Here is a 63,511-nt window from a genome sequence, read left to right as displayed (position 1 = left end):
CGTCTACCTCGCCGATAATCTCACAAATTAACCGTCATTGCTACATTTTATCAGTTGGTTAAAAAAATTCTTACCACGATTACATTTCTTTAACTAGTTCGATAAGAATCTTACTAAACAGTACTACATTTTATCGTCTGGCTCAAAAAAATTCTTACCAACGGTGCTACATTTTATCATCTGGCTCAACAAAAATCTTACTAACATAGCTACGTTTTATCAGTTGGCTAAATATTCTTTCTAGCATTGCTACATTTCATGAAATGGCTCAAAAAATCTTACTTACATACACTCGTTACATTTCATCAACTGGCTCCCCCGAAGTCATACTAACAGTGCTACATTTTATCGTCTGGCTCGACCGAATATTTACACAATGTTGCTACATTTTAAAAACGGGTTAAAAACGTCTTAATAAAATTGGTACATTTAACAACCAAACCAGAAAGATAATAAAGTTTCAATTAGTAATTAGAAGGTGCGATTTTTTTTTAACATCTGATAGCCGTTTCATTACAAATTAAACAAACAAACTAAAGGCATTGATAGCACGCACGGATGAAATGTTACTTCCTCGTTTCATCCGACAGTGATGTTGATTTGTGTTCACAGTGAGATAAAATCTATCATTTTATGTGCTCGCGCGCTATCAGTGTCTGTATTTTGTTTTATGTAATATTTAACAAAACATCGTGTCGCCTAATTGAAACTCTATAGTCACTCTGGTTTGGCAGCTCGACCAAAATCATACTAATATTGCTACATTTTATCATTTAGTTAAAAATTCTTATTAACATTGCTACATTGCATCAAAAGGTTGCAATATTTTATCGTCTGGCGCGACAAAATCTTACCAACATTGCTACATATTATCATTTGGTTAAAATTCTTATCAACATTGCTACATTTCATCAAATGGTTCAAAAATATTTACCAACAATGCTAATTTTATCGTCTGACTCGAACAAATCTTATCAACAGTCCTAAATTTTATGAAATGGCTCCAAAACACCTCACTAACATTGCTACATTTTATCGTCTGCGTCCACAAAGGTCATTCTAACATCATTGCTAAATCTTATCGTCTGGCTCGACAAAAGTCATACCATAAAAATTGTTACATTTTACTTACATGAGATTTATCATGATAGTATAATTACCATTGATTTACCAGATTGTTTCACACAAACAAAACACAGCAATGTACGTTGGTAAGATTTTTATCCAACCAGACTTTCATACTTGTGAAAGATTTTATCTAATTCAAATGCTCTTTTTGGAAAATTCACCTTTTAGGTATTAGTATTCTCTTTTTGTAAACAATTATCTTTTGCTCCCATTCCTTTCCTACTTGACTTGAAAACTCACCAAATTCACGATGTCGCTTTTTGTCTCATATTTCTGTCTGATACAACACGGTAGGTCTTTCAAACTGTGAAACTGTCCACTTCAAAATTACAAACATGTAGACACGAGGGCGTTTGAGGACAAGTTGAAACATTACCCGTGCATGACGCCCATTATGTATAGTTCCGGTAATGAACCTGAACGGAAAGGAATTGTTCGTTTGTTTGTTTGTTAGTAGACACACAAAATATTTCGGCTTTAAAACACCGCGGAATTAAACTCAAAATTAGAGATAAGAGGGAGGGAGTATTGCAACTGACGGAAGGGGAGAGTTCAGTATCGAATCGAAGCTTCAGTTTATCAGAAGCTGCTCCGCGGTAAGGATTTGCTGTATTACAAGTCATTACGGGACTTGTATCACACGCTATAATCTCTATGACTACTGCCTTTACAGCCAATAATCTAATAAAACTAATAAAAGTCACACTTGGCGGGGCTTTATGGTTCAGCTAATACAATTTTATCACTTTTGCCGTGGTGTGTGACACTTGAAATTACACCGATGTTTTCATTGCCGCTATCTATTTCCAACCCATTGGCACGACAGTCTACTGTCCAACACGCCTGCCCAACTTTAGTGACAAAATTTACACTCTAATATACTCAGTCAAACAGACAGGTTTGGCATAAAGTCGCAAATTCTCCTAAAAGCATCGGAGTTTTATGGCCGACTAGTAAAAGAAATTAACACACTGGAAGTAACGATATGTAGCACTTCACGAATTCAACCGACTTGGTCAATGGTATTTTTTTAAACTAGTCGTGGAGGGGAGGATTTGCCTTGCCTTGCTTACAAGAATGGACAATTAGCCTAGAAAAACAAAGGAGAGTAAAAGTGAGAAATTCCCCAATACTTTCTTGTTATCAAAGGAGGGAAGAAAAATAAACGTAAACGTGCTAGTAACACAAATAATAATTACTATTTTTAGGAATGTGAATATTTTCAAAACGAAACTGGGGTAAGGTAAAATAAAGGTGTCTTTTGACAGGGTGATATAGGGCAGAGTAGAGTGGAATGGGGTTTAGTAGAGTAGTTTGATGTAGTGTAGAGTAGAGTGGAGTACAGTAGTGTAGAGTAGAGTAGAGCAAAGTAGAACAGAGTAGTGTAGAGTAGAATAGAGTGGAGTGGAGAAGAGTAGAGTAGAGTAGAGTAGAGAAAACAGAAGAGTAGAATATAGTGGAGTAGAGTAGAGTAGAGTAGAGCAAAGTAGAGAAGGGTAGAGTAGAGTAGTGTAGAGTAGAGTAGAGTGGAGTGGAGTAGAGTAGTGTAGAGTAGAGTAGGGTAGAGCAGAGTAGAGTAGAGTAGAGTAGAGTAGAGTAGAGTAGAGTAGAGTAGAGTAGAGTAGAGTAGAGTAGAGTAGAGTAGAGTAGAGTAGAGTAGAGCAAACTAGAGTGGAGTAGAGTGCAGAAAAGTCGAGTGTTGTCGAGTCAAGTCGAGTTTTGAGTCAACTTACAGTCAAGTACAGTCGAGTAGAATATATTAGAATATAGTAGATCAGGGTAGCTTGGGATAGGGTAGAGTAATGTTGAGTAGAGTAGAGTAAAGTAGAATAGAGTAGAGTAGAGTAGAGTAGAGTAGAGTAGAGTAGAGTAGAGTAGAGTAGAGTAAAAAATAGAATAGAATAGAATAGAATAGAATAGAATAGAATAGAATAGAATAAAATAGAATAGAGAACAGTAGAGATGAGTAGAGTAAAAGACTGAAATGAGAAGTCGGGCTCCTTCTAATAGTCCTAGATGGCGATGAATGAAAATGTATAATACCATGAATGTATATTTAATTTTGATATATACGACGTACTCAACGTCTTACTACAATCACGACTTAGGTCGGAGTACGAGACTTATTTTACAATTGTGGTCTTTACATGGCAGACATTATTGTGTAGTGGATTCGGTATAACCTTTGTACATGTTCTAAATATTCTCACTGCCAGAGGAGTTGTCCAGGCAACCAATAAATCCAGAAAGTTGACGGACTGAATTGAGGCTCAAAAAAAAACAATATTTTCACACAAAAACTTCCACAGACAGACTTCGTCTACGAAATATGCGAGAGGGAACATAAAGGAAAATACGCCAAGTCACAATGTTCATACACATTTTGAGAATTCTTGTTATTTCATTATTTTTTATAATTTCATTGCATGTTCTTGATACTGGTTTTTCTTAATATTATTGCGTATATCGCGATGCCAAAGACAAACTGTTTTATCGGTAAGCGAAATAAATATAACTAATTGTTCCTTTTACTGTAATGATGTAGAAATAAAATTGATGATACACATTTTCCCATTTTGTGCATTTTGGTAGAAAAAAAGCAGATTGTATTTGAGTATAAATTTACATTACCCTACCGTATACATATATCATATGGCCTGTCACCATTGAGAGTGGCGGGGCCGGCAGGCGTATAATTTTGGCGGCGACAGCGCGTCTAACTGCCGCGAGGCAAACTTTTTCATCACCTATTGGTTGCATCGAATTCTCTGGCTATTTCGGATGAATATCTTTGATTCCGTAATTATATAAGACGTGATGGCAAGATGATTAATGACACGGTAGTCGCGTCAAAAATAGTGTTCGTACATCCGTTATACGGCCATGGGTCGCCGATGCGGAACGACATTGTGTAACCTTGTATCTTCGACTAACGTTAACGCGGATAAAAAGGGACCCAGAAACGCTGTAGGAAGAATTGAATAATTTCCCGACTGGAAATTTATGAGCTCTACAAAAACAAACACGTTAGCAAATTAATTTAATTTGCTTTACGTATCCGTCTGGCGGCTAGAGTGGGTAATATGAGCAGCCGATGACGGCAAAACACACTTCGCGCGAACGTGTTTATTTTCGCCTTAAGCGCTGAAAAAATCAATGGCCTCTTAATTTCGCCGTGAAATAGACATAAGGCCTGTCACTTTCATTACGATGAAACTTGTTTGCGAATGGCATGTGATCCTTACTCAGTGTTTGTGATACCCCGTATAATAAATGTTTGAACGCTATGTATGTTTACTTTTATAATATTATTTACATAGAGATAGGATGAAACATATTTGCAATACATTGAGATGATACATTTTGAAAGGAGGCCGTGGACAAATATAATATTGAATCAAATTAAAGTTGCACATTACAAAAATTACGCGCCTCTTATTTTTACTTCTTACGTGCACCATTTTTGGACGTTTCAAGAACTGCTTTCAATAACTATCATTATTTTAGCTACTTCTGTTTAGCCAATTAGTTGGATTTGAGTTGAGATTTATTCAAACAATAAAACTACGGGACTCCCAATTACAAATAATCATTGAAAATTGTGGACACTTTAAGCCGTTCTTTCATAAAATGTTTTGAAGAAAAACAAAACGGAATAGATTTGTATTTGTAAGGAGAAAACCGGTAATTCACGCATGGAGTCCTCCTTTTTGGGGGGATGACTTCATTGAAGTATCGCGTGTATTCCGCCTTTTGGAACCCCTGCTGTTACACTATGGAGACTCCACGATAGACAAAATCGTGTTCGTTTCATTGAGAAGGTGATAATTGGTCGTAATCACCGCCTTTCTTGCAATCAAAACCGACAGACCTACACTACTTATGTAATTGTTAAAATAATAAACATTACAAGTAGGCATTATTTACATAATTACAATGAACGATGTAAAGTTACAAGGTCTAACTGTAAAACATGATATGCAAATATTTCCGAATACTTTTTACAAAATGTATTATATCCAGAATTTGACTAAAAAATTCAGAAATCCCAAGGGGTGGTTATTTATAGCAGACACTTTTGCACCATAGAGTTACTTTTCATTGCTGAAGTGGCCCACTTGTGTGAAATATATACCAGTTACTGTCGTAGCAACTCCTAAAGTAATTGCAAACTGGGTTGTAGCCAAAAAAGAGAGAGAAAAAAATAGGCTTCGCTCCTTATACCCCTCCCCCTCCCCCTCCCTCCATCCTAGGAAAAACAGTTCCTGCGCTGCGTGGATTTGAACTGTACAGTAAAAGATACAAATATATGAAGTACAGACACTGGTGTTTCAATTTTTTTACACTCTGAACTAACTCTTCGCCAAGCGAGCAATTCCCCCATCTATGCATGTGTGTACATCGCTTTCTGTGTTACCTCTTTCAGATACACACGTGTAAAGTCCTTTGTGTAAGTGTCATAGAAAGGGAGCAAAATTTGTATTTATCTCAATTGGGCCCACTTTCTATTTTTTGTTTAGCTGGTTATAACCTGGCTGTGTTACTTAGTATAGTAGGCGTCCCTTGTTTCTTTCCTTTCTTGCAAAATTTCATTCTTTAGATTTTATTGACCAAAAAAATTTGCTAGGAGGTACATTACAGAGATTTTGTTTCTATTAGTGTGGGTTGTCAGTTTCTAAAGGGAAGATGCCTTTATTTTGGGGAAATGCTCCACTTGCGTACTGCACGTAAGTGATGCGGTGTAACCGGCAGCTGCCTCGTCAAACATTGACAACGGAAGCCGTATTGAAGACAGGCTTACATACGAGCTTTATTGTTGATAGGACGAGTTTTGCTTTTAGGGGTGTTCAACACTTTATCCATTCACCAACGTAACGCCGGGAAATCAGATTAATTTGATTTCCCTTTATCATTTAATAAATCGGTTGTGAAATAACAAATAAGAATGGACGTCACTTGGTCGCAATTGTCGTATTGTGTGTAGAAATCGTGCCGCAAAGATATAGCCGAGGAGACGTTCAACACTTTCCGTTGTTTTACCGGTAGAGCTAGTAAAGTCATCGCGATTCATTAATTGATATTCGTGTCATCGTACTATTTGATGAATTAATTTAAATTTTTTTTTTTTTTAAAGTAATTTAGAACCGCGTTAAAGATTTGTTTTCTGCCCTTACATAGACTGTTTAAGTAAATTCCATTAAGTTAATGACAACTCTGAGCATACTGTGCCATTTTTAATAACTTTTTTTTTCAAATATGGCTCAACAAAAAATTCACTAACACTGTTACATTTTATCGTCTGGCTCAACAAAAAATTCACTAACACTGTTACATTTTATCGTCTGGCTCAAGAAAAAAATCACTAACACTGTTACATTTTATCGTCTGGCTCAAGAAAAAATTCACTAACACTGTTACATTTTATCGTCTGGCTCAAGAAATATCTCTGGAGATAAGATTGTTGTTGATCCAGACAATAAAATGTAGCAGTGTTAGTAAGATTTTGGTCGCACCAGACAACGTTTTGTTCCAGGTTTCGTCATTGCAAATTACGTAAGTACAATAAGTACAAAATTCAAAGATTTTAAAGAGTATTACGATGTGAGTTCAGACGTTCGCAATCACTCACTCGGGTCACTATTTCATTTTCACATTTTTGTAAAAAATTTTTTTACATTTTTGACACAAAATAATAATGTAATATGTATAACACCTTTAAAATAATAGGCTCTCTATGACTGACTACTGAATGGGAATTATCAGATCATTTTTGACGACAAATATTGAGAAAGTGTATGTAAACAAACCGCTATCAAAAAACAATAACAATAGTTTGTGTAATACATGTATTCAAATGCAACTTGTATCTTTTAAACTGAGTTTTTATGCCATGGATATTTTGATTTTAATTTCCTGGATGCCAGTGATTGGAGGAAAGTATAAAGATACAAACATACTACACGAAATACGAAATATTATAAACAAAATGATATAAATAGTATTAATTTTGTGATATCTATACTGAATACGAATCTTTCTTTGAACTTTTAGAGAACTCTTTAGGGAGAGTGTGTGCAATGCAGTTTTACATTCTTTGTAAACTAGCTGGTGTGTCGTCTGCTCAATATCGCGCCAAAATTATCGGTCACAGCAACCAATCACAGGCCATCATTATAAAATATAAATATCAATAATAAACTTTTGTATAGCGCCATATATGCACAGCAGTGCTCATAGGCACTTCAAAAAAGAATAAAAACAATAAATTTGAACCTTTCGGGAAAAAAAACAGACATAAGAATTGATCGAAAAGGTAAAAATGAAAGTTATGTAGAGGTATCGACTCAACTACAGGAAAGGCACTATCAAAATGAAAAAAAAATAACGATAATAATAATGTAATTTGAAATAAAAAATAACAGGTTGCGACTAAAATAAACAAATCTAGTAAAATATTCGTAAATTGAATTCAATTTAGATCACACATTGTAAACCGGTGAAACGCTGAGTTTCCAACTTGCGTTTGGAAGTGTTAATATTCATTGTCTGATGTGAGATGGGAACTCGTCGAATATGAAGGTAAGTGAAAATAATTCCAATTCTAATATGATGGTATCATTCTAAAATAAAAATATAAATATAAATTCTATTTTAGTTGGGTCATTATGTGTTTGCATGTTAGCATAATTGTCAAAATTCCTGATGTGCTGATGAACGGTCAACAAATATAATAGGTGTCGCAATTCCGAAATTAGAGTCGGTCTCCATAAGAAATGAGAGTTTATCACCTTAACAGATTTGGGGCTTCTGAGGAACAGTGGACCTATTAAATTATTGGCCGGCGGCATTAACCTGAGGAGCCCACTTCTACACATCTGAACTGGCAATAAAAGGGGCACATTGAGCTGAGTTATGTTTTTGGGGTGTATTTTTTCCTGATACACTAGCTCTCTACCACCGTGCCTCTATCCACACATCATCTCTCCTAATCTTTAGGCAAGGAAAAAAAACATGGTAAACTCAGTTCGATAATTTTTTCTGAAACTTTGCATATTTTAGTCCAGGATTCTAACCACGCATGTTTTGCTACTGGGGACTTGTCGTGTGGTTGTCATTGGTTTGAACGCCTTTCTCCATGAATGGTGGGTGTGACATTCACGTTGGAGAAATAACACCAACAGGTGGAATAATGTCCACAGGTGGTCAGAATTGAATTCGGTAGGCTGAAAGCAAAATGTGGTTCCGCATTCATGCTTTTCAGTGTGGGTATCTGTTTTGAAGTGGTGCTTCACAAAAGGGACTTTTACTATAGCGGAAACAATATTGGGTTCGTTCTGAAACGACCATCATTTTGAATTGCAGGAAAGCAAATTCTGTCTTACAAGAAGACTATTTCACTTTAAATCACTGTGTACCGACACACTTGAGTGATCCTGTGATATGTACCAGCACATACACACACAAGAAAGCATTGAAGCCAGTCTGTCACACACTAAAAAACACTGCCTTCCAAAGTTTCTCACTATGAAATATCTTTCAGAATATTTTATATATAAAAGTTTGATCAGAAATTAGAGATTCACATTCCTAAGTTAATTTTGTGGGGATCGAATTGGGAGAGTAGCAAAACTAAACTGGAAATTTATATGGGAACATTATTTAGGAGTTGAGAATATGAAGAAGAAAAGCTGGTGGACTCTTGAGAGGCGCTTACTAGCTCTTAAATATAACATGCGCCACTTTTTTTAATCAAAAAAGCCCACCCCCCTCCCGCCCATCCCCAAGATACCCAGATTTTGATCTGAGGCACTACTTCATAAAAATCCTGTTCGGATTAGGATAACGATTGATTGGTTCGTTGGTTGGTTGGTTGGTTGGTAGGTTGGTTGGTTGGTTGGTTGGTTGGTTGGTTGGTTGGTTGGTTGGTTGGTTGGTTGGTTGGTTGGTTGATTGATTGATTGATTGATTGATTGATTGATTGATTGATTGATTGATTGATTGATTGATTGATTGATTGATTTGGTTGGTTGGTTGATTGATTGATTGATTGATTGATTGATTGATTGATTGATTGATTGATTGATTGATTGAATAAATAGATCAGTTAACTTACCAAATATTTTCACAACTATGCACAAGAACGATGTATTTATTTTTTTCATATATTTTATGAACCAACAGGTTGTCCCAATTACAGGTTCTTGAAAAGATTGACAAAATATAAAACAATGTTATAATAATTAATAACACATCGTGTAGGTGAGAGAAATTGAGAAAACAAGGCAGAGCTTTATAAAAGTAATCAAAAGGTTGGTCTTGAAAAAAAAATATCATTTAATCTCGATGGCTCCACTGATAACATTAATGCGAGAACCTGGGATTGAATCATGGGCCTTTAAAGCACAGTCCATTTAATTTGCATAAATGAATAATAAAACGTTAATTTGCATAAATGACTACTCAAAACTTAGAAATATTTTCTCTTGGTCTTGAATCATGGGCCTTTAAGGTGCAGTGCAGTTAATTTGCATAAATGAATAATAAAAAATTAATTTGCATACATGAGTACTCAAAACTTAGAAATATTTTCTCTTGTGTCGAAAATAATTTTGCTTAACTTTATCTCCAGTAAACGCTTAACTTTATTTCCAGTAAACGTTCTTTAGATTGATTAAGAATCAAAATTATATAAATTTAAATACAAACGGAATTTTTCGGTCATAAAAATAATCAAATTAGATAATATGGGTTCTATAAATGCTGCAAGTATTAAATTAAAATTTTGCTACTTGCATATATATCTCTGTTAACAAGATGTTAATTTAAATTAGCCGTTTTGCATATCATCGTTAGGAATAACCTGATTGGTGGATAATACTGGGTGAGGTAATGACATTGAACATGTTTTTTTTTCAGGAATTTTAGCAAGTAAAATAACCCATCTAGCTGTAGAGAGTGTATGGTAATATTGAACACAGCATATGGTTTAAGTTTTGAAAGCCGAGTAGTCAAAGAGCTCATTTTTTGATGATTTTTAGAAGCTTAAAAATAGCTATTACAAACATAAAATAGGAACTCTCAAAGTATCCCGGTTACCTCTCTTGTACAATACCGGTAAAACTATCTGTTTGGTTTTTTTTAACGAATGAATACATGAGAGACGGGGACAATTATTATTTGCGTACACGTGATAAACACATCTCAATGGTGACGTCATATTTGATGGATACATCGCTGACATGCTAAGCGTCGATTTGATCGGCTACACAATCACAAAATGAGAGTTCTTTATCAAAAGACAATAGTGCTAGTCATTTTGTGAATAAAACCCTGCCCGTTCAAATGCGAGTAGCCAACTTAACTAGTTTCAATTGAGAGGTACAGATTGCTTTTTTTTTTGGTAGACTACTCTCCCCCACTAAATAAATCGGTCGCCGGGTGTCTATGGGCTTTTGTCTGCCGTGACACGGGGTTGTCTGCACAAACATTACCGTTTTGGCAAAAGCTGCGTAAATCAATACTAAATTGTCGGCTTCGCTGTGATAAGGATATAAATGATTCGAGTTTATTGAGTCACTTGTAGTCCATAAAAAGGGATATTTACTCGTCAATACTGAAGGGAATAAATGGCCCTTCCTAGTCAAAGGGAGGGACTTGACAAGGGGTGCGACGTTTTGTTCGAAAGTCACCCGTCAGCTAAGGTCGAAATCGTTTTTCAAGTTTAGATGAAAACATGCCAGTGTTGTTTATTGAAATCAAATATTGACGTCTTGTGTATCAGCCATTCTGTGAAAGCAACTTCCGAGGTTCAACTGATGGTGAATAAAAAAAACAGAATAAAGCCAAACCTTAAAAGAAAGGGGGGAGGGACATTGTCCAGGTTGACAATTGCAGTCGTAAACCTCAAACCGAGCTAATGCCGAGTTCATACAACAGTGTTGAACCTTCAAAGACGTCATATTGTGTGTATGCGTTTTGCTCGCTACTATGCAAGTTAACCGGCCAATCTGTCGAATCACTTAAAAACACAGTGTAGGTAGCTCTCCATCAACAGGCACACTCGAGTGCTAATTTGATTCTTAATAGACAACTTGAACTTCAAGACTGAGACCACGGTGGCACATACATTATTCATAGTTTCTCACTTTCTATATATATAAAAAATGGTCCTATAACCAAACTGTGCTTCGCGAGACTCTCAAGTTGTTGATGTGCTTTCAGCCGATGAATTGTAAAGTTTTTAGACTGTCCATACTCTCTTAAAAGTGGGCTGGAACGGCGTATTGTGTAGCTGGTAATGGTCTTTCTGTCAGTATATTCATCGACCCAACTCTTTGAAACCAGCCTAATTATAGCAAAATTCAATCGTGCTGAATGTCCCATTGAGAAATCGAAATTGGTCCGGCTTATTAACTTGTCTACTCAATTCACCTCTGTAACTAGCCCATACATTTTCTTTATTTCCAAATGAACGGAGATTAAAATATTAACCCTAAATTTTAAACTCTTGATTCAAGACCAGATCCAAGGGATAGAAGTTGTAGCAATTGTCGACTGGCGGGTCTCAAACTTGGTTAATTGCTAGCCTCTGAGCATTGGTCGAAAAGCAGTACCATGAGTTATTAGTATATGCAACCATGCCAGCTACGTGCGTTGGATAGTAACGCCAATCCACACAAAAGAAGCGAGACACTCGAGCGACTGGTACTCTATTCACTAGTGGACGGGATTGTTCGGTTGATTGCATCCCTGCTCTGTGTTCACCATTTTGAAGAGGGGTTTGGTTGATGCCTGTTTTAGCCATGCAATTTGGGCGTCGCATTGAGACCCCAAAAAAAAAACGCTCTCAGATCGCACGGATTATCACTAAATCTCCGTTCCCTTTGTTGAGACACTTCTGTCGCAAACAACACCAGCGAACGATTCCGGGGCGCACAATTATGATATAGCTTCCTATAACGGAAGAAAATAAAAACATACACATTTAATTATCACCAATGAGCAACAACTTTTAATAAGTATGTTCCCTTTTCAATGTTTGTTTCTTTATGTGAATGTCGCTTAGTATTACAAGTCAAACTTCACAACATATACGCAACTTATGGCAAGGTTATTATGAATATATTTGCCCAGTTACTCTTCAAAAATAAGCAGAGCAAAGAAAATAGTCGCCCGCGGAGGTTTTCAGAGCTCAAACCAACAAACAGAACTCTTTGAGACTGATCGCCGTCCCACCCAAGCATGATGGCCTTATTATACTATCTGGTACTATCAAAACGAACATCTGTAGAAGTTTGGCGTTAATGCTTCCACACTCCAATAAAACGATTCAACTATTTAGTTTTCGTGCAAAGTGTAGTTGGACGGCGATAAAAAAAAGACCCCTCAAATTGCGGTGTATATTGCGTCAACTTTGTTTTTGTCTTTTTGGCCAAGATTGATCGACAGACTATGTAGAGTTCTCGGTCGAGCCGATCACAATTTGAATGCGATGAAGAGGAACACGGGCACAATAATGGTGCTAATAACTCTGTGATTTTTTTGTTGTTCATACCATAGGCGCGGTTGTTGTTTTTCTTCGCTTGAAATCAGCTCACAGACGTGTTTGCTCTGCTTCAGTTGAGAGGGATGCTCGCTGACACAGCCCGGTGACTTGGACCGGGAATCTGTATACTGTTGGCAAATATATCGCAATCTGTTCACGAGAGTTCAGTCAATTTCCGCCGTTGATTAAACCCAGATTGTTTTTGTTGGCATTAAAAATTTAGCAAACTAAGAATCAAATGCAGTGAAGCAGGCGATAATACAATAACTGACTAACTGTTCTTAATAAAGTTGCATTTTGAATTTGTAAAAATGAAATTTTATAAAAGTTTGGTTATTTGAAGTATGCATCGTATATTATTTTACAGATAATGGATAAATTTATTTCTACCTGCGGAGAGTCGGATGGCGTTATAATTATGGGCTCCTCAGTGTTCTCTGTTTTTTTTAAAAAAAAAAAAAAGTTTTGGTTCCGCGGCAAGTAACACAACAGACAAGCCTGGGAAAACACTGTTCGTTCCTTAATTACTAAGGAATTGAATACAGAAATTACTAAAAAGTCGATCCTCGCTGACTAGGTCTGCAGGGAGCACTCTGAGCTGTCTGCGTCTTTGTTTTCAAAGCCAAAACTTTACATATTGCGGCCTTTTCTACCTTCCGCCTCTGTTATCCAAGTCGATACCCACTGCGATTTCTTTGTTTCCATTCAACGATCTTTACCAATGGAAGAGAATCGTAATAAGAAGAATGAACAGGGGGGTAGAACATTTGAAAAGTTGCGAAATCGCTCATTTGTGAAGGAGCCGTGTTACAATTTGAATGAAAACAACAGAGGTTAATAATTAAGAAGGTGTTGCATACTTGAGTAAACAAATATGCAAACAACCATACAAAAGCTTGAAGTATGAATTGTCGGGCAGACAAGCGGCGTGTAAGGAGAACACCACTTGTGCTGTAGTTGATATATAAAGTATTCACTCGGAAGTGTAAATATATACACACTAAATCGTAAAACAAACACCTCAGCTCAACTCTATTTGCTCAGGTTAAAGAAGGAGGAACGGGCGTATCGGGTCGCCAGCTCGTGGGCACTTTCAAATTCCAGAAGTCCAGAGGAAACAACAGGGAAGAGAACGGAACCATTAACTGTGAGTTTACGACTTTTACAGTCACGTTGGTGAATTGGAGATAGGTTGGGTTTAGGTCATAAATGTACTCGAAGAGTCCATATGGGGGTTCGAAGACATCAAACACATTCTAAATCATTTTTGTGATTTTTTTAAGTCATCAAAATATGGGCGGGGCAAGGCGTGTATTTAGATGAGATGGAATTACAGGCAAATCAGATTTAAACAGGCACATCATTCAATATCTTCAAATAACTGTTTAGAGTTCAACGCGATAAGTCAAGGTACTTGGTTGACGAATCCCTCTATAACCGGGTGGCATGTTCCAATGTTTTCATTAATCGGACTCTAAAAAAAAGTATCACAAAGAGCGGTTGTTTAGTCGGTGTAACACCGGTAGCGCTGTGTGAGAGTGCGTAAGACTGGTGGCTATGTGTTGGTGTGTTTTTTATTGAAGCGGTGTATCATGTTTCATGAAATGGACATTATCCGTAGTGTGTGTGTATAAATTACAAGTAACAGTGCACTTGTCAGCTACTCAAAACAAACTTGCTACAGTGTAACAAATGGATTTAGCGTTTTGACGTAAAAGAGCAGACTTAATTGTAAGCTATACCCTAGCTGTGAAACACCCTTGCCAAAAGGAACCCAAACAACCTTGTTTGTTTTACTGATTTGTGTATAGCACAAAATCAATACCAACGAGACTGAAACTTTCTGTGCGCTATTTGCACGTGGGCAAGTCTAGATTTCTACTAGTTAGTAGTAACGTAACGGTTTTGACGTGTCGATATTTGAGCAGATGGTTTGAAGTGCTGAGGGCGAGGGCGGCTAGATCCGCGTACTTTACAGTGAGCCTGTCGTTTGCGACGCCGTAGGTGAAATAAAAAAGCCGAGAATATATTAAACATCTTGGGTCGTTGTAAATTGAGTATTGTCGCCTTCTGCTTAGTCCACGAAAGGGTGTTAATAGTTTGATTGGGTGCTTGCGGAAAACTCACAGCATTATTAGGCGGTGAATCAATACTTTGTACTACGACACTGGCTAAGTGTTTTGCGTTGTGGACAGTTTGCGAGTGCACTGCACTGGTAGCTTTCCTGGTCGACGTTCATACAGCTGCGATTTTTTTTGAAAAAGAAAAGTCCTCTATATCGGAGTCGATACACGCGGCTGGCTACAAACTCGATTTTTCTGATCGAGTGAATCGATTTGCTTATGGTTTTGGTGTGTGTCTACATGCTTAGTGGATTTCAATAGAAAAACCAACACTCTGTGTAGTGTTAGTGTCAAATTGGTTAAGGTAACCATTGTAACATAATATTATTGAGTCGACTGTGAGTTGTCTCGGCGGGGTTGTGACGCTCCGTATTTATCCCTGTTCCAGGGCCGGTTCTCCGTCGGCCTGATCATGTCAGAGAAAGGTGGAATCCCCCTCCCCCTCAACGCCCAGCGACACTCCCCCAGCCACCCAAAGGGAAGACCGGTTACGCCTTAAGCTCTCATAATGGTGGTTTGCCTTGTTGATTCAAATGATTTTCCACTACGGTTTTTTTTTTGTCCGGGCAAGAAAGAATCATTTGTCGATTTTTCGTTTTTGTGCAGCTAAAAATAGAAGTCGTGCTGTGCTTCCCTGTTACTAAAAAAAAAAACCTACCCACTGACCCATCAACTTTGCTGTGTTGCCCGTCTTGTTTTTTGACGAAGTGACATAAACAATTAAAGCGTAAAGGAAAGAAACCCACCAACACGTGTACGAACACTTAGGAATTCGTTAGGGTTCGACAACACCCGATAATAGCAGCGATTTTGAACGACAAGTACACATGAAAAAAACCCGGGTCATTTAATGTGTACCGCGGAGTCGACAGACTACTGCATACAAGCACCCAAGCTTTAATGGTTCCACATGGCCTCAGGCAAAGGCCCATTTCACATTCAATAGAAACGCCGCTTCAGGAACTAACACCACATGTTAACTTCGATCGTCTTATTTTTAAATTTCCCCCACCATATCGAATCAATTTCGGGGTAAAACTTGGAGTCTCAATCTATCGTTATTCTGTTAATTGTTATTTTCTTTTCGTTTTGAGAAAACTCGTCGTTCAACTTCCCAAAGTAGACATTACCTCTAATGGCAGGTGGAGGCATCGATTGGCGTAAAGGGCCTTCACGAGCGCTTTTGTCATAGCCAAGTGGCAGTTTACGGCGTTTGTAACACCCCCTTATTTAGATTAGTTGAGATAACTCGTTTAGAAGGTGCTGATGCAGGAATTGACTACACGCCCTGTCCCAATTTACACGCAATAGAGGCACAAGACACGGGGTTCTTTAAAGAAGTGCTAACGGCCATCGCTGCGAAATGGTAGGACTTCACTCGATGGCTACCTGTGAAACTTACAGTAAATGCGAAGTTGGAAATGGATTGCATTTGAGTTGATGTGTAGATTTCAGAATTGTCGTAACTGAAATATACAACAGTGGGATTAATGGCATGATGTTCTTAATGTCTTCATTGGGTGCTTATAAGTTTGCCTAAGTGGGTTGGTATTAAAGGCATATAAAAAGAGGGTGCGATTTACTGTAACTCGACCAACGGAGAAAGCTTGACGCTCATTACTAACAACTGCTGACGGATCCGGGTGACTCGACTGCGATTTTTGTAGGCGTACGGGGATTTGAATGAGATTGCCACGTTCACTGAAAGCACCACGAGAAGGCAATTCAAAGTATCAATAACGGCATGAAAATAACCCGCGGCGATCTGGTTCATTTCTGCCGGTGTGCCATCAATCAAACCCCGCCAGACAATCTGCCGCTTCGCTCGTTACAGTATCACTCACCAAAACTGACTTGTTCTCCCATTTTTTTTATCAGACTGAAAACAGAAATTTTTGACAATTTCAAAGTCTTAGGGAGTTGGACTGCTAATAGTCTGAACTGTACCTTTCTACTCCTCGGCTTACTTGAGCAAAAACTATGTCTTAATACGACTCGGCTTTCAGAAGGGGAGGGGCTACATTTCCCAGAGGTGGTCATGCCACCGTTTCTGCCGAACACCTTCCACTTTACATTGTGCGAAAATTATATTTGCCCCCTAAGCACAGTGCAGATGGGGTGAGTTTTCGCATCTCTTTTTAGCCATCCTTTTGTTGAGCAGAAAACTCTTTTGACATGGTCAAATGTGAAAAGAAAACAATATAAACTCATTAAAACAGCCAAATCAGTAGAACTCGGGTCTGCTCAGTTTTTGTCTATAAACCGTAAGTCTTATCCGATACCTGGGGGCAAGATACATTTTTTTTGTAATTTTCAATGCTTTTTTTTATAACACGACAATTTACTGTGTTTCTTTCCTGCATTACAGCTGCGCAAGTCACCTTTTCAATTCTGAATCTGTTCCGTTTTTCCCCCCTGTTTTGTCATTCATGCGCAGATCCTAAGCAGAGGACATCAGAGTAGAGTAGACCGCAGCTTTGCACAGTAATACATTTGGAGTATTTGCAATGAGACGGAATTGAGAGGTTCTTGCGGAACGAACACGATGCAATCCAAGCTCTAGTCAATATAAGTTGTCTCACAATGTCAGTCACAGTGCCATATAACGTTTATGTTGTATCCCCAATATTTATTTTAACACATAATTAATTTTGACGACTTTTTCCAACGAAAACCTGGTCTCAAGGATCCATAGAAAAGTTTCCGGTGGTTCAAATAATCGTATGATAATTTAAAGCAATTTTGATAAGCTTCATCAAAGGAACACAATACCATCAACTTCAAAGATTACCAATCAATTTAAAAAAACAATGTAACCATGGTAACACTTTTGCACATCTTCGTCATCAAACGGTTTATTTTTAGATAAATGAGAAAAAAAACATTAATTATTACTTCAAGATTTTCGAAAAATTATTCATACACTGTACTGAGCTAACACAAACTGTAATATTTCTTGGTCTTCTGCGCATGTGAAAAGTAATGGAGGGACTTCGGATGATTGGCGGATCAGCCAGATCGCGGTACTTCAAAGCCCGGGTAAGCGGCAATTATAGGGCCAAATGGGCGGGTCTGGTCATTTGCATTATACTCATCCGACTCAACACCTCACAATCTGTAAAAGTTTTTTGCTGTATAGGCCCACTTCACGTTTATAGGGCTACGGAAAAGAAACCATACTGAGGGAGAGCAGTGTATAATGGCGACATCCATGCTTGGGGTAAGATACTTCTCATCTTGCGTTCAATTCTAATTGTCGCAATTGCTCTCATTTACTCAACAAATTGGGTTTGTTAGAGACATAACTCGCCCAGTGATACTTGCCTCGTTTATAAAGCTTCCCTCAGCTGGTCCGTACTCACTGCACGCTTGCCGTTCTCTCGCTGTGTTGTCTATGACATGTCAGTTGCTGTCGAGGAAGCCATGGTCTTCGTATAGTCGCACCGTTTCGCTGTAAACCCTAATTCGGGAAAAAAGTTCGGAGTATCGGAAGAGTTGAGACTGTGTGTACGCTACACGTCCCTTTAGCTCCTACTGTGTTTCATTCATCAAACTTCGTAAGTACAGCCTTTCCGGTTTAACTACTGTTATTGCATTCGCTCCGTTTTGTTGCATGTTCACGATATTGGTCAGTTGGTGGCAGTTTGGCCATGTTCCTCCCGATCACGAATTTGGAATCTAACGCTGACTGTAATGGAGTGTCCAAACCTAACAACAGTACTGTTATGGAATACACGGACACCAGAATTGTTTTTTCCGGTCCGTCTTTGTCATAATACTGCGGCGGTGATATCGATAGTCGTGGTCAAAAGGGTTGGTAGCCCCGATGGGTCCATGAAATCGTCACTGAAACATACCCGGGTAATATTTGTTGTGTTATTGAAAACTGTTTAACTGGCAGGAATTGTAGGAAAAGTCGCTTCCGTATATCATTATATTAAGAGTGTCTTAGCTAAGAGAATTTAGCGTTTGAAGACCAGAAATTTAGCGCCGCCTGTTTTATTGTTATGGTGTCAGTTTGTGCGACTGTTTGTGAAGCCACTGTACAGCAACAATGAAACGGGACTATGCAATATCTCTCCCCGATCCACGCATACGTAAAAGTCGTTAGTGTTGCTTCAGTTTAGGCGCTCAAGCAGAAGAGAACCACCGTTTTATGAACAAGGTGTCCATTGCTTCGAGTCGCTGTTGCAGTGAAATTTGTGCAAGCCCGAAAAACCCCTACAATGAACCTTTTTTTTGCGAAGCGGTTGTGATATTTATATGTCAATGCAATACTACTGTATTGGGAACGAAGGACGCGATTTTCGCATTGTTGGACGCTGCCATGTCACCTTACCTACACTACTACATATTGACAAAATTAGTCTAAATTGATGTACACGACATCCAGACGGGCCTGTTTTATTTGTTGCTTGAAGGCACTAGTGTTTTGACATGAATATTTCACGTGGAAGTGATATTTTATCGCGAGGTTTACATAAATGTGCTAATGTGATTGACAATTTGAACATTTGTTAGTAGATAAGGTGACAATATTTCAGCGCACTGTATTATAGTGAAGGTGCCATAACTTGTTTTTGTTTGGAAACCTTTGAAATGGGTCAAAATTTATCACTTTACCAAAAATTCGTGTTTTTTGTCACCATCCGTGATACTTCAGTGTATATTTCTGAGATAATGATGTTCACTATGAGAAATGAGATCAGCATGGGTCGAACAGCAGTGATGCCTCAAGTCGAGTTCCCCACCGTCCCACTCGATGCTACATCCTCATTTAATCTGATTCATACTTTTACACGTCATTCCGTACCAAGCACTACATTCCTTATTACCTACAGTTTGGGGTGAAACTCTTCTTTTTGATGAGCAGAAAGAGACTGAAGTACTCAAAAAATGGAAATATACGCACAAATTCATGGGTAAACACTGAAATTGACAAAATACACCCCGTTAGAGATAACACTTAGAGAGGGAAGTACTCATCGAAGTTAGTCCGTAATTCTAAATTATCACGTTTGGTATAAAAATTGGTCTTCTGTGTAATTTATTTGTGTGACTGAGAAATGTACACGATTGTGGTTGAAGTGATACTTACAGCATGAAATAGACACGCACGTGTATATAAGAATCTTAATCATCATGTCTGGTCTCGGAAACTCTAAACATGAACTGAGAGGCAAGCAAATTTAGCGTGTCGGAGTAATCGTGATGGATTGATGTATTTCATGTTATCATGTCGGTTAAGCGAATTTACCTGGGTGGGTTGACGTTCGTCGCTGTCTACTGGACGTGAACAGAAAGAATAATCTCCGCTCCAAACCAAGCGTTGGAAATTAACATGCAAAGTACATTCAAGACTAAAACAAATACTATTTATTTCAAGCACCCTTGAGATCAATAATATTGATATATACCGTTATTTGATCGACGAAGCACTCTTAAAAAATTACAAAATAAAATCAACATTTGTAGTCAGGAAGCCAATATTTTGGTCTCAGGGGACGGCAGATTCGTAGTCTCGGTAGAAAAACCGTTCTACCATTTTGAATGTTTGTTAAAATTTGATTATAACAATTCTGTACCAGGTTTATTTGACTACGGCTTCGGGGAACTTGTTAAGTACTTTTTTCCTGCACGCTTTTGACTAATTACGGTAAAAAACACACACATACACATAGAATACTTGTCAACGAATTTCTCCGTTTTAGTAGTTCTCACGCTACCGCGTTTTATTTCATTTTTTATTCATTTTATGGACATTCTGTCAGTTTTTTAATAGCAGGTCTCCATTGATACCGTCTTTGTAATCACAGGAAGGGGCCAAAAATGTCATAACGCGTAAAAACCGGTGGTTCTATGCGTACTTCGCTCAATTCACCCAAGTAGTGTACTAAATGACGATATCATTTTTTATCAGATCAAATTTCCCAGAATTCATCATTTTTCAATTGTATGATAGAAAATTTAAATTCCATGTTACCCTCGTAGATAACTCAGCGCGCCAGGCAGTGATCTTTCTAATACAGATTTAGTATTAAATACCACGTTTAAAATGTTTGGACTAACTTAGAGAGTGTTTATCTTCTATTTCGAAATAATTGCAAGCATCGGCTTTGGTACAAGGTCGCAATAACGTCGTTAATTGCATGAAATTGACAATGGTGCTGCGTGCCAAATTTCTCGCGTTTGTTCTTTTGTCTCTCCGACGTCTGGCGTTTCTAGGTTTCGTAGAGACTGCAGATGGTACGTAACTTCGATAGTACTGTACCTCTGGGCGACCACTACAGTATTTAGGTCTCTGTCTAACCCGTGTAAAATACCTTGCAGAAAACGTTCAACGTAGCTGAATTCGCCCCGTGCAATGGATAGGTAGCCTGTAAATTCAAGCCAACACGTTGCTTATAGTGATATGCTGTATTATGTATTAAATATACCAGATGCTAAGCTTATAACACTCAACCACTCGAGTGCGTTTTCTACCGGAAATTGAGTCAATTTTGATAAGCTTTTGTGTGCATGATCGCTAAGGTTATACCTATATGTAATGTTCATCGCCGTACCTCTAGCACAGTTAGGAATCAACGCAACAATGACTAGAAAAAAAAAAGACAACAAAACCACCTCACACTTTTTAACAAACTAGATAACTGACACTGTTAGCATATATCGTAAGCTTAGCTGATTAATTGGCAATTCATTTACCCACGTGCCACGATAACCGTACTTTGATTATCAGACATGTATCAACGTTATGAAATTCTCCTTCGAGTAAAAACAAATGAAATTTGTGTAATTTTTATTTAAAACTCCCATTTTTTTTTTGAAATCGAAAAGAATGATGTATTACGAAATATCGTTTAATAGACTCATATCGCTCACGTTGTCTAGATCTTGATTACCCTTCCTTGTTTTCTCCGATGACATTTTCTTATGATGGCAACATGTCTTCATTATGGTTAACTCTCTGGTTGCGCTGCTTCAGCGAAATCAAAGAACCGAAGCAAATGATACACCATAAGTATACAAAGAAAACGTTTATTCAGACCTTTTTTTCTGAATTTGATATCTACATATCGCGTTGACTGTATGAGGAATTATTGGTACTTGTCTAAGCCAGATCATGGCCAGATTAAGGTGACTTGTTTTGGCGATTTTACTAGCTTGTTTGCGTTTTCTGCTCATCACATTCGAGTTATTTGTTTAAGGCTAATATCAGCTTTTTCGTGTAACGGAGATTAATTGATGTTTGTTTGTTCACCCCTCTGTCTTCTCCTTCTGAGTATTTGTCAACATTTAGAAAGTATTCCAAATATTGCCGCGCAAAAAAAATGCGAAGTTTTCTCGTTTTATCGTCCCTGCGATGCCCGGCTATGTAAAGAAAGGGGCTCCCCTTTATGAAATTTCTGTGAATTTGGCCATTTCCTCCTCAACGGATGAATGATTGAAATTTCACAAAAAGGGTCGATCTGTGTGTATCTGGTCCAAGTCAAGTTTTGGTTTCAATGCCAAAAAAGTTACAAAAACACACGGTATATTCTTTCCAGTTTACTTTTAAATACATAACACAAAGAATAAAAACAAACTAATCCCTAACTTTACTTTAGCTATAGTATAGATCCTATTCAACGTGTTTCACCTTTCTGGGGTTAAAATGGTACAGAAAAACAACTCACAAAAAATAAGCGTCGTGAAAGCTCCAAAAAGTAAGTTGCTGTGCTAACTTCTGATCCTAAATACACTGTGTCATAATCTTAAACGAAGCTTGGAATTAGTGAAAACCTTTTCTCTAATAAAATTAAATTGTATTTGCAAAGAAGGCCATGGGCTCTAATAGTTTACAAAATAGACGGTTCTGAAATGATAAGGCAAGTTTTATATGAAACCCAGTTTCTCATTTTGAATGCATAATATATGAAACTTGGAAGTTCGTTTAACTTAATATTTCATGAGCTTATCAGTGATACAAACTTATCATCGTGAATGGTTTCCACAAAACCATCTTGGGAGGAACTTCCTTCTCAGTTCATCATAACGAGGACAAAATGATAAGAAACGATACTCATTTTCTAAAGTGGAAAAAGTATGTGTGATATAAAAAAAATATCTTTCAGTTTCTCAAAACCGCACCACGATGACACTTAGAAAGACAAACAAGCAAAACTTTGAAAACTAAATTGAAAAAATCCATCATTAAGATAAACTCAACAACACTTAGTTTTTCTTTCAATTTTTTTTCTGTTTCCTTTTTCTTTTCGGGTCATGTACATTTCAATGAATAGACAAACGCCACAACACCGACTCATTAGATAATGTGATGACACAATTACATTGAAATTACTTTTGCTATGGATATGAAATCAACAACCCTTTGTAATGAAAAAAAACTACAAGTAATATTCAGATGTCACAAAATGAATGGGTTACCATTTTTGTGTGTGTGTGGAAAAAAACCCTTCAAATAATGTTTAGGTTTCACAAAATGGAGATGAAGGGGGTCATCATTATTATTATTTTCTTAAACAATCTTTTAGGTATACAAGGCAGTACTTTACGTATACGCTACCGGTTCAAAAACCCTGAGCTATAGGTGAGGTCTGTTTGGGTTGCCATGTTGTGTATACACTTTGCTACACAGGCGTGTCTATCCAGGTGAAAACAGCGTTTTAGACTATTTATCAAAAATCTGCTTTTAACTTTGGGAAAAGTGAAGGGCAACATTTTGCTTTATTGCACACTTGAGGACCAATCATAAATAAAGTGCATCAATTCAAATACTTATCTTGTTTAGTGTGAAACAACAAGATTGTCCGGTTGCTGTCATGCTTCGGTCGTGTCACTGTACGCGACCTTAATACTTTCCACCATTATGAGCCACACACATGATTTATGGGAGACGCTGATTTGAGAACCGATTCAACATGCAACAAAAAACCCACTCGGGTCAATTGTAGACGGGGCAAGTAACACTCGATCGAGTACATTAACAATTCAAACACATTTACTTTCCTTCTAAAGTAAATCTCACACTATACTTTCAATTAATGACCGCTGATAATCACACTTTTGGGTTTATACCACTACAGTTTGGTCTGACAACGATCTGAAAACTCTCTGAGACTGCTTGGTCCATTTTCAGCGGTCCACCAAAGAGAAAATAAACCCAAGCTGGCATTTAGTATCTTATTGCACTAAAAACAAACTGTGTGTTTTCCTTTACCCCTTTCTACAAGAGAACCCTACTTAAATCAATACACATTGTCATGCCATACACTGCAAGTTAAAAAGAGTTAGACTTTAATGAAGTACCCAATGGATGATATAATTAAGGGTGTCTTGAGTTGTTGTTTAGATTGGTCAATTCTTTCGATTCTCCAAATGCTTATTTTTGTTAATGAATACCTTACTTACACTGTTCGATATCTTAGAATCGAAGCCGGTCGATGTGTGTTCATAGTCGTGGTAAATTAGATGTCTTTTAAAAATGAAATTGAGATCAATTCTTAAGGTTCTGGTTTTTGGTTTCGTCGACTTCATTGTTTCTTAAGAGGACCTCATTAGAATTGTCACTAAGGGTGAAGATCTTTTCACTTTGCGCATTCGTGTGTGCCTTCTGTTACGCGGCTTTGCATAGCTCTCTCTCTAGCTGTGTCCGCTGACTGACAGCGCAGCACCGTGTGGACAAACATCCATGTCCCGTTGAAACCAGCCCAAGCGCTAAGCTAAAACAGCGACGGTCCCTCCTTCCGAACAACAACAGTTCGGTTGTACTGGTACCAGCACACTACCAGTTCGTAATGCAACATTCTTTGTGATTGGACTTTTATCGCTCATACAGGTAACAATTCGTGTGTGTTAGCCAATCCGTAACAGACTTGTATTCGGTGTTAGAATCAATCGACCTGTGACCGATGCAAAGGTCACACTCGGCTGAGTTAAATTTAAGCCAGCAACCAGTCACTGTTTTATCAACATAACACCTTCATGAAATATTGCTATCATGGAGCAAAAGTATCCGTTTAATTTATCCAAACATAACTGGCGACTCTCCGCATAGAAATTATTAAATTATCGACGCGGAAGGGGGCTGTAACTTATCATATCTCACAGAATATAATTACAACATTTTTCTAAATTGTTTACACAATTTTACAAGGTTCCCACAAATATGACGATACTATTTTGGGGGCTATAAATCTTGATGACACACACATGCTTTTCAGGGACCCGGTCGGGTGTTTGTGCGTTTATCGTGTATCAATAGCTACGTATTGAATTGAGCTTTGTTGCAAGTAAAATCTCTTTTTGTATAAATATTAAACTGATATTATTGAAGGTAAAATTGATATGTATGTATGTAACCTTTATTTGACTCGTCATCTCAGTTTTCGCGGTATTATTGAGGCTGTTTGAGTTCAAATCCCAACGCTCTGGTGTAACCTTTTCAGGTGCAGACACAAGTGGCAAAAATAGACCTAAACGCTTATTTTATTTTATTTTCTCTCAAAAAATTACTTTTAATTACAAATTTTGACAGAATTAATAAAATGTATACTTTTTTGATGATCTGTGTCTAAAATAAAGTTTGAATACACAAAAAAATGTACAGCGCAACAAAAATATGTTAACATCATTTAGGCGGGAAATTTGTGTTGGGTACTACCTTATTAGAAGACAATGTAGTCTGACTAAATCGTCCGGCAGTGTTGTGTAGTATTCCATGTTTGTTTGTTTGTTTGTTTTTATAAAACTGCTATTTCGTAGAGAAAAATACTAAGATTGAAAAATGCTTATCGTGTGCGGAAATTGGTAACGATTTTTGTATGTGTCACGAGAAACGTAAAAATTGAAACCACATTAAACCACAAAAGAGCTGTTGCAAATGATGGGCCTGGCCACATCTCGTGAAGATGACAATATGGCTTCCTCAAAGTTGTCTAATGTGGTTTAACCAGTAGCCATTAATTGTGACAACATAAACATGAATAACCTATTTTTTTTGTCCCCATTTTCAAAATCCAACCTGTAGGCCTAACACCCTTTCATAAACTTAAAAAGTCACAACTTAAATACACAAAACTAACAATGTCGTCAAAATCATGAGTATAGCCGCGTCCGGTGATCATAAATTTCGGATTGATATAAAAAAAAATTAACATTCGAGCACATCTCTTGTCTTGCTCTACGAGTGTGTGCTGGTTGACAACGTCAAACAAAACGGTGTAAAATACACCTTGAAAATAGTTTCGGGTCTGGTTCCCTTGATGTTTCCGGTATTGCCATGGAGATATCGATATATTTGAATATTTTACTGATTGGATCGTCTGAAATTTCTGAATTTGAATTTCAAATATACTTCAGTTTTGACATGTGAAAATAACGACTTCCCGTATAACCTGATGGCGTGTTTGTTTTTGGAATGTTACGGTACTTAATCTAGTCTAAGCATGGTTACCGGTTGAACTAACAAGTTGGAATTCAATGACCCGAGCATACTTTCACTGTAAGAACACACCAAATCATGACTTTTGAGAATTTCTTAAAGAAACTTGAAATTGCTTTAAGAAGTACAAGTGGATATATATGCCATTGGGGTCAGATAGGATGGGGTGGCAAACAAATAAATACACTATCAACAAACAAACAAACAAACATGTGTGCACACATACACATACACATACACATACACATACACATACACATACACATACACATACACATACATATACACATACATATACACATACACATACACACATATATACACCTACCTACCTACCTACATACCTACATACATACACACACACACACACACACACACACACACACACACACACACACACACACACACACATATTGTTTCCTACTGCTAGAACGAACTGAAGTAAATCGTTCTATGTAATGTGGCAGAACAATATTTATCAGCCACTTGCCTTATCGCCAGAGATTTGTAAATCCATTTCGACTAGGCTAATACGAGTCAACGACACCAATAAATTATTTCTCAATAAGAGTCGGTAAGTTCTATTCGTTGTAGATTTCAACCAATTATATTCTAATTATGTGTTATGAATATCTTGCTTGGCATCAGTTATGACGCTTGAAGGCTTGAATATGAAATAAGAACAAGTTTTCTATGAACAGCACCGTTCCATGTTACATATATGTGAAGATATCGTCGATGTTTCAATTCCAAAAAAAACTCCCGAAAAGTGTTTGGTTTTTTTGCAGGAGATAATTCTGGTATACCTAAGTTTAGCATTCGTGCAATGTTTCACCATATTTTTGCTTGAATGAATTATTTTGACCCCATGTATACTTTGAGGTGGCGACTATTTCTCAGTTCCCTGTACAAGTTTGAACATGTGGTTTCAGAATAGCAAAATTAACGATGATGTACGGTAGCGATAATCAATCAAACCTCATTGAGAAGCCGACCGTCGCGAAGGTCATTCGGTCCTGGCCATCGTCAAAACTCCTTTCCCTCCCAAAACCGAAATCAAACAATTAACATATAACTGAACCTGGTTTAAATCATCCGATATTGACGTTGCGATTATCAACAATTTACTCATAAATCGACTAAAGTTGTCGTATATTTCTTTGTCATTCTCTTTGTAATCGAATTCATAGCTGGCTGTCCCATGTTTGTCTATACTTGAGCGATTTTGCATAGTATCTCTATAAGGGTGCTTCAATCAAGTGTCCCTCGTTTTTCACCCTGTCAATTCCCCTTTGTCTCGATACCGCCCAGAGTTTACGAAAAGTCGACCGTATCGACAAGTTTGTCAAGTTAAACGTGGAAAGTTGACAGCTCTATTAAAAAGACTTTGTGAGACACAGGGTGGTTTTGGGTGGTAACGCGGAGGTGAGCTACTCTCAGTGAAAAAGGAGAAAACAATATACTGTGTGTAAACGTTACTCGAAACAAAACTCGAAAGTTTCATCCGACAAATATTTATTTCATGACTGAGACTTCGATTATATCGTTTTTTCTTCGTAACCCATATAACCCGATTACTTCCAAGATGAGTCCGCAAGACGGTTAAAAGATTTTTTCTTTGTCATTTGTTGGAATTTGCTCTAACAAATTTTGAAAGCATTGTTTTTATATTTTCCACTTTTAGAAAATAGTCTTCGATTTCATTATGTAAAACAAGTTTGAAGCAAATTTCAAATGGTTAATCTAAATGACTTTGGGTACGTACTCACTGGGGTTGTTTTAGCTGTTCTAAAAGAAGTTGGTTAAATTCTAAATTTTGGCTGATGACTCTATTACACATGCGCACCAGAAACTAACTTAAATTGGCCATATGGATAAAAATTGGCTATTTTTTTTTTTTAAATTTTTTAATTGATAGAAAAACTCTACTACCTTTTTTCTATTTTGGCAATCAGTGTGGAAAAGCACGTACTTGTTTGTTACACAATAAATTGCAAAACACAAAAGGTATGTAAAATGTTTGTTATTGTACATACAGTACCAATTAACACATTTTTCAATGTGTTGCAATTCATTTAGTTACAAACAATGACTTGATATAATTTATGTTCTTTTAATTTTTTTTTTCCAAATAGCAAAACATAGAATAGTTTCTTTATCAATTAGAAAATCGAAAATAAACAGTCAATTTTTATCCATATGGCCCACACTACCATGAAGTATGTTCACTCTACTTACGCGGTGTCATTTTAAGTGGAATATTATTTTTATGTAATATTTTATTTTACTAATCTTCGAACAAACATCAATCGCCATGTGTTTACTACATTAGCTACAAATCAAGATATACAATCTTTATTCCCAATTATGAGACAGACAGACAGACAGACAGACAGACAGACAGACAGACAGACAGACAGACAGACAGACAGACAGACAGAGAAGAACACAAATACACAGAGACAGAGACACAGAGACAGAGAGAGATAGAGAGAGAGACAAGGAGAGACAGGGACAGAGATAGAGACAGAGAGAGATATAAAGGGAGACAACACGACAATCAGAGACACAGGCAGGCAGGCAGAGACAGACAGACAGACAGACTGACAGACAGACAGACAGACAGACAGACAGACAGACAGACAGACAGACGGGCAGACTGAGAGAGGGGTGAGAGATGGGAGGGGAGAGACAGGGGTGGATAAGGAGGGAGGGAGGAGAGGAGAGAGAAGGGGACGTCTGCCCGTACAGTCAGTATAGTTTACGTCACATTTGTTTGTACGGACATTGAAGCGGTCACTGCGACATTTTCTCATGAAAAAATTACCGTCTAAGAACATGATAGAACAACGCAACAACCATATGTCACCGCATCTAAAACTGTGTTCATTGTCTTTACAGTCACCCCAATTATCACAATAAAGGAATTTCATTATTTGTACAAAGTAGGTGTTTTGGCGGGAATGTGCGATATGTAAACCTCAGACCACATTTGTGGTCTGAGGGTAAACATACACCTCCATCCGATACGGTGGAAATGTACACTAATACAGGGGGAGGGGTGGAGAGGGTTAAGGGGATCCAAAGATAGCTTATTTATCTTTTATACTCTATTAATATTTAATAATTTATCAAAAGATTCCAATTGAAGGCGGGATGTATTTTCTCGCTTCGGATATTAAAAAAATGTTCAATTTCATAATTTTCAAGAAATTTCGTCAAATTTTATGGAACTTTGCAAACCAGTAAACTGTCGTAAACTTTTATTTTAAAATCAATATAATAAAATAACCAACCTTTACTCATCTTCTAGTTACCTAAAAGTGGCCATATGGATGAGGGTGGTGTATATATTTTAAATTTTAAATTTCTAAAACAATTTTATCATGGTTTCCTACTTTGAAAAATCAATGTGAAACAACATATGCCAAGTCCTTATTTGTAACTCAATAAATTGCACACACAAAACTCATAGTGTGTTAAACTTTATGTTATTTTGCGAACAATACACACATTTTAGCTTTTTGCAATGTATTGAGTTACAAACACAGACTTGGTCAAAATTGTTTCAAATTGATTTTTCAAGTAGGAAACCACGATAAAATTATTTTATAAATTAAAAAAATCCAAACTAAATATCCGATTCTCATCTATATGGCCAATTTAATTAACATGCATTACATTCTAAGAAAAATAGCGGTAAAGCCAGAAAAAACAGTCAGTTTGACAAAGCCTGTAGACTTGATCAAACGATACATTTAGAATCCTTGCTTGACACAAGAACAAATTATCATTTATTATAAATCTTAAAAGTTTGTAAAATCGTGTGCTACTTCATTAAAAAAGGCAAATCGGTTAAACCATCACGTGTCTGTATAAAGTGTATTAATTTAACTATTTTTGTAGAAAGGAGAAACGAAAATATGACTCGTAACTATAGTAACAATAAAAATAAAAAACAACGGTTTCAGTCCATTGAGAATTCTATTGTTCTATCGTCTATGTCTCATTAAGGTCTACCCCCTTTTCGTTAAAGTGGCCATATGGATGAGGATTGGATATTTATTTTGGATTTTTAATTTATAAAACAATTTTATCATGGCTTCCTACTTGAAAAATCAATGTGAAACAACATAGACCAAGTCTGTGTTTGTAACTCAATACATTGCAAAAGACTGGTAACTGTGTAAAATGTTTGTTACTGTACGTACAATAACAAACTTTTTTAAAACACATTTTTAGCTGTATTGAGTTGCAAACACAGACTTGGTCAATGTTATTCCACACTGATTTTTCAAGTCGGATGCCATGATAAAATTGTTTCATAGATTTAAAAAATCCAAAATAAATACCCAATCCTCATCCATATGACCACTTTAACGATGTTACCGTTTGAAAGGTTAAACATGCTAAGGACAGAAAAAAAAATCATTCAAAGTAGTACAGCTTACTCCAACGGTGACGTCACTCTTCAAACATTACTGACGGTACAGTGTGTCTCCATGGAAACCAACATCCACTCCTGGTGACGTTTATATCAAAGATTACCACCTTATAACTGGTTTATACCAATAGTATATTTCAGGGTTAATGAGGTGCCTGCTAATGAGAACCTTGCGTTGTCATGGTTACATTGTGTACGTTTCATTAGATTGATCTGAAATTAATTTACAAGGATGAAATTGTACAACTGGTGACGTAATATTGCTGATTGCAGAAAATTGAATAACAACTCACTCACCATATGTTTCTTGAATTGAAAAATGTAGACAATGTACAGATAATAATTGCTTCTGGATAGTGTTGGTGGTGGTGGTGGTGGTGGTGGTGGTGGTGGTGACGATGGTGGTGGTGGTGGTGGTGGTGGTGGTGGTGGTGGTGGTGGTGGTGGTGGTGGTGGTGGTGGTGGTGGTGGTGATGATGATGATGGTGATGATGATGATGATGATGATGATTCAAAATATCATCATTAACATCATTACTATCAACACTACAACTGTCATCCTCATCACCACCACCACCACCACCACCACCATCATCATCATCATCATCATCACCAACACCACCACCACCAACATCACCAGCATCATCATCACTATCACCATCATTATCACCATCATAATCGTCATCATCATCGTCGCCAACCGGAAGAAACGTCATAAAAACGTATCACCAAACTCCTTCAACAGCCTATAATTGATAGATCTTAATCTTTCCTATAATTAGTACAACTAGTAAAGCTAACACCAAGGTTTGTACTTTGTAGCCCATAAAATGTCGTGTACTCGTACTCAACTCCCAGGATTCAGTGTCAGTTTTAACGCATAGAGCTGGCTAAAACTCCAATGAGTCCTTTTGTATCAGGTGCACAAACCTAACAACACCACGTCCTTCATAAACACATATTGGAGACTGTTTCCTGTACTGAAGTATGTTTGTCAACGTTGTCGATTTCATGAAACTATTAGTATTCAGTTTTCTTCATGTTTAAGATTCAGAGAACTACGTTGTTGATTTCATCTGGATTTATTTGTAGCTGTTAATTTCAGTGTATGTTTCACAGCAGTGTATTGTCGATTATGTAGCTGGTTCTAAAACATGTCTCTTTCACATTCCGGTTTGGTTTTTAGAATTCAAATTTCAAAGTATATTTGGAAAGGTTCGGACAAGCTTAAATTTATACGATTGTCTGAAGGCGAAACAGTAGTGTCTTCCGAGTAAAATTGGTATGTTTCGCAGTACTATGTTGTCGATTTCATGTGGCTTATTGGTTGGTTCTTTACACGTTTATGTTTCACAACACTGTTGTAGATTTCATGTTAGATGATTCTTTACACATGTATGTTTCATAGCACTGTTGTGGATTTCATTGTGGATTATTAGATGGTTCTTTACATGTGTATGTTTCACAGCACTCTCTTGTAGATTCGATGTAAGTTATTAGATGGTTCTTTACATGTGTATGTTTCATAGCACTGTTGTAGATTTCATTGTGAATTATTAGTTGGTTCTTTACATGTGTATGTTTCACAGCACTGTGATGTACATTTCATGTAAGTTTATTAGATGGTTCTTTACATGTGTATGTTTCATAGCACTGTTGTAGATTTCATTGTGAATTATTAGCAGGTTCTTTACATGTGTATGTTTCACAGTTGTAGATTTCATGTAAATTACTAGTTGGTTCTTACATATGTGTGTTTCACAGCACTGTATTGTAGATTTCACTTACATTACATTATAATTGCCGGTTTTCTACGAAATGTATGTTTCATAGCACTCTTTCGTAAATTTCTTGTGAATTATACATAGGCTGTTATTAACATGTGCATATATCAAAGTACAGCGTTGTATATATCACGTAGATTACCACTTTCGTCTCTTTCACAAAACATGTTGCTGGTGTCGGCCACAAATGAAAACAGCTCGCAGCAAGGACGAGATACGCCTTGAGAACACTATCCAAATGAAATTTAGCAAATTACAGTCATTCCGATGGGCCAAATCTAACGGAAATTGTTGGTTCCCTAACAACGCATCTCCATGGTAACCTCCGGCCAGGCCAGGGTTAAAAAGTTACACCTCCATCATATATATCATGTGCATAGATATAGAATGTTCTTTGTTTCCCGCCTAAAAAAAACTCAGAGTCAGACAATGATCCTGAGATGAACAAATAGGCAGGGTAGTCATGGTCCCTGTTAGTTTTATAGGCAAATAAAGCCCATCTGAAATGGAGCAACTTTTGTAATCTGTGCCATTCAACATGAGGGAAGTGTCATTAAACTTAATAAAAGAGCAAGAAGGTAATATTTTGATGACAGTGAAAAAAAGAGTTTATGACGGTGGTAGTTTTGTACGCGTTACTGCTCGACAATTATATCCGAATTACCAAAAGAATTTTCCAAATTGAGCAGCTGATTACACGAACTTTATCACCGTTCTTCGTCTAGGTGTGTATTTAAGTTAACCTATCATAAGAACGCCCGTTAACTGTTAAATCTGAAAAAAAATCGAACCCAGCCTATTGTGTGTATTGATATCCCTTGCGCACGTAAAAACTCTTTAGCCGTGGCTCATTCGCTCACATTGTAAGCTCCTAAATCTCAACGAACTAACAACGCCGTTTTTCACCTTCCTTAAAGTTAATTTATAGTGATTTCTGTTTTTTTCTTGAAGGAGCAGCCACGACCCGGAGCAACTCCTTTAGCCATGTTAGCAGCAACTTGTAACAAAATTGGGAATAGGAGCCCTCCTCCGTTAGCTGATGCAGCCATTGGGAAAGGGTTTCATCCTTGGAAGAAAACTACCCCAAGTTTGGTTAACCAGAGCAGTATCACCAACCCACGAGTCGGTGCCCTCGGTTCGGTAGATACAAGTCTACCCGCGGGGATTTCATCTTACTCTTTGTCGCAATCGTCGAATCCCATGACGTCGTACGCGAGTGACTTGTTCATCCCTAACGTCGCTTCCCAGATGCGGAGTTCGCAGTCGGACTTGACGGGACAGCCGGCAATTATACAGAAAGTTCACGGAGGAATGTCCGATGGCTTTTCTACTATGTCCAGTATGTATCAAAGAATGGGTGTTGGACATCCTTACGAACCAACTGCGTGGTTCAAACCAACGGCTCATCATGGACTTTCGGGTGAAGTTGCGTCGAGTGGGAGTACTTGGTGGGACATGCATACAGCAGGCACTCCCAACTGGCTAGACCCTGTGCAGAATGCCAGTACGTCACTGCACTCACAACTCCCAAACTACGGTAGTTGTTCGGACTATTCCTTAGCAGCTCACCAAGCTCTTTCAAGCAATCATGCAGCCCAGTTGCTTGCAACTCCACCACTTTTACAGGACAGTTTTAAAACCATGCTTCCAACCCATTGTGACGTCATGAGTATGCCTAACATGACATCCCCTCTAATGACACAACCAGGACTCACAGGATTGTCAGCGGCTTCGCGGGCCACTCGTCGATACACTGGAAGAGCAACATGCGACTGTCCGAATTGTCATGAAAACGAAAGGCTTGCAGCGGCCGGCAAAAGTATTCCCAAAAAGAACATTCACAGTTGTCATATACCGGGATGCGGTAAAGTGTACGGAAAGACCTCACACCTTAAAGCTCATCTCCGTTGGCACACGGGCGAGAGGCCATTCGTGTGTAATTGGCTGTTTTGCGGGAAGCGTTTCACACGGTCCGATGAACTGCAACGCCACTTACGAACCCATACGGGAGAAAAACGATTCGCATGTCCCGTCTGCAACAAGCGGTTTATGAGGAGTGACCATCTAAGTAAACACGTAAAAACACACAATAACGGGGGAAGCGGAAAACGCAGCGGCAGTAGCAGCGGTAGTGACACAGAAAATAGCCAGAGTGGTCCGCCAAGTATTCCACCGTCTACACCGGGAAGCGTGACCACACCAACGCCAACACAGGCCGACACACCATCAGACTCTAAATCTCAAATCCCATAAGTTATATACCTACAGAATCCCTAGTATATTCAGTTTAGTAAGTAATGAAATGAAAACTTACTATTTGAGTACATTGACGAGAAATCCGCCGATTGTGGATTTTCTGAACAGAGACCACCGAGACAACACGTAGGACTGATTTTTGAACGATTGGACCTTAAAGTCAAAGACTAGAACATTTTTATGAACAATGGACATAGATTCTATATTTGAAGTTAGCAGTGAACATATACAAGTTCTTTTGCGTTGCTATACTATAAGAACTTTTTCAACTTTATTCACAATGTTTATTATTTCATTAACTTGATGTAAATATCTCACCTGGCAGCTTTGAGTGCTTTCTGAGGCTGCTTTCGTGTTTTTATTTTTTTTTAAAGCAACAACGGAACTGTTACTTGTTCACTGATTTATAGATGTATCACTTCAGATATACATCCATGTAGATTTCCAAAACCCCTGGTACTAGTCGATTTCAGATTCTTTTTTTTTTAAACTGAAACAAAAAATACATATATGCAAAACAATAAACTCAGTATTGGTGTAACTCCATTTTTATTAAATAGGAGTCTGTTTAGCCAGGCTATTAGATGATCTGAACAGAACTCAGGGGTTTATTTTGCTTTCCAATATTTGTCATCCATTTGGCTAAAAAAAATAAGCAATATGTTAAGACTAAATTTACGGTATGAATTACAAAATAATCTAGCAATGGTGTCTTTTTGTTAGATAGGGATGGCAGTGTTAAACAAGCTACCAACAAATTGTTCACAGTATTGGACATTTCGATTTGCTTTTATAGCTGTGTATTGTACTAGCCGATCTAGCCTTTCTACCCAACCAGAAACTGTTAAATAGCTGAGTGTATTTTTTACCGCCAAGATGCAAATAGACACGAATATGCAGTATCGTTAACCTACTCTGGTTCCTACTACATTGCTGTAAGTTACGCAAATACAGAGTGAGAATTTGGAAGCAATTTTTTTATTTTCAAAAACTGGGAATGATGTATGTTTTGTTTTAATATTGAAGTGCAAACAAAATTACTGTTGAGTATCTAACATGTCTTTATAAGAGCCATCCCGTTAACAAACATTCCCTTTTTAAGTGTGTTTTTCATAATGGCATCAAGCAGTCAGTGGGTCTAAGAAGACAATAAATTCCTCTCAAGCAAAAAAAAACCATGCGGTGTCTCTTTTTATTGGTTGAACAAGGCCGTGAACGGTGTTAAAGAGAGTATTTTATACCGACAAACACTTGCAGTGTCTTTCTCAATGGTATGCTACGAATTTGCTTAGTTTGGCGCGAAGACGAGGCTTGGAGACCAATGTCCATAGGAGAAAACTTCAAACCCTTGGCAGAAGAATGAAAGTGAATAACCCCTTTAATGGCAACCACTCTTTCCCGCCAAAATATAGTGAACGAAAATACTTAGCTCAAAACTTTTAGATACACATCAATTTTACTTTAGAAATGTGTATTAATTAGTCATTTAACAACTCTGATTAAAATTGATCAAATTCACTTCCCCTCCCCCCAAAAAAATCGATTTCCAAAATTCTTTCGAATGAGGGATTCACAATTACTATTCTCAGTTGGCTAGTTGCATTATTTCGTATAAAATGGGCATTAGTTGTCTGTTAAATGGAATCACACTATTGTTAATTAAAACACATTATTGTGAATGTACAGTCTTGAATATACTTGAAAGCTGATGAGAATTTCTTTGGGGGAGGGAGGGAGGCCTCCACTCAAAATAGTTTGGAAAATAAGACCACCAGAGCCCCAAGGAGAGTAATAATAACAATACCTCCATATTTGATTTCTACACACGAAGTATAACAAGTGTTCATATTTAACCAGATTAGTTAGCTGGTCGACGGAAAGAACTGGTAAGCCCACAGGGCTGTTCAGGCGCGATTTGCACAAAGTTGACTGTCTATTACAAGACTATAGTTCGTTCGTTATTCCATCGACACAAAAACCAGACGACATTTGCAAATGTTTGAATTCATTCTCTTAATCTGCCAATTCCAAATGTATAATTAAGACAGAGGGAGAACCCGCCCAACTCTTTTATTTTGTGGATTCTCTCTACAGAGCGAGTAAGCTCTAGGGGTATATTGCAGTGTTAGAAATTGCTGAACAGAATAAAAGCCGAGATTACAGAAACGTTACTTACTCAACTCAGAACGATTAGATGGATTCTTGTCGAAACTTGTTGGCAATAAATTTCCTTTGACAGTAAAGATAATCAATTTCAGTAAGTCATAAAAGTCGGAACACCCTCACTTGAAATGGAAAACTAACAGTATCGATCGGGGTTATTTGACATGACTTTTTACTGTGCGACTTTTCATTTTTGAATTGAATGGATCACTCGTTTTAACGCCAGTCTATGGAATTCAATTAATTGTAAATAGTTCAATGATTTGCTAACAAACTTCCCTCGTCAACTTCTGGGGCTCGTTGACATTCGCAGAAACCGTTATGTCGTGGAAAATGAAAAAGTATCAAAATTTTCGATAAAGTCATGTCAAAAATTAGTTTTCGAAAAAAAAATGTTATCAAATCTGCATTTCTTTTCTTCGACCGATTTAATTCCCAAGCGAATCTGACTGGGATCTGGCTTCAACATTCTGCGTCACTCATTACTTTATTTACTCTTCAAGAAAACGAGAGAAAAAAACTAGAGAAAATTTCGCAAATTAGAGAACACTAAAATACCATTGCGTCAAAAGCTATGCTCTAACTTAAAGTTGCTGGACAAAATCTAGGTAAAATCTAACAAATTACAAATAACAACTATTTAACTGTTGTACTTAAAATTTCTTTGTCATTCAAAATCCATTTTTCTCACAAAATACAAAAAAAGGCCAATATATTATGTAGCTGGAACTATCATAATCTCATTCAGAGTGTTTTAAAGCCTCTGTAGGAAACTCCACTTTTGAGTTTTTACGCCGCGCGACAACAATTCAGCGCCCACCATATTCCCGCCCAAAATTCAGTGAACGACATTTTCTTCCCCTAACTTTTTATTTCATATTAGCTTATTTCTGCGCTGACGACAAAATATATATATCCTAGTCAGTAATCATGTCAAGAATTTCACTCCTTCATTATTGCACAACTCGTTAAACCTTAATTAATTCAAAAAAGTTATATATTTTTCTAACATTTGCTAGCGCTTCGAGTATTTTAGTTTAAGACTCGCGTGGACCCGTTTTGGCAAGACACGAATAGATTTCTATACAACTATTAACTGAAGTCTGAAATAATAGATTGATTATCAGGCAGCCGACCAAAGTGTAACCTATCCAAAACAGCTCATGTTTTCCCGCCAAAAAAATCCAACAAAAGTCGTGGTTGGTTTGAAAATTTTGACACGTTCGAATATCATTTTAGAATTACACTTTTGAAATGATCAAATTGTGAATATTCATCCCGTTATTTTAAATCAAAATAAAGTGCAAACAAATGAAAGAAAGAGCGAGAAAATATATTCCAAGTCCGTCATATTTCGTAGTCTAGTCGACATCTTGTTTTGGAGAAAGTGAGATGTCCATATAATCATATCAGGGTCGACAACCAACTTTTAATTCTAGCCCCAAAATTTGGCTATCTGACTTGACATACTGGCTTGACAGTATAACCCAGAGACTTGGCTATCTGACTTGACATACTGGCTTTGCAGTATATCTTCTGTCGAAAGACATTTTCAAGGCAGAACCTCTTTTGTGAATCAGAGAAGACGTGAAGATAATAGTTGACACTCCACTTCAGCTGGTATTTCTCAGTATTACTTTATGGGAATGGGGAGGGGGGAGAAAGGAGGGGGATCTGAGAATGGTTCAAACTTTGAATGGTTGATATGTGTAATGACCATCGCAGTCACCAGTCAAACGGTTGGTGTTTTCAAGATAGATTTGAAAGATACACACACTCACACAAAACAGACAATTGTGTGACACTCACAGAGACACCAATAGCAGTCTAACCCATTGACAGCTAAACATACACGCATTGTTAGTTTTGTATGTCAACTTTGCTGGTTTATGTCTTACTAAGTACTCTATACGCCAAGTACATTCAATTCACTAGATTTCCATGCATTGAAAACTTCATATTATTAATGACTGCAGGCATACCTACCAGTACTTATTTACTATAACAGGAGATTTTGGGGTAACATGCACAAACTTACACGTGAATACAGACACAAACACAGAGCGAAATCCATCCACCCATCTATCCATCCAAACATACATACATACATACATACATACATACATACATACATACATACATACATACATACATACATACATACATACATACATATGCTCTGATTACAAAAAATATGAACTTTTTAAACAAAATAACAAAAAACAACCATTCTACAAAGCAAAATATCTTAAAATCACAATCTTGGATTATTCTGGAGTTTTTAAAAAAAAATCCAAAGAATATCAGAAGAACTCTCATAGATTTGAATAATTTTGTACGCTACGGGAGAGCTCATGGTGACCCCGAAACCTAGTGTGAGACGCAGAACGAAGTCTATAATACAAACCAGAAAATTAAGAGTCTAACATTTCGTGAGAAACTTCAAAATATAGCATACTTCTAGCTCTGTTTCGGGTGGCCTGAGTTCTAGGGTAGACAATACGGAGCGTCTCTCACCAACGTCTATGTGGTGTAGAGTTCTGCGATCTCGAGATAACGTCGGCCATTACTAAAAGTTGATTTCCGAATAGACAATAAGGATTTTGTACTACCCGATCGACACCTCTTCTATTGTCATATCGACAAGCACAAAATGTAAAGTAAACAACGGTGCAGCAATTAGCAACACGGCTTATAAGTCTTTGGATAAGAGGGGGCTAAAATAAATCCATCTGTCTTCACTTCTTAGATAGCTCTAAGTCGATCAAGTGGAAACGACTCCATTGTCTTTAGACCCACAAGTACCAGACAATATAGACGAACTGGTGATTTGTCCAACTTCAAAATTTTTTGGTCTTTTATAGCAAATTAAAAGTGTCTATGATTGTAACCAGATGATGAGTTTTGACTTCGTGATTGGAGTGTAAATAACCACAAAAGAACCTCTTCCGTACTCAATTAACCGTCACCATGATCACAGGTGCCCCCATTGACCTGACCATCATCTGATCAATTCACTCCTACCTTTTTTCAACCAAGATTGACCACCACCACCACCACCACCACCACCACCACCACCACCACCACCACCACCACCACCACCACCACCTACCTTATCTAAATTACACAACCTTCACCGCCACCATCACAACCAACCAACAAACACATCACCATTATCACCACTACGACACCACCTCTGAAATATTCACGCCAATTTATCTTAACTTTCACAGTTACATCTCTGACACCCCGTGAGACAGACTATGACATTTTGCTTACATCGTCTTTAACGGCCCAATTATTTTCGGGGACTAGTCGTCCGTCCCACCCCCACCCCTCGACCGACAGACACCTGTTGGATTACACTGTAGGCAGGAAAGTTGCCATAACTTGTCAACGCACATTTATGTATTTTGACCGAGAAAGCATGCACTAGGAGAAAATCTTTAGTTTTGAGCATTGAAAGTGTGTGTCTGATATCGGCAGGTAAAAACCACAACACAGTGAAGTCAAGTCAATGAGACTGCACGTGCAGTCCGTATCTGCTCTGGAAAGGTGTCTGTTTTGTTTGCAAATAACCCGCAAGGGCAATCAGTATATTGACCGTATTCTGGAAAAAAAATGCCGATTACAAACAACAAGCTATTGAAATATAGCCCCACCCTGGTCTCGGAAGTTTTCTCTTTCTTGCTTTTTTGTTTAAATATCTTTGTTGGTGGGTTGGTGGACTATAACACATATCGTCTAGCTGAACGTTGTCTTTTTGTGTCGATGACGTCGTGACTTGAAGGCCTGTGAGATAATTGATCTCACATACACTGCGTTCGCGAAATTGTTCCACAGGGGTTGATTTGATTTAACACTCCTATACCCCTCTATAAGCTCAGTGTCAGAACGAGGAACTGATATGGGCGGTCATTTGAAAAGATATGGTCAGTTCTATCACAAAATGTTTATTTAAATTCACAAATAAGGTTAAATGCCGTCATTCCAGTTCGAAAAAAAAAGCTGCGTGTGCCAAAAAAAAATTACAAAAATAATTTTATTTCGTTTGTAAATATTCAAAATGTTATCGTTATTCGTTCACAGTCCCCGGCTAGTTTCACACATTGATCTGCGGGTTAGTTCCACTAACGGGTCGACTTTTGTCGGAATTGATTACCAGTTGACTGTGTATGAAGGCGGAATGGGCGAGTACCTGGGGCGGGAAGGGGAGGAATCATACATTTCGTCGACTACGTGACTTTATTAAGCCTGCCTATTAAACCGTATGGTGTTGACAAGGTACACCAGAAGTTCCGAAGCCTTGCAATCCCAACGGCATCGTTTACTCCGAATCTTCTTTATACCCGTAGAAAAAAAAGCGGCCAAATGTGTCCATGTTTTAATAGTGCTGCAGATTGTACCACACAGGTTTGGTTTCTGTTGTTATAGGCCTACCGTGACAAAAATTTGTTTCATTGCAACGAATTTGACTTTTATGTTGTCGTTTCTAGAGTTGAACCACCCAATTGAAGAACTCAGTAATATGGATTTGATATACTTCGGATGATGTGTAGGACTTTGGTTGTTAACTGCCATTATTTTTGCTGTTGATTTTTTTTATTACATGTAGCTTCTAAAATGGTTGTCTCAGTGTAGCAGTCTACCAGTGACAAACCAGGGACGCGTTTCAAAGATTCATAAACAGTCGTGATAGCGGCAACCTCTCGCGTGGTACTCTCCGGTGTAGTTATCTGGTCACGTCAATTTCACCATTAGACGGCACACTTATCACAGCCATTCTCTACCGAAGCAATTTTATACCATGCCGAGAAAATCGACCAACCAATTTAGCAATTTGAAAATTTGTTTCACCCATTTTAGATAAAGTTCCGACAGTTTAAGATAAATATTTAGTGACTATAATGATGTTGGGTTTGCCATCAAGGAGGCATTCATCTCATTTTAGAAAATGCCTTTTTAGGTAATTGTAAAATCGTCATTTTACTATGATTAATACTATTAAAAATGTGTTTGGCTACACTGTGTGTAAAAGAGAAAGTATATTTGTTTTGCATCATATATCTTATGTTTTTAAGCGCCCTATAGCCTCGGGTACCAAAGCTCTGTAATCGTTGATTTCCGACGAGCGCTGCGAGTCTCCTGAATTTATACATTAACTCGATTTAGCGAATTGTATGACGATAGGAAATGGACACATTGTAATCACTTGAGAAGCGATATGGACAACTTGTAACAATTTACAAGTGAAATAGACAACATGTAACAATTTAGAAATCAACACACCTGCGGGGCGGAATCGAATAAATTCAAAGCAAACGCTACGATCACAGTCAGTGTCTTTATAATACTGTTCGCTCGGCGAAATTGGCCTAACTAATGCTTTTAATCGACAATCATAAGACATTTCAATCGTTGCTCTGACGGGAAATATACAAAATGGCGATTTAAAAATATCAGTAGTTAGACAATAAAGTGAAATGTGTTCAAATAATCGCTGTGGTTTAGGAAATATATTATTCAAATATTAGGCACCATTGTGTATGTAAATATCAGGGTGCCTCGTGTGACTTCTCGCTGTTATAAAATTTTCTCTCCTATGCTGGGTGCCGAGTTGTGAAGATTCTACAGCAGATCATGTTCACAGTATCAACACCGCAATTTGTGTCAAATCGATATTTTCGACATTAATGTCAGCTCCTAAAATTAATGGGGTGACTTTTTACAGATGACAGCGGTCCTCTTTTGTAACGCTGTAACTACACTAAAGGTAATCCTGGGGAAAAGAAATTACACAAAAGATTTGCCCCACTCTTATTCGTCCAATTAAAATCATTATTTTACCCAAAAATCGATTAATATGCATTTTGCGCCCGAATTCTGTACTATCATCTCTTTCCCGTGTGATTATTAGCCCGGCGTGTTTTCAGAAACGAAGATTAGAAAGTTAAAAGCAGTGAAATGCGCGTTTGAAAGTTGTAATGATACGAGCGGTCCACTATTTTCACGGTGTTTTGTCGATATCACTGCAAAATGCGACAATTTATGATAAAACAAGCAAGCGTGGATAATCAATTACAGCTCTTCGCACAAACTTGACGTTTCCGTTTTTATCTTTTTGGGTGGTTGAGTTCGTAGTGTAATTACAGCGTCTACAAATTACACGCTAAAGCACTTAAAGCTACAGAAATCTATTCAGTTAAAACAAGCTTGGTAATTGTGAGATAAGATAATTTTTACAACAAACACCAAAAGTGGCTACGACCAGACATTAGCAACCACTTTAAAATAAACAGAGTGAAATATCTAGATCAGTTTCTGTGAATGTCGATGTGGGTTCAGTATCTACAGACGACGTTTAACATGGATTATACAAGTGTGTGTACAAGAAAGTTCGGAAAGTGAGAACAACGCTTGCCGTGGAAATTTAACAATATCGATCACGTTGGAACCGTTGTTTAACTTCAAGCATCCAACAGAACCTTCCTTGAACATGGTCACTATTTCTCTATTTCTCTACTTCCATAGCAACCATTTAGTGGGGGAAGAAAATTGATACGGAATTAGATCGAGTAAAGAAATTGCAAACCAAAAATTAAAGATTTTGAAAATCTACAAGTAAGACCTGTCCGATATTTAAAAAAATAAAGTTAAGACTAAACGTAAGCTCTGGCCCTCTAATATAACGTAACATATTATGGGATGCAATGGATGTTCAATATCAAAAACAGACTACACCTCAACTCTTCTCGGTCCTCATTTTTCTCTGAATCATTCCTTTACACCCCATCCATTTATCCATCAGTCCATCCATCCATCCATCCATCCATCCACCCACCCACTCATTCATCCATCCATCTCTTCACCGTGTACTTCAATAGGTTTTATTTATTTATTATTTATTTATTTATTTATTTACTTATTTGTCTATTCATTTACTTATATCCATTTACCTATCTATCATAGATCCGACCATAAAGATACCTTGAATAAAAGAAAAACAGAAGAAAGAGAGAATAAAAAACGCTGTGAGATTTTTTGATATATAAACTAACTTATTGTACAGAAGGTGATGACGAATTAATAGAACAACAAAGGTTTTCACACAGTTTATAAACGAAGCATTCTAAATTCTTGTGAACCCTGGACAGGAAGGCCACAGGCAAACAAATATTGTACTAACAGACGTGCGAATGCAGACGATAATTCATCGAGGTAAGTCTAACCTTTGACCCCCTATCCTCTCTCGAGGCTAAACCTGACAGTTATAAATGAAAATCAATCATATATTATTCATAATCCATAAGAACAAAAACATACACAACATCAATTATGGCACGGCGCACAATTTTCACTTCTATGTCTACGCCATGTTACATTTTTCCCTCGGCACACCATACATTAATATTTTCAGACAGCATATGAAGAGAATGTGCCACTTTCAGAATTACATAGAATTTCTGCCGACATCTGCGTACAATAAATACAAGTAAATTTGAAACAGGACATCGGCTGACTCGACACAAAATTTACCAACATTGCTACATTTTATCGTCTGGTGCCACACAAATCTTACCAAAACTGCTACTTTTCGTCGTCTGCCACATTTTTTTTATCAATGCACATTTATTTTGCATGTGCAACCTATTATTGATCCATACCGCTAAAATAATCAAAATGTAACATTTTTGTCACGTCAGACGATAAAAAGTAGCAAAGTTAGTCAGGCATTTTTGTGGAGTCAGTCGACGTTCGGTTTCAGATTAATGGACTTCTCAAGACCTGTGTCTGCAATGGATAGTATCGTGTCACTGTACATTAATAGCTAACATTTTTATACCACGTTTTTCGGGTTTATATTTTCCTTCTTAATAGTCCTTTGAATTCGTGTTAGCAGTTGGATATTCTACTATTGCATTTGTATATTCTATCATAATTCATTTGCATTCTTCTTGTAAGCTTATGTGTCTGTTGTTATTTCCATCCATACATGAATCTACATTTCCCGCCCTTTTAAAGTTTTCTTGTATGATCATGTAAGCTTAATGCACTTGTAATTGCATTTTACTCTCACAAGTGTGTTTTCCTAATTTATGTTTGTTTGTTTGTCTGCCTGTCAGTTCTTTATTTATTTGTTTGTTTGTTTGTTTACATCTCTATGGAATTAGTAGTTTGTATTTGTGCTGGTCCCCTGTTTGTTCCGTCTCTATATATGTACAGTTGGATTGGTATTCATTGATATCTGTTTATACATACTCACACTTTAGTTTGTACTGAATATACATTTTCATCCCATGTTTGATATTTTTATTTTATATATTTTTTTACATTTGCATTTGGATCTTGATTGCATTTGTATTTCTTTGATGGGTTATTGTAAGATTTCGTTCAACGAAACCTTCGTGTGATCAGTGAAAAGGTTTTGTATAAGCGTGATCAATGGAACTTATATCACCAACACCAGACTTTTCCCGCCAAATTTCTTTTAGCAAAACTGTTATTTCCGAACTTTTTGGGGGTTCAATTTAGTTTTATTTTAGACAAGAATCAAAGAAACAATTAACAGTTTTACTGTTGTTTAGATTGTGTTACTTTCCCGCTAAAATTACAGGAACAAAAATTGTCGTTCGCTTCCATTTTTTTTTGTTGATTTTGACGACATTTTAGTTGAGATTCAAAGCAAAATCACAATAGTGATATTACAGTCCAAATTTTGTCGTACATTGAAATAATCTTATAAACAATATACTTTATAAAATATTTGTCTCACACTGGTACGAATGAGTTCTAGATCTGCTTTCGGTATGGATATGAACCTCTGTTCACAACACAAGGTTATTTTTTTATTAGCTTACTTGCCGTACATACGATACAGCTAAAATAAGACAGCGCCTGATAACGGCATATATTCTTTGGTTATTGCTGGTACATGAATGAACATCTGCAATTTCCGCCATCTTGTTGCGTTGACTGCTCAGCAACATTTTATATTGAACAAGACAAGTTGTATAAATAGCATTAAACGCCGCTTCGTACGTAACTTTACATCAAAATTGTTCATGCCCTATGGTATCGCTGACACTTTACATTACAGAGATAAACTAACATTGCCACTGTGGTATTCCTAAACAAAACAAAACAAGAAAACAGGCCAGAACAAGACAGATCGATACAGAACAGGAAAAAATGGTTGACCATTTTTGATAAAATTAGTTCGTCGGGTTTGTCGTCAATTCTCTTTCACGAATTAAAGGCGAAACAAAGAGAAAGCAAAAAGTTTATTACCTCTTTCAAAAATTAAAATGAACAACAAAGCGACGCCAAACAGTTTGGGTAAATTTAGTTCTCCAGTTCAGCACATTTTTCAAACATTTCACAATCTGACATGTCGAGACACCATAAACAACCATTTTTCATAACGTCTTTAAATAACAGAATTTTGACAGGCATTCATCTGTACATGGATTATATCCCCCCTATCTCACCTTTAAACTGGTGTACGCACAAAAGAAATGGGAATTTGGGGTCAAGAGAGAGATATTAGTTGAAGGAAATAAGGCTTGAAAGGGGAAGCTAGCAGGCTGTAAACATAAATTATGAGTTCTTCTTGCAACTGATAATGCTTGTAGCGTACTCTTCAAGTAAAATGACACGAGAATTACGGTAGAAACCTTGACTTTTTTTTGTATAATTCTGTGCTGCTTGTGACTTCTAAAACTAGCCTAGTACGACAAATACTTTCTAGTTATTTTAGACTCTAGGTAGGGTAATACATACCATATGTTTCACCAATTCTGTTGGATTATGGTAGCCCCATTAAATTACTTGCTATAAAAATGGATTTCCTATTTAGCATGCACTGTTTACACATGAATATCTTGTCCAAATATAAATCCAGAGATTAAAAGGCCAGTTCGGATTAGAATCAAAGTTTGGTGTGGAAAACAGTTGTTTGACGGTAAAGGTTTTGTCCAGAATGACCCTCGGTAATTATGGGATATAATCGGAGTTTGCACGTTTGGGGGATACTTTTTACTGTATATTGAAAGGTGCATACAGAATTCTATTCGTTGTGGACAAATATCACTTGTTATTGGCGGAAGCCAAACTAGGAATTAAAGGGTCATGTCTCAATCCTGGGTCAGTGCGTTTAATGTTATCGTAATAAGGCATACTTGACATCATTATTATATTCTGGATCAGCTTTTTCTAAAGCTCTGCCAAACAATCGACATCGGTTTTCACGCCTTGATTTTAACTCTAACGAAAGTGGACCTTTAAGGAATCGTAATTATTCGTATCGATGACGTAATTCAATACACGTATACTAAAATGGCCAGAAAACATCTTTTACATCATCAACTGTACCTACAATAATGAACGACAGTTTTCAAATATCATCGAAGGCGCATGCGTCGAGATGAGAATTATATTAGAATAGTTTAAGCGGAATTTTATGTGAGTGAAAAGTTTATAAAAATAACCATGTAACACTTTAATTAACCGTGTATGCCTAGTAGTGTATTTTTATATGCATTTTGTTAGTTTGTTTGTGTGTTTGTTTGTTTGACATGTTTGTATGTTTTTGTATTTTCTTTCTCTCTAGTTTTTCATTTTTAGGAGCCTGTAAATGGGACTTGCCTAAAAATCTCAAGTGGCTTTATTTGTTGTTATGCCCTTGAGTTAATAGTTTGCCTTTCGCGCATCGTCTCTTTCATTCAGTTAATAATACTTGACCTTTGACCTAGCCGCTCCTTACCTGAGCTGACTTTCTCAAGGTTTTGGCTGACTGCTTCTTTATATCCGGCAAGGTTTACGAGTTGTTGGGTTGAAACCGTTATGGTGACGGAATAAATCTTCTTTTCAACATAATAGGCCTTTATTTCTCTTTCTGTAGTGCGTTGTTCATCGATTCTGAATTTTCTATCAGTCATCGTATTTCATCCTCAGTTTCACATCATTTGTGGATGGAAACAAAATATCAGCCGATGGTTTGAGGTTTTTATTGCCTGCCCCGATCACACCTTTGTTTCATACATGGGAATAGAACGCTGTCGGTGCATTTTGACACTTATATTGTTCATTTCGTTACGAAAATAGGAGCAACATATAAATCTCCCTTTCCTTTCCCCTTTCTACTTTTCAGTCTCTCTCTCTCTCTCTCTCTCTCTCTCTCTCTCTCTCTCTCTCTCTCTCTCTCTCTCTCTCTCTCTCTCTCTCTCTCTCTCTCTCTCTCTCTCTCTCTCTCTCTCTCTCTCATGACCACAGCCTTCCCCCGTCTTTACACAACTAACAGACTCCCTCCCCCTTGATTCTACATATAACGACCTACCCATACCACCTAGTTTGCCATCACCCCTCCTGACCTTACACATCTACCCCTCCATCCAACATATCTACCCTTCTCATATTCAAACTCAGTGTTCATATCATGATGAACCCCGTATCCCTTTTGTCGGTTTGCCTTTAAGACTAACTTCAATTTCAAATTTCACCTCAAGGCGAACTCGTAAAATTATTTTTTTTTTCAACAAATTTGATTTCTTGTGTATGACTAACAATCATGTCGTTTCGATTTCAGTAAATTTGTCGTTACGTTTCTTGTAAATCAACAATCACATAAAAATGTCGATAATCCGTAATATGTTGTTTTTTTCTTGTTCACACTTTCACAGTGTCGAATTATTAAAAGCATCCCCCTCAGGCAAATGTTCACAGTAATAAAATTTGATTCCCGTCTTCGTTGTGTGTTTGCACAAAATTACTATTTTTATTGTCTTGCATAGGCGAGAAATCATTTTTTTTCCTGAGTGGGTTTTACTTGACGTTTCGCGCCTCCATTTAATTCCTTTTTCGCACCTAATATTACCTAATTTGTTTTTCCCGCCAATATCCGAAGGATCGTAAATTTGTCATAAATTTGTGTTAACGCTTTCGTTATTGGCCTCTTTATTGTGTCTTTGGCTGTCTAATTACGTACATATGTATGTATGTATACATGTCTGCCTGGCTGGCTGTCTGGCTGTCTCTGTCTGTCTGTCTGTCTGTATGTATGTCTGTCTGTCTGTCTGTCTGTCTGTCTGTCTGTCTGTCTGTCTGTCTGTCTGTCTGTCTGTCTGTCTGTCTGTCTGTCTGTCTGTCTGTCTGTCTGTCTGTCTGTCTGTCTGTCTCTTTTCTCTCTTTATGTCTTCCAGTCTTTGTCTATCTGATAGTAGCATGACATGATGTCACATATTCACTACTCACTCCTCTTTACACAGTGATCCAATATATTAACTCTCAGTCTCGATTGCAAGCATCTTTATGCATAAATAAACCATCTTTATCTTCACACCATGATTTGTTTCTAAACAAGTTGAAAATTTTAATTTTGTAGAACTAATATAATCGTGAATTGACTCTAGCCGAAAATGTAGCCTCAGTCACAGTATTGTACAGAATGTAGCCTTGACATTTCATTGATGTCCACATTTCGGACTAAAAGTGAAAATATCTTACACAAAATTCACAATATAACGTTCGTATCAAAACTAAGTTTTCACTGATGAGTGCTTGGTAACTTAAAAGCAAACAGAACTTCTCATGCAGTTGCATCGCTTCCTGCATGTCGTAGCTACAATGACGGACAATGTATCACAGGGAAATATAACATAAGAAAGGGGTATATATATAACTAACATAAAGACACTGGAAGCAACGACGACATAAAACCTCGCTATTTACATCAACAACAAAACACTGATACAAGACAGAGGTGACACCTGCACCCAGACCATTCTACTATCAACGACTCGCATTGCAAATATATATAATTAAACTGTTTGGGTTTAGATGAATGCTTTGACTTATATGTATGTGTATTCGGCTCAACTTTGGCAGCTGGTTGATGGTTTGTTTTCTTACCTCTTTTTTGTCATCCCACTGTGTGTAGCTTGTAACGACTTTTGGCATAGTTGCGAAGATGATAATTACTCTTTGATACAGTAAAATGGGGCTGACCAACTGACCTTACTTTTGAACATTTCGTATGGCAGCTGTTTTCTTTTTTTTGTAAAACGGTTGTCATTTAGTTTTGTCTGATTATATTTTGTATATTTGTAACATATGTAAGTTATTTGAAAGTGTGGTTTATTTTTGTTATATATGGTGATAATCATTTTCATCCATTCATCCATCCATCCATCCATTCATTCATTCATCTTTGTGTGAGGTTTTGTGTAGTTGGGAGGTTGGGGATGTATATATTTGTGTGCATGTTACCATGTATATAGTTATATATATATATATATATATATATATATATATATATATATATATATATATATCTGTGTGTATGTGTTGTTTGTTGTTAGTATGTTTGTTAGTTTGTTAGTATATATATATATATATATATATATGTCTGTGTGTGTTTGTTGTTTGTTTGTTTGTTTGTGTTTGTTTGTTTGTTTGTTTGTTTGATAGTTTCCTCACATGAAATTAAAAATAGCAAGACGTTGGGCAGTTTTTGTTGGGCATTTATACAACAACCAAGTATCAATCTGAGTTACCCAGTAGTCTTGAAACCAGGGCACACTATTGTTTACTATTTGTATTTTCTTTCTTGTTCTGTAAGTAAGTTCTGTAAGTGGGTATATTTTTAAATATTTTATAGTTGCGGGGCATAGTGCAAACATATTTCAAGAACATTTCGTGTACAAAAAAGCCTGTTTGGGATTTGCTTTCAGTTTGTTGCGCCAAATTGAGAATTTTTTAATGGACAACAATGGATACTATCATCCTGACCTCTCCTAACACATTTTGAAAAGTTTGTATCTCAATTTTTTATATTTTATGGTTGTCAAGTTTGTGTACTGAAAATGTTACATAGCAACCACGTCGTGCTAGTGTTTATTTTTTTTTATATTATACAAAAATAATACCAGAATTTTCGTTACTTTTCCTAGTCAACCTAAAGATAATTGGTATTTTTGTAGACAGTTGTTCCGATCTGAAAGAAAATGAATGGAGAACCCATAGAAGGAGAACCCCGTCTTCACTGAATTCTGTGCTGCCAGGCCATAGTCTGGCCGCTCGCTAAGTTGACAACGCACCGTTTACAACGGTGTCAATTTCACATAATATTATGTTCATTTCTTTAAGTATATAGGTGTTGATTTCTTTAAACACATCTTAAAGATTTGGTTTCGGACTCTCAATTAGTTTGTGTAAATTGGCCTGTAGTCTGATCGTCCAAGGTAATCAATGTATTTATCTGTTTGTCTTGAGAAGCTCGCCGATTAGTGACGGAGTGAAAAGGCGAGAAATACAAGCAGTGAGGTGTTAAAGACTCCTTGATCGAGGGTTTTGAAGACACAATTGAAAATTAGTAGGATTGGAAGGAGGGCCTATTGAACGAGTGGCGCCAAGAGTGCGGCTACAACTCCTTCAAATTCACACTTCGTATTGTCTTCTTCCAATTGATTGCATCTTAAGAATTGACTGAAGTACCCAATCGTTTGCATTTTCACTTTCATCGGTCAGGGTGTATTCATATTCACTTTCAATCGATCATTTGACAGCAGGCCGGAGGTCCGTGTTCACTCACTTGAAAATAAATGCCGTGTTATTTAAGAGCTCGCGAAGACCCCATCAATATTACTGCTTATTGGCCAAAGTACTCGATTACTGCTTTATCAATCGGGGATTTGACTAATTGCCCCACCTGTAGAATGCTTACTGCTGCCTGGACACTTTACCATCGCAACTCAATGTGCTTTTTATAGACAAAAAAAAATAATACCAGCGGGCAAATCTCAGTCAACTTTGAAATATGGCTTTTGGACAATAAGGTTTGTGAATGCACGTAGCCAACAGCTGTGGATCCCCGAGGAGTTTAGTATCATCGTAACATGACAGCATTGAAAGTCAGTGCGACACTTTATTATAGCTCGTCCTAAACGCGTTTCAAAGAAGTCGATATAGAGGAGGGAAGGAGAGAGAGGGGGGAGACAGAGAGACAAAGACGGAAACAGAGAGGGGGACAGAGAGACAGAGACAGAGAGGGGACAGAGAGACAGAGACAGAGACTTGGGAGACACACGGAGAGGCACTCATGATTGAAGGCGGTCTTGACTAATATGAATTAAGTACGTGTTCGAAAAGAAAATGTTGTACGGGCGATGTTTGCCCTGACTCCTAGTCACAGCCATCACTAATCAACATATATGTTCGTTTTACATGTTGTATTTATGTCACTTCCGAGTGGTGTGTGAAATTTCAAACATTTAAGACTGATGGATGACTACTGTACAGTCTTGTCAGTGTTACTTGGGCAGTTCTCAACAGACTTCACCACTAGGGGGCGTGTCTAGAGTACAAATCAATTATCTACCATGTGAACTCGTTAATCATCATGAGTTTGTAACAGTGGGGCAGCGCTGTTACCGCAAGTGTTATTACTCCCCGTAAAGTTTTTTTTCTTTTGTACAGACGAAAATGATATTTATGAAAATACTGACGTGAAGTGTAATCCAATCAACGTAATTGTACTAATCATTTACTTCTGACTGTCGATGAATTTGAATAAATCTGCAAAAAAAAATTTCAAAATTAAAGTTCTTATGATAACGTGGACCTATATTTGGAATATTGGAAAGGCAGCTTTTGTCACTGTACCGTGAGATCTCACCCCTCTAGTACTTGTCAATCAATCGATCCATTCCAGCAAGGAAGTCCCTTTATGACCGGGTCCCCTTGTCTGCTTGTAACATAGAACAGTTCGGGTCAATATTGCTTTCACGGCGTACTACATTTTAGTTGCCCGGTTAACGGTAAAATTACTTGAAGCCAATACACTATCTTTCTGGCTTATACCCGTCGTGCTTCATAATTTTAGCCATCAAGGGCATTTTAACTGTGATTTAGGCCGTTACTCTAAATTTTATATCAAAGTTTTATACAGTTACTTTTAATTAACTTAACTTAGCTGTACATGCCATTCCAGTTTCAGCATTACGCCGAGTCCTCGTGTTCAGTCAGCTGGTTCAGCTGTAAGTTACAGTCATCCCAATTTTATTAAATTTTGATGTAGGAATACCACTCGTTTCCTTTATTTAATAATACCTTTATTTTATTTTTACATTGTTGGACTTTTTATTTCAATTTGCTGTATGAAGAGGCGATCACACATGGACTCTTATAAAATAAAATAAAAAACCGAAAAATATACGAAGGAAATAAATATAAATAAATATCACATTTGAATCAGATCGCGGTCATTCCTGCAATCAAGACGATGGTAAATTAATTTTAGCTTTCGTTTTGTTGGCTGTCAGTATCGAATGGGAATGCAATACAAATATTGCTAAAATATCAAACGTCGAGCAGTTCCACGGAAAGCTTTTTAAGAAACCACGTCTGTTTTTAGACACTTGAAAAAGTGGCGTACATTGCCGAATTCTTAAATTAAAAACGCTAGTTTTAAGTTGTTTGTTTGCTTTCTTGCTTGCTTGTTTGTTTGTTTGTTTGTTTGTTTGTTTGTTTGTTTGCTTCTATATAGACCACTGAGCTTTAATTTACCACCAAAACTAAATACAAAATAAGAGTATATATTCAAGCCGCTCAAAGTGAGTCTTGAATTGTTGCTGAGAACTGTACAACTATCCATTCCCGTGCTCTTCATTTCACATCGTCGTTAAACCCCAACACCCTTTTACGGCAGTATGGAACACGCTCCAACCAGCGAATGGAAAATTACCCGGCCTTGCCTTGCGAGAATAAGTCCGGTTCTTATACCGTACTCAATAACACTTTTACACCGTAATGGTTCTGTTCGCCCACATACTGAGCAGTATGTCAGTAACCCGTAAGGGAAAAAAACGAAAACAACCCAAAACAACTGTTATAGTTTTCAAAGGTGTCCTGTTAAATTTCCGCGAGTAACCCATGAATAAAACACATCGAGGTGGACTCGTATCTGAAGCCTTGAAAAAGTCATCGATGTAGCGTGATATGACTGGTTCACAAATTCGCTTGCTTTCAACGCGATATGTAACAAAATATGTTTGACGGAAGAGGTTACATGGAATTATTATTTAATGTGGTCTTTCAAGTTACATGGGCTTTCAGAAGAGCTCCAAGTAAACCGATGCCAACAGATAGCCGGGAGAGACTGACTGACGGTACAACAGTTTCATTTTTCAGTGAAATATTGACGAATTTTGCGCTGTAGTAGTAATGTTTGATGTATTTGTGTGTGTATTGTGTCGTGTTGCCATTAATATGTAATATTGACTCTCTGTGAATCTGGGGATAAAACAACTCTGGGTGATAACGACAACGTCAAAATGAATGACATGTAATCACAAAACTTGGAAAAAACAATGGAGGATGGGAAAAAGACTTTAAAAATTAGTTGTGGTCTAAAAATATATGCGTTTATTCGATGAAATAAAACAGCGACTGAATTTTTGTGTTTACTTTTTTCCAGGAATTTTTTTCCAACAAGGATACGCTGAACGACTTTATTAACGAATCCATAATTATCCAATGAGCAGAGCCCATAGATAAAAAAAAATCCACAATAAACAAGCAAACAAACAAACAAACAAAATATACATACATACATACATACATACATACATACATACATACATACATACATACATACATACATACATACATACATACATACATGCATACATACATACATACATACATACATACATACATACATACATACATACATACATACATACATACATACATACATACATACATACATACATACATACATACATACATACACACGTCCGTTCGTCCCTCCATCCCTCCCTCCCTCCCTCCCTCCCTCACCTCTCTCCGTCCATCCATCTATCCATCCATCCATCCATCCTGTGGGAAAACTGATTTGAGTAGCTGTACGTGTATGCATACAATGGTACTATGAATCTTATCAACTTGATTTTTGAGTCCGCACCCTAAAATCAGCGCCCTCAACGCGATGATGATTTCAACCTGTTACTTTACTACTTATGGATACTATCCATAGCAAACATGACAGTTTGAAATCGTTGGTAAATTCCAGTGAATACATTGCTGGTTGTCTGATTGAACAAATGATAGTTCACTTTCACAGCTCGTGCAGGTGTAACGCATCGGGCCAAATCCCATGCCTACGGGTTTCAATGATCAAATCAGAAAAATTTAATTGCTATCTTACGAGCTCTTCGACTAGAACGATGGGTGACACTACACTGATGTAAAGTCAGTGGAGGATATCTATATAATTAATGGGAGGGGATAAGTCAGGGGAGATTTAGGCGGAGCTGCCTCCCCCCTCGGGTGATACTTCTTTTCGAGTTCATCGGATTGTATCTTCTTTGCTATAACTGGTCATATTTCAGCCAACTCGTACAATAGCACTGTTTGAGCCCATGCGTAAATGATGTTACCTGTATGTATCGATGCGTTGGGGACATGGTTTTCCCACGACAGGCTTTGACCTTTGTTTAGATCTTGCGACCTTCTGATTCTGGCTCAGTTGGCTTGAATTAGAGAATGTTTGACAACAAAGTGACCATTGTCGGACTACATACTGGAGGGCATAAAAATTATGTGTTTTGCTGTGTGCGGGAATGTAAAATCGCCATGTTGTTTTCAATTCTACGCACAATTTAAACATATTTATGGTCACTATAATAGCCGTCAACTTCTCAACAGGACAAAAACAAGGTGTCTACAGAAGCAGTTTAAGAATTTTTAAAGAATATAGACGTTGTAATAACCGAACTCATAAAAAGTAAACGTAAAATGCATCACTCCATGAAGTTAGGTGGCCAGCTTAGTTGAGTATGTTTACAGTAAATACTAATAGCCGTGTCGAGAAAAATGACAGAGAAATCAAACATAGCATCGTAGTGGTGACGAGTAAAGTAAGTTGGAAAGGGGGAGGGGGTAACAGTTAAAAGTACACATGCACTGGTATTTGATGAAATCCTTCTATATTGAAAATACAAAACAAAAGTTAGGAGAGGGGCAAGGGGAGGGGGTAGCAGTGAATGGTTCCTGATATTTTAAGGAGTTCTTCTGTATTGAATATAGATCTCGAATATGTCAGACAGTAACTCACTAGACACTATAACAGTAGTATTTATACACGTAGACTAAGCTATAACCATGCTCCGAACACTGTTATAACCTAATGTGCGACTGCGAGCTCGAGCAAACGTTACACTGAATATTTTGAGTTTGTCAATGAACCATTACGAGTTTTGCCCCTAAATTACTAACTATAACATTATATATAGTTTCCGTCAATGACAATGTTCGAACGCAAAGAAACGGTGTCAATTCAGACGTGGTTTTTCACATTTACTATACTATATACGAGATCGTATTCAGGCAGACAGGGGGACACACACTCAACTGATGTGGTTTAAGGCAGAATGCGCGTCGGGGACAAATTTCCCTGAAAATCAAAATTCTTAAATTGCTCCAAATTATTGTTCCTGTCCTTTTGAAATAAGAAAAGCAATTTTGGGGTTCATCGTCTTGTTTGTAATTAAGGCGGTTTTTTATGAAGAATTTGTGGTTCATCGAACTACAGTAAGAAATTTATAACTTATAACTAAAAAAATAATAACATGATTTTATCCGGCACACAAAAAAAAAGAAAAGAAAAAAAGACTGGATGCGTAGAATTTTGTAAAATTCATATGAAAACCCCTTGGCGTATTGCCCGTGTTCAGTCTATATGAAACTATTAAAGATGCACGAGCTGTAACTTGCAATTGGGTATTATTATTTTCGACCAGAGACAATATATTCACTGAAAATAGTTAAAATACCAATAATCAGACATTGTGCATGTTAATTAGAGGTTGCGTTGATTTTATCCGTAAGTAGTACAGTAACATGTTGGAATCGTGATCACTTTGGGGCGCCGATTTTAGGGTGTGGACCCAAAAATCAATTCGATTGGGTTTATTGCACCATGTTATGTGTGAAGCTGCACAGATACATTTACTCATGGGTGATTCAATATTTGTCCAGGGTGTATGATATGAAAGTAAGTCATTATATCTATAACAAAACCGTTTCAAAAGTTCCATTTCAGGATATTGCAGTTAGTTCTAGCTAGTTAGTTCTAGCTAGTTAGTGCAGCTAGTTAGTGTAGTTAGTTCTAGCTAGTGCTTTTAAGTGTTGGTAGCGCAAGGAGTAAGCTTATGCATTTAACGTACACATCACTGTGTCCAAATTCGTACACATGACACAACATATAAATCAGCAAATGAAGATTTTTGATACTTAAATAATTGCTTTATTCAATAAAGAACAGAATCCACATATGACTGGACGTAGAGTTAGGGAGTTTAGCTCTAATTCAATCCATAGCCTGACCCAACCTAAACTCCCTAGGTTGACAGAAATATGTATCTATTGTACAGCCAGTCCACTTTTCTTTATCCGTTCAAGTTGTTCTCTCTATACAAGAACTGGGTTGTTGAAAATGTATTTATGTTATTTTTTCAGCTGGGATGAGATTTATGGGTTTAGCTGTAGTTGTTAAGTTAATAAGATATTCCTTTGCTGTGAGTCTGGATCGGAGCAGGTGGGGACGGTTTTTATTCACTACTTCTCACCCGGTATGCCTGGAAGGTAGCAATGTCTTCATGTAGTCTGATTCAAATATGTTTGCCACCACAGTAATCGGTTCCTGGAGAACAAGAAAACTGCTGCTGCTGCTGCTAGGCAACGCAACAATAAACATGAAATCAAATTGAAATGAACACGCTTATGGTGATATACTAGTGTACCCCGAGTCGAAATAATTCAATTTCATTTTACGGTTTTTTTGTTAGCCCATCACGCAGTATTATTTTCACGTTTTGGTTAATACATCACATAATTCACGTATTTAAATCAATCATCATAAAATATTTTGGAGCAAATATTGGGGGAAGGTTGGAGAAGGGCTAATCACTCGAGGATTTGAGAAATTATATTTTCTGATACTGCTAGGAAAATATTGATTAACGATTTTGCAGTGCCTTTAGAAAATAAATCCCGTAGGCTTGGTAACTGCAATTCATAGTCGTTGTAGTAGTGGATGCTTTTAAGCACGTCTAATAAGAAATATTTCTTACTTGTCTGTGTTTTAAGGTTATGTAGCATCAGTGAACCAATTTCCTTGAAAATCTAAGTCATTCAAATCTTTCCAAACTTTTCTCTATGAAAGGTTATTGGATTCTAATCTAAAACGCCTTGATTATGATATCATTTCAGTCTTTATCTAAAAAAAAATAAAAAAAATAGACAAACTATATATATGCTGACCATTTTCCCCAGGTTGGCGTTTTCTTGAATAACATAACACAATAAAGTCTGACCAGTTTTATTTCCGTCGATATACCTACTGTCAAAAGACCACCTGCATCATGCATGTAACTATACAGTGTCGTAAACGGCTGACACACCCTTTTACGACTCCCCCCCCCCCCGTGGGACAGAATCTAAATGCTTACAATTGTACCGGGATTTAATTAGTGCATTTTTATTAAACTATTTTGTACTTTTTTTTGATCCGAGGTAAGTTAATTATGTAATTATACCCTCCATATAAATTTACGTGTAAACTGAACATTGTCATTTCTACCGAACCAACCAAATTAACATTCCATCTCGTTGGGAGTCTTACAATCCAAAGTTCGTCGTCTTTAGTCGTCTTTCTGGTCTTCTTAATATTAGGGGTTTAATTACTCTCCATAAATTCTGTTTTATTTGATCTATCGTGACTCGATATCCCTTACTAAAGTAACCCTCCTGATTTCTAGATTAAGTAAATGTACACAATAAATTATTTGTCTGTCTGTCTGTCTGTCTGTCTGTCTGTCTGTCTGTCTGTCTGTCTGTCTGTCTGTCTGTCTGTCTGTCTGTCTGTCTGTCTGTCTGTCTGTCTGTCTGTCTGTCTGTCTGTCTGTCTGTCTGTCTGTCTGTCCGTCCGTCCGTCCGTCCGTCCGTCCGTCCGTCCGTCCGTATGTATGTATGTATGTATGTATGTATGTATGTATGTATGTATGTATGTATGTATGTATGTATGTATGTATGTATGTATGTATGTATGTATAAGGAACTAATAAACCAGTCCGTATATATAGCTGTTAAATCCGACGTTTCGAATAAATATTCTTTTTCAAAGGAAAAATTGGCGAGACAGAGAAATGCCAGGTGAAAACCCGAACATTTCTAAATATATATATATATATATATATATATATATATATATATATGTATGTATGTATGTATGTATGTATGTATGTATGTATGTATGTATGAATGTATGTATGTATGTATGTATGTATGTATGTACGTACGTGTATGTATGTATGTATGTATGTAGGTATGTATGTATGTATACGTATGTGTCTGTCTGTCTGTCTGTCTGTCTGTCTGTCTGTCTGTCTGTCTGTCTGTCTGTACATACTTACGTATGTACGTATTTAACGTATTGGACAATTTCTAGACTACGCGAAACGAATGCGAGAGGGCGCAATTCATTCCAACCATGACTCAGAGTGTTGTACTAACCTCTTATTATTAAGATTGAATAAAGTATAACAACGAGTGATTCACATATTTGCTACTTGGAATCACCAAGAGCGTCTCCTGATATTGTTCTCAGTTTCATTTTATGATCGTGTATGATTTTACCGCCCTACGGGTATGGAAGTAAGGTATTGCCCCCAGAGAGTATGGGGTTATTGACATAAGGTGTCGACATATAGCTCACTGTATGTAATATAGCTATCACTTTCGACATTAATGTCGCTCTTCATCTATTTTGTTTGTTTCAGACTGAAAAATCGTTCCCTTGCACGTGCTTAATAGAAACACTTTAATTTCAATTAAGCGAAAATACCTTTTTTTTTTACAGCGGCTGATTTTTTGTGAATTTTTTGATTATTTGTAAATGGCATCATATTTACTCAGATCAGAGACTGCTAATTTGCAGTCTATTTCATTGGCGCCAATATTTGGACGCAGACGACAGAATTTCCCGCGTTTCTCTGCGGGCAATAAGTGGAGACTTTCAGAGGTCAGGCCTCGTGTGGTTTGACGAGAAAACACGAATTTCCACTTTGGTGTAAATATATTGTTGGTGCGGACACTAGTAGGTCATGGTGATGGTGCCAAGGAATCGCTTTAAATTTCGCCTTTGTACGATTGGGAGAAAGTGCCAGAGGGCGTCTCTAACACAAGGCCATATAGGATTAGTCCCAAAATGAAGCAGGTTAATGCTGTTTCCATTAGCCGAAAAGTAATGTCGATCAGTGCAGGCGGCAATCATACACAAATAGAAACCGTACATTATCTTGTCATGACCGCCTTGCAGAGGACTCGTGACTATTATTATCGTGAAAAAATTCTTGCCATAATTAGTGAGATATAGAAACTACTACTACTGTTGCTGCTGCTGGTGGTGATGGTGGTGATGGTGATGACGGTGGTGGTGGTGATGGTGGTGATGGTGGTGGTGGTGGTGACAGAGGTGTTACTTCAACATTTTTGCCAGAAAGTTCGGAACAAATCTTTGTAAGGAATTAGGCCAAATAAAAACACTGTGTTTATGATAACCCGACCTATCCTAGTTTAAGCCCCCGACCATAAACATTTTTTTTTAAATATTTAAAACAAATTTAAGAAATTCTTTGTCTTCTTGATCTTCATGCACGTCTGTTTTCTTTCTCCAGTGACGCCTGTACATATTTCATCAAAATTTTCAGAGAAGGGGTATTCTGACCGACGTTTTGTTTGTTTTTGGGTTGAAGCAATATCAAGTAAAAACAATTAAATAGATGAAATAAAATAAAATAAAATGAAATCCTGACCTACCTACTTTATTTTCTGAGGTCATGTAAATTATTTTTTTTTGCCTTACTAACAGGAACCCCTCTTTTTGTCCTTCTAAATGCCTTGACACTTTTATTTCCGGTTATTCTTTTTACTTCATGTTCGATGTGACTAAGAACGGAAGGTACTAGTAGTAAATTAATCTGATGTGAGAAAGCGTCGTTTAAAATGACTTGCTATCATAATGAAATGAAATGCCACCTAATGCCACGCACTCTTTCCATCAACACTTCAGTGCACGGCCATTAATCAAAGTCACTAAATTATTTGCTAATAAATCTTAATAAAGAAAAAATTGAGTCACAAGTGACACAAGCCTATGACAGAGATTGTAACATGTGATGATTGACTGGGTACGTCATTTTCATAGTTGCCATGGAATTTTGCATTACTAGTAGAGATGCGCATTGCTGGACAAGTTCCTCTCTAAATAAAAACACCTAGTGGGAGGGGAGGGTATGACCTTCCCTCTATCCCGCCAAAGAAATCAGAAAATTAGAGAACGGTATGAATGGAACAGAAAGACGAAAGTAAATTCCTGATAACCCCCCCCACACACACACACACACACACACACACACACACACTCACACACACACACACACACTCACACACACACACACACGCACGCACGCACACACACACACACACACACACACACACACACACACACACACACACACACACGAATGGTAACATTGACCATAAAAAATCCGTGTTTCTCTCCGTAACCGAATTTGATTATTGCGATTCCGTGGCTTATTTTAATCACAGTGACTCAAAGACGGAATGTGATTCTGTGGCTAGTTTTAATCACTGATGTGACAACGGCTACGGTGATAGAAAAGTGACAAGTTACGGACTTTTGATTCAATATATCAAAATTTGACAAATTACTGCACACGACACGTTCCAGTTCATCCGAGATACCTTTTAATTCTAATTTCATTGTGCGTTGCCGTGTCTACAAGCGGAAAACAAAAGAAGCGAGAAATTTAATGTCCCTCACTTTCAATTAATTTAATAATCTAGTCACCTAAACTAATTTATTGCCAATATATTTGCTCGTCGCGGTCGAGAAATTGATGAAGCTATCACCAAAGGACATGTTGACTTGGGATGGACGGGAAAATGAATTTGATCACGCCAAGACATCCCAAACCACAGAGCATATGAACAAGTAAAAGAACAATCTCATATTGAACAATCCATGCTTTATTAAGCAAAGTAGACTCATGAATATTATTAGGAGCTAGCCAATTAGCACTCTCCTTTTCCTTTGTTTGATTGAGAGAGTAATAAATTTGGCGCCAATTTGTTGGGCAGACTACAACCGCAGTGCGAAACGTTAATAAGTTGGTTAACCCAAAACGTGGTTAAATTGTGTTAATATTCGGTGTGAACTATGAATAACTCTATCAGCTGAGTGAGTCAGGAACCCATAGAGGCGTTTCAAATTCGTGAAGATTCGTGAAGAAGGAAATTTGTGAAGATTTTTTTTTTCAAAATCATTTTATAAAGCCACGAGAATTCTATTTTTCGGTTCCCTTTCTTATTCAGTACAAAATATAAGCTGTAAATATATCGATGTCATTTATTTATTTTATCTATCTATCTATCTATCTATCTATCTATCTATCTATCTATCTATCTATCTATCTATCTATCTATCTATCTATCTATCTATCTATCTATCTATCTATCTATCTATCTATCTATCTATCTATCTATCTATCTATCTATCTATCTATCTATCTATCTATCTATCTATCTATCTATCTATATATCTATCTATCTATATCTATCTATCCCTCCATCCATCTATCTATCTATCTATCTATCTATCTATCTATCTATCTATCTATCTATCCCTCCATCTATCTATCTATCTATCTATCTATCTATCTATCTATCTATCTATCTATCTATCTATCTATCTATCTATCTATCTATCTATCTATCTATCTATCTATCTATCTATCTATCTATCTATCTATCTATCTATCTATCTATCTCTCTCTCTCTATCTATCTATCTATCTATCTATCTATCTATCTATCTATCTATCTATCTATCTATCTATCTATCTATCTATCTATCTATCTATCTATCTATCTATATACATATCTACCTACCTACCTACCTACCTACCTATCTATCTATCTATCTATCTATCTATCGATATATATATATATATATATATATATATATATATATATATATATATATATATATATATATATATATATATATATATATCTACTTATTTAATTATCTTCGCGGTCACATAACAAAAAATAGACATTCAACCACAAAATAAATACACACAGTCACAAGATAAGATAAAAAAGACGTGTGTTATGTTTCTGAAACTGTGTGGCTGGGGAATGACAAGCATCGCTAATCATTAATTAGTCGTAGTCTCTATTCTCTGAGACGGGCTACGGTTGAAGCACTCAAGAGGAGTTTGTATCTACTAGTGGCTATGAGAACACACACCAACTGCCTCTTGTGAATTGTATGTTGCAACAAACCTTCTAGGAGCACTCTTGGGGTTATTTTTAATATTGATAGATCTTAACGAGTATGGTAACCAGCCGAGTCTAGGTTTCCTCTGGTACACTTAAGGACATGAGATCTTGTTATTGATCACTTCAGGCAACAATGACAATGACTTTGGCAATTTGTGAAGAAATGTTCATAATCATCTGCAGTAACTCACGTTTTACTTGA

At 37.1% G+C, this 63,511-nt stretch overlaps 1 protein-coding gene across 2 annotated transcripts; it reads left to right on the top strand.

The window, feature by feature from the left end:
* The first annotated feature begins 17,890 nt into the window (after positions 1-17,890).
* On the top strand, positions 17,891-35,875 carry LOC144450496 (transcription factor Sp9-like). 2 transcript variants are annotated; one of them, XM_078141133.1, is made up of 2 exons: positions 17,891-18,016; positions 33,419-35,875. In XM_078141133.1, the coding sequence occupies exons 1-2, from the start codon at positions 17,996-17,998 to the stop codon at positions 34,718-34,720; spliced, it is 1,323 nt and encodes a 440-aa protein (XP_077997259.1). In that variant the 5' UTR covers positions 17,891-17,995; the 3' UTR covers positions 34,721-35,875. The 2 variants fall into 2 exon arrangements, with proteins under 2 accessions (XP_077997259.1, XP_077997260.1); XM_078141134.1 differs by lacking the exon at positions 17,891-18,016 and adding an exon at positions 18,203-18,353.
* The last annotated feature ends 27,636 nt before the right edge of the window (positions 35,876-63,511 follow it).

Source organism: Glandiceps talaboti, chromosome 20, assembly GCF_964340395.1.
Source record: "Glandiceps talaboti chromosome 20, keGlaTala1.1, whole genome shotgun sequence".
Taxonomy (NCBI): Eukaryota; Metazoa; Hemichordata; class Enteropneusta; family Spengelidae; genus Glandiceps; species Glandiceps talaboti.
This window is presented reverse-complemented; position numbering and strand designations above follow the sequence as displayed.

Bases quoted from the DNA above. Each gene is read 5' to 3' on its own strand.
- LOC144450496 (XM_078141133.1), top strand. From the start codon at position 17,996: ATGGCGACATCCATGCTTGGG. The intron at 18,017-33,418 runs GTAAGATACTTC...TTTTTCTTGAAG, and splicing joins TGGCGACATCCATGCTTGGG to GAGCAGCCACGACCCGGAGC.